The sequence below is a fragment of the Balaenoptera musculus genome, chromosome 11 (assembly GCF_009873245.2).
Source record: "Balaenoptera musculus isolate JJ_BM4_2016_0621 chromosome 11, mBalMus1.pri.v3, whole genome shotgun sequence".
NCBI lineage: Eukaryota > Metazoa > Chordata > Mammalia > Artiodactyla > Balaenopteridae > Balaenoptera > Balaenoptera musculus.
In genome coordinates this window covers 21,106,373-21,167,320 of record NC_045795.1, presented here as the reverse complement: position 1 = coordinate 21,167,320, position 60,948 = coordinate 21,106,373, and the positions used below count along the sequence as shown (strand labels likewise).

Sequence of the window (60,948 nt, the reverse complement as noted above, 5' to 3'; positions counted from 1 at the left end):
CCAGTTATTTCCCTGATTATCCCATTTTCTCTCTCAAGTGTCCTTTAGTCTTGTACGAGAATACAGTACTCTTGCTTATTCTGTATTAGAAGTTAGAACTAAGGACACAAGCCATAACTTTTGAGGCACACATGTATCAAAGAAAACAAAGGCCTTGCTGGGTGGAGGGGGTTGGGAGATGACATATTTTTTAAAAACAGGGCCAGCAGGATAGGATCTCACATTTTTGTTGGGATGTATAGTTCACATACTTATGATGTCACTAAATGTTTCTGCCAATGAGGAGACAGGAAGGCACCACAAGGTTCTACTCTTGAAGAGAAGGCTAGGATAGGCCTCTGTGTTAAAAAGTGCTGTAGAAAACAAAGTATAATCAAAAGATGAAAGCTGACACAGAAATATTAAAAGAAGAAATAAGAGAAAAGGTAAGCTGGGATCATTAACAGTGAGAGAAGAGGGGAAGGGGGCTGTGATTTGAGGGGAGTGATGATGGAGGGGAACGTTGAGGCTGCAGAGCATCAGAAAATTGTTACTTCTCTTGACATCACTAGGGAATGTATTTGGTATATGCTATGTTTTTTTTCCATTCTGTTAACAGATATTCACTGAGATCCTGTTACATGTAAAGCACTACGCTAAATGTGGTGGGAGATTAACAAGTTGGGCTGTTGTTTTCCAGGGACTTCTAGTGTAGGTGATGAGACAGGATACCCGGACACCCAGGAAAAGCATAGTAACAATACAAGGCTGTGGACGGTTGTGTACAAGTGGTTCAGAGAAGACGTATAGATCAAGGAGAAAGATCTCAGTTCTTGCTGGTGAGGGACACAGGGTCAGTCTGTGACCTGGAGAGGATTTGGTTAGGAGATGAGGAGGGAGAGCTCTGCAAGCTGAGTATGAGAAAAGACAAGGAGGTTGGACTTATATGGGTGTTTAAGAATGGACAGAAATCCCAAAGAAACTGAGGAAATCTAACTCTGTGCCTCCTCCCCCCCCCCCCCCCGCCTTTTTTTTTTTTCAGTCAGCACCCTTTTGTGTGAAATGTGGGATAGTTAAACCATATTGCATTCTTATCCTCATCTGTACTTTCACTGGTTCTGCCCTTCTGTGGTGGGCCTTCAGCCTTTCTCCCTGGGTGAGGATAGAAATCCCAAGCAATTCCCAAGTCCTGTTCAGCGCCCTCTTTGCAATATGCAGTGGTGAGATCAAATGTTGGATTCTACCATCAAAATCAAGTAAGTTCTGGCCTTGAAAGGGAGGGCTCTGCTCCAGCCCTGTCCCTTTCCAGAATTTTCAGCCTCCTTTCCTGCCCCAGTACACCTGAAGGAAGCAGTTATATTCCCATCAGTAACATTGGCTCATTTCAGAATGAGCCAGGGGATCAGGCCTCTCTAGGGATACCAGCCCAGCTAGAATCACTATTCTGGATCTTTTTGCACCTTACTTCTCCCTCCATCCCTAAGCTTCCCACCAGTTGTCATTGGTTCCTACCTTAAAGTCTCTGCACCGCTTCTTTAGTATTCTGGGGATTCAGACCCAGAAAAAGGGGGGCCCTAGAGGGAGCTCCTGGCCTTTCTCCCCTCTGCCTACCCAATTCAGACTGCTATATATTTGGTCGAATTTTCATGATCAGCGCCCTCCTTCTCTCCTTCTTCCTGAGCTTTATACTCCTGGCCTTCCCTCGTTCCCTTCCTGATACCCGGAAACAGTATTTTGTCTTCACAATCACCTTCTTCATTGTAGGTAAGGGATGAAAGAAAGAGGATTCCTTCAATCATTCTGGTTCTGGGCTGGGGTGGTTGTCCACTGGGCATAGCCTCTTAAAAACTGTTCAGGGACTGTAAAGGAAAAAGGTAATACAATGACAACAAAAGGAAAGAAATAGTGTGTGGGGAGTTAAAAAGGCAACTTAAGGTCTTGGGAATTAACCTGAAGGCCATAGACTAAGCTAACTAGATGGGTTGTTGCCCCACCCCCTTTTTTTCTGAGTAACAGGTCTCTGTGTGTTCCTTGCACTACTGCTGCACTCTCTGCATGTTTTGAAAGTAACTAACTTTTACAAGGACGCGAAAATCGCCTTTCTCTACCCCTCTTTCATCCTTTCATTCAGCACCACACTGTTTTTCTTATCTGGTGAGTGTTTTGGGGTCTCTGTGAGTTTGGGGGGTAGGTCCTGAATTCAGAACAATTATATTTGTGGGTTTCAAATATTTCCCTTGAGTACTGTTAATTTTTGGACATGGATTTGGTGCAATGATATCTCATTTGCTCATTGCAGCTGCTCCTACTCTACAATGTTAGAATTTTGACTTTATAGAAAACATAGAATCCATTGCCCCTGTACATACTGTAAGAACCATGTCTTGGAGATTGAGAGAGAAAGTGTAAGATAGATTGTAGAAAGGCACAGGGTGGGTGGAGTAAAGAATGGGATTGACAGAGTAATCTGCACTTTAGCTTCCTAGACCATACTCTCATTTGTTAAGCCCATTTAAGAACTGTAAATTTCATAATAAATATCAAGTGTTGTAGTCATTTTCATCTTCAACATCGTCATTCTTTCCTCAGGAATTCTCTACTTGTTCAGCTCCCATCTTTGTTGGCTTCAGTGTGTCTTAGTGCAACCAATCCAAGTGAAACCCTTGCAAATATCAGTGGCCAATGGGAACTCAATAACAGTCACAGAAAGGACACCGGGTAGAGATGGCTAGCCTAACCTCGGTGGTGGTGAGAAGGTTAATTTGAGAAGAAAAATCACGTCTAGCTTGTAATTCAAGACTTCGCAACTATACACACACTCTTGTTTAATTACTGTGTAAGACTGGAAAACGTTGGCCTGTTACTAATCATTGTTCAGATATGGATTAGGATTCCGGGAACTTAGATTTTCACAAGAGAGAAGACACATTTGGGGTGTGGGGAGGGTTGAGTGTGTTTGGCCTTGGAGACTTGGAATGGAAAAACTTCTCCTCACCTTGAAAATTCTCTAGGCACCTACCTCCCAACCCTTTCACCGGTATTGGGGGTCTCCTGGCAGTAGTTTTTTTTAACAGTAGCAAAACTCTTTCTTCACCTATGAAGCCTGAGTTTTGATAAAAATTTTCTGTTCCCTGGGAATTTTATGAGTGGAATCTATTCACTACTGTATTGTTCAGGACTCTTTTTGTTGCAGGTAACAAAACCTTATCCAAAGTACCTCATACAACAATGACAAAAAGTGAATTTATTGGAAAGATGAAGGGGGTGGCTCATAGACTCAAAGAAAGTTCTGGTAGAATCGGGGCTACATGAGAGACTTTGGGGACTAGAATTGGAGCTCATTTCCTTCAGGAAACTATGTTTTTTACTATTCATTAAAGGTTAAAGGAATTTCCTGATCCATAAATGCAAGCACTCGCCTAATAACCCCTTGCTCATCACTTTCAATGAATCATCAAAGCCTGTCTTTTCCACTTCAACCAAACCTTTGTTCCCCTCTCTGAGCCCTCCTCACACCTAGTCATCTGGACCAGGCCTTTGTTATCCCTGCCCAGACTGCGGTCTACCTCTACAAATGCTGCTCAATTCTATCTTCCTGAAACACAGAGCTGAGAAGTTTCTCCTTAAAAACCTATTTTGCCTTCTTCTTGCCTTCAGGATAAATTCCTTATCTTGATAAATAAAGTTATTTATAAATTGGCACCAACCTATCTTTTGAGATGTTTTAACTTTTTTATTGTGCTGCATCTCATGCATGTCATACATGCAAAAAGTATTAAAATGTATATGCACAGTTGGAAGGATAAGAAATGAACCACCATATCTAGAAAAAAATAATATTGCCAGTATATTAGAACCCCCTAGTGTGCCCCATCAAGCTGGCTTTCCAGCCACTTTTCCTATTCCTCCTCTCCATGCCAATTAAAACTGTAGTTCTACCACATGACACTGCTTTCCTCAAATATACCAGGCAACTTTTGTAACTTTTAGTCATACAGGTACTGAACCCTCTGGCCCTTTATTTCTTCCTTCTTCACAAAGTCAAATTTGTTTCTCCTTCAAGATTAAGTTGAAATGCAATGTCATGAAGAGCTTCCCCTGACTTCCCCTCCAGAGCTAACTGCTGTACTTCCATGCTGCTGGCACATTTTCTTCTTTATTTCTGGAGTAGCATTTCTCCTGTTGTATTGTAATTATGAATTTAGATTTGTCTCTCTGACTTGATGTTAGTTTTTTGAGGAATTTGGATTAAACTTTACCTATGAATCCTTAGGTTTTCACATTTTGCTCGGTAAATGAATATTCAATATATGCTTTTTGAGTTATCAAGATTAAGCTTTAGAAGACTGGGAAGCAGTTGGACATTGCTATCAATGACGTCTACTTTTTATTGACAGCCTAAATAGTTGCCAGGACTTTACCTGCTTTGTGTAATTTAATCTCACCACAAACCTGCAAAGTAAGTATCATCCCATTTTGCATATAAGGTAGTGGGGTGACTAAAAAGTAAAGTGATTTGTCCAAATTCACATATTCCAGTAAAAGGCAGAGTCTCTCTCTAAGTCTGCTCTTTTTTTTCCATATCAAGTTTCTTCTACGTGAACAGTGATAAGAATAGAGAGTAAACATTAAGACAGAAAACGTTAAACTATGCTTATTCTGGAAATGAACAGATTGTGATGAAGAAACAAATTTAAACTGCCAACTGTTATTTAAAAAGCTGCAAAAATAAGCCTGGGACCAGTGAGTGTTATATACTTTACAGACAAGTTTAGGTAGCATAAACTACTGATCTCCAGAGTTAGGAATTTAAGATTCCTGCCCTGTTCTGGAACTATTTAAGGTTGAGCTTCAGACCTCTACACTATTATACATGTGTTAGCCTCTGACAGTTCAAATTCAGAAACTGTAGTGTCATTTTACTATGCAGTCATGAAGATCGGTGATGTATGGCATTATTAATAGCCAAACTTAACACAATTCTGATTTATAAGTCAATATGTCATCATGTACAATTAATGTACTTGTTCTGAATACAAATACTGAATATAAGCTGTGTATCAAATGCCTTTTATGATGGTTAGATCTGGAAATTTATCTATGTCTAATGTGAATTAATAATGTAAGGAATGGAGCTCTTAAAAATGCTTTTAAAAAGTATTTCATTTTATTCCAAATATGGGGATGGTGTAGGGTATAACAGCTAATACTGCTTGCCTATTCCACCACCAGTCACCAACACCAGTGCCCCCATTCCTCCTTTCCAACAGAAACATGATTTTATTCACATAACCTTCTCTATACTGCCTTGGTTTTCAGGAGGTGGGCCCAATTCTCAGCTCCTGAGGCAGAATTATGATTGATCTAATTAATCACAGTGGTCACATTCTTGGCAGTACTTGGATTAGGTGAGAATATATGATACAAATTTAGCCAATGTGGGGGAAATCCACTGGGAAGCATATCAGAGAAATTGTTCTCAACAAGAGATACAGTAAAGAAGTCTGGTTTCTTTTCTGGACTTTACCTTGATATTGTGAGAGTTTGAGGTACTGCAAGGAAACCAGCTGGAGTATGAGATCCATATATTGAGAACGACAGAACACAAAGATTCAAAAAATCTTGGTCCTGATAACATCATGGAGCCACCGAGTTAACGAGGCACGTAGCCTCTCTACCTTCCAGACTTGTTATGTGCGATAATAAATCCAGTTTGTTTAAGCCAATTGAATGCTGTTGTTTGAATTATTGTAGAGCTATTACCGAAAGTTTCCTTGACTGGGGAGGGATCTTTGGGCTAGATGTCTTATAGTTTTATAAGCATTGTGTTGTAAGTCTTCCTGATGACTGGCATCATGAAAAACTCGAAGCCAACCACTAAGTGGTATTAAATATATCAGTCTGGTGCGCACTTGGTTCACTAAGTTTTTTTCTTTTAGATCAGCAGACTAGACATTCTCTTCACTTAGAAAGCCTACTTCTCAGCCACTAGCTCCAGCCCAGCCCTACCGTCTGATTGTCGCTGGCTTTAGACTTACTGGACCCATGCCCAGCCTCAGCCCCTGAGCACATAAACAGCCACTGTGAGCCGCAAACCTATATTCGGGAAACTAGAATTCTGCTGCTGTATACGGCACTCCACTGCTCTTCCAATTAAACACCCGGGTTGAGATAGCATGGAATCACAGATTCGTGATGCCTACCTGTACCATAAATTATTTTCCTGTTGCTCACTGGCATTTTTCTCACTCAACCCTTCATTCACGCATGCAGACTTTTAATGTAAGATTAGTCCTTGTAGATACGGAGCGTGCTGCCCTTAAGGAATATAAAATTGAGTGGGGAGGACCGCTGAGGAAACAGCTGTTCACAACACTGTGATAACTGCCAAAATGAGGGGGGTGTTCTGCAGCCTAGGAGTGCAGGAAAGAACACCATTCAAACTGGGGAAGAATTAGTAACTCTATTAGGTTTGCGAGTATTTCCGCTATTCCGTTTGTTTACTCTGGTCCCTGTTTCCTGGTTTCCTTCCTTCATTAGCAAAGCCCTAAAAACTCCATCATTTGCTACTTCCAGGTCCCTCACCACGAGGTCAAGGACCTGAGGCTGGCAGGTTATTGCTATAATGAGGCTTCAAAGTAGACTGCGAATCTTTATATTCCATCATCTGGCAGAGAAGAGGGCAGACAAGTCAGAAGAGGGACAGTGCACATCAGCCACATCCAGAAATTCGATGGTATGAAAATGCGAAAACCTCTTAAAGGCTAATTAATAATAGTTTAAAGAAGACTCACAGCAGCAGGGCCAGTGGCGCAATGGATAACGCGTCTGACTACGGATCAGAAGACTCCAGGTTCGACTCCTGGCTGGCTCGGGGCTATCGTTCTATGTTTTCGGGGAAGCTACGTACTGTGTTATTTACAAACCACTTAAGGCTGTTTTATTATGAGGAGGTCCTTATAAAACCTGTGTTGTTATTCTTGTTCAATCACCACACAACCGAGAAGAATGGAGGGAAGATGGGGCGGGGCGGGGCGGGGCGGGGCGGGGCGGGGCGGGGCGGGGCGGGGCGGGGCGGGGCGGGGCGGGGCGGGACTAGAAAACATATACAAAAGAATAGGACAAGAATCTTGCGCAAATCGACTAATAATATCTTCTGTACCCGGCCGTGTTGCCTGAAAAACTCTCCCTTTTCAGGACACTTGCCTCATGAGAACCCAGTGCTCTCTTGAGAGTTAGTATCAATAGAATCCTCGACGAATCCTGCTAAATTTTCTCCAGTGTTCAGCTGTCCAAGTCCACACCGAAACAAACTACAGCGATGTCATAAACAACAAAGGAGAGAAACGTAACTAGGGAGGGAATCAGCAGTCGGGTGTTAAAGGAACCACGAGTGAGGAGAAGCAGCTCGTAAGCGATGAGACCTTCACACTGTAAACGAGAACGATGTGGATCTTGTGTCTATGAAGTGACTGAGATGGGTTTGGGATCTGCTGGGAAGAGCTAGCAGCAAGTTTACCTGCCCCGCAGGTATCTGCAGAACATCAATCCAACGCCGCGCATCGCGTGCATCAAGCGCAGCCCAAGCTTCACGGCTCAAAGGTGAGGAGTCCCTGCGGTCTCTGCCCTCGAGAAGAGCCTTCTCGTGAAGGTCAAGGATGCACAGCATCCGGGTCCGCTGACAGAAGAAGGGCACGAGTTTTTCCATCCTTGTCTACTGAGACCCTTGTCTACTGAGACCCACGCTGAAAGAGCGCGGGAGGCGGCTGATGGAATTCGGGCGACAAGCAAAGAAAAGAAAGAAGAGAAAAGAAGGAGAGCAGCTCCTTTCAATCCCTGCTGCGTTGTGGCCTTTTGGGATAATCCAGCTCAAACCTTTTCTTTAAAAGCTTGGAATAGGAGATACATTTCTGGAGTCAAAAGGCAGACGCCACCAATACCACTGCCCAGGTTGCTGAGCCAATGACAACCACTATTAATAGCAATTGTGTGTGTCGTGTAGGAGACAAGTCTTTACGAATTTACATTCTCATTCCCTTCCTACTTTCAAACTCATTGGTACTGACACCCCCCCCACACACACACACCTTGTAGTTATGCTTCACTCTGTTTCAGGGATTTCTAACAAGGTAATGGCTATTTAGGTTATCCAGATTACTGACAAGGTAATGGCTGTTAACCGCAGGCTGTAACCAACAGAACCATAAGAAAACGAACACCCTAATCAGATCTCTCAAGTGTTTCCCAGAAAAGTGAATAATAAACCACGTTCCAGTATTTTCCCCCCTTCAAATTCATTAGGAAGATTGGAAGACTTTATCATCTCCTTTTTATTATCAGCCTGAAACCTTGGTCACTATGAAACTTTACAGCTGGAAAGTTCAGATGTCATCTGCTCAGTGTGATGAGCAGGGGTTAGGGTAAAAGAGCCTAAATGGTGATAAGGTTTCCACATTCCACTTGAATTATAAAATATTTATTCTAAATACACTGTGAAAATTTAAGTGTTTATATGGAAATCCCTAGAGCAAGTATTTGGACACTTTCTGTAAGCAAAGTTTGCTGGTAAATGAATTTAGGCTGGACTGTAACTAAATTTGCATTTCAGTACCATTCCAACAGGGTACAGAATTGGAGGAGGAGGAAAATAGAAGAATGAAAAGAGAAGAAACAAACAGAAAACAAATTATAAAATGGTAGACCTCTATTCGAAAATAGCAATAATTACCTTAAAGGTAAATGGTCTAAATACATCAATTAAAAATCACAAATTGTCAGAATGGATTAAATATAAACAGTGACTATAAGAAACTCACTTCAAATGTAATGATAGAGGTAGGTTTAAAATGAGAGAATAGGAAAAGATACAACATGAAATCACTAATCAAAAGAAAGCTTAAGTGAATGTATTGGTATCAGCCAAAGTAGACTTCAAAGCAAAGAAATTTACCAGCAGAAATGAAGAATGTTACACAATTTCAAAGGGTCAATTGACCAAGAAGACACAACAATCCTAAAAGTGTAGTCCCTGGCCACAGAGCTTCAAAACCATTCTCTTTCAATAATTAATAGATCTAGTAGACAAAAAAAATCATCGAAGAGATTGAAGAACTGAACAATGCCATCAACCAATGGATCTAATTGATCAAGATCACAATGCAAGTAGAAACAAGGATCAGTGATCGAGAGAGAGACAAGATCATACTAGAATTAAGGAATCAAGAATGGTTAGAGAATAGAAGAATGGTATCATGAAACTCATATTTTAGAAAGAGTTTCTTAGCTGTAAATACCTGGAGATTCAATTGGAGAATCTGGAAGCTGAGCATCCCACATCCACATTTTTTTTTCTGCTATCTCTTGAGGCCAGGGTAGTATGATCCCTTTAGAACCCCAGAAGCTACTGCAGTGTCTGGCAAAGTGCAGCTCCCCAGTGAATTATGTACCAAATGAATGGAAAGGAAGTGCCAGATTCAAAAGAGCTGCACAAGAATAACGTTCAATATTTGGCAAGTCATTGGATATGGGGTTTGAAGGAGGAGAATGAGTCAAAGTTGACTTGGAAGTCTAAGCCCAAAAGGCCAGTACAGAGGAGGCTGGGAATTGGCTAGCTGGTGCGTGGATGAATGGACTACTGTGGAGAAGAACAGACAGTGAGATCATGAGCTGGAGTAGAGAAAGAGCTCATGTTTTGCAATCTAATAATCTTGTTCTCAATTCAGGCTTTGCCATTTAGCAGCTCTAGAACCTTAAGAACATAACTTCTCTGAGCTTCCATTATATCTGGAAAGTGCAAATTATTGAAACCAAGCAGGACCCTGCAGGGCCTACCCGGGGACAGATCTCCCCCCATCCCCCATATCCCCTGCCTGCCTCTTGTTTGTAGAAAATTTTAGCATCCTAGGCCTTCCCCCAGTTCAAAGAGCAAATTTAATCAGAGAAGTGAGAAAATGAAGACAAAAAGGAAAGCAGTCAAACAAGACAAATAATAATATTGATAGTTTAGCCATAAAACAAACTCAAGAGCATTTAGTTCCTCCTTAAGGGCTATGGATAATATTCTGAGCCATATCTTTCAGTTATTTTGAAGGTACTAAAATTCCCACCAGATGGAAAAAGTTGACTGCATGCTGACCAGTAGTGTGTAGATCCCAGACTTGTTGGAGCCAGAAAATTGATGATTGAGTTTCCCGAAATACCACCTTGTTACCTCACCATCAGTTAATCAGGGAATTTCGCATTGGCTGTATACACCCTGTGAATGTTTCCCTCACACCGTGTTTAAAAACCCTTCTCTGAAAGCTTTTGGGGGGTTTGGGTGTTTTGAGCCAGTTCTCCTTACTTGGCACCCTGCAATAAATGCTGTACTTTCCTTCACCACAACCTGATGTCAGCAGACTGGCTTTGCTGCACTGGGGCCATTGGCCCCAAGTTTGGTTTGGTAACATTATGATAAATAGTTTTGTTTCCAAAATTCAATTAGACTACATGAAATAATCTCCATAAATCTCTTAGTGTGATGAATGACACATACAGCTGAAAAAAAAAAAAAAGCAGGGAGACTTTTCATTAAGTTCAGTTTAAGTTTTTGTAGGGAAGAATGTCTCCAGTCATGTAGATGCAAGTGGAGATGTAGACTAAGACAGAGAAGTATGGACTGTAGACAAATTTGAGGGCTATTGATTCATTCAGTCAGTGAACTAATGTTAACTGGGCACCTCCTACTTTTCTTTCAACAAAGGAGATCATGAAAGGTGTAAGATCCACTGAGATCTCTGAGGGCAGGAAATACGACGTCATTCGAACACAAGACCAGCAAAAGACAGACACAATGAATTGTCCCTAGTGCCGAGGTCCAGATGGTCCTATCTTAGGGTGAATATCGGAAAGCCATGGACTCCACCTTTCATAGGTGTGGAATCTTACCCGGGTAACATTGGTTTAAATGGAGTGATTTTCAAGTAACATTGAGTACATACACTCTTTAAAAGCTGGAAACAGATGTTCTTAGAAAATACTATTTCGTATTTTACTTTCAAAGCGAAAGTCATAGAACATCTGCCCTCTTAGCGCAGTGGGCAGCGCGTCAGTCTCATAATCTGAAGGTCCTGAGTTCGAGCCTCAGAGAGGGCAAGCCGAATTCTTTTCACAATCAGCCTGGCGAAGCATGTGTCATCTGTGCTTAAAGAAATCAACAGAAAGGAAAATTAGCAAATGCTTCCAGATAAGAATTTGATAAGTGTTTCAATATTCTATATTTGCTCAAGAGGATGAAATCAGCTTTCTGGTTTGTTGCACCTCTCAGTGGTTTGAGTGAAATAGACAAGAAATTTAGATTACACCAGAAAACAAAATCTATGCCATATTTTTGGTCTTCCTCTCCACCCGTTGGAAGAAGCAGGGGAATTTTCTTTTCTAAATTCGTGCTCTAAATGTCGTCTAACCACAGTTAAGGGATGGGGAAGGGCAAAAGCATTTATTCTTTTAATTATGCAACAAATATTTCTTGTTAATGCACTGTTCTGGGTGCAGTTAGAAATTTGGAGCTCTTCCACACATCGTGTATTTCTCTATAAAAACAGCTGTGGTTGTTACGAGATTTTGGAAATATGGCACATAGGAGGAGGAAGTGGGGTAGCTTCTGTAGACCTCACATCTGCACCACATTCTAGAAATGGTACTAAAAGTTTATTAATTGTATGCAAGTCATTTGATTTAGCCTTGCAGCTAACCCAAATATCATTATTTCTTTTTGAAAGATGAAATTGAATTTCAGAGGAGTTAAATCATTTTTCTCAGGTCTAATAGCTCTAAGGAGCAAAACCAGACATGAAAAGTTGTTTTTTTTCTGTATGAAAAGATGTGAGCTTCTCTTTTAATTTAAGGTATAGTCTCATAAGCAGTTTTTCTCCATACCACTTCCTTTCTTCCTTCATACATTCATAGAACAAATATTTTTAAATAAGTGGATTCATTTTTCCATTCATCAGACATTAATTCAAAATCACTTCTGTGTCTGCCACCCAGGTTCAAGACTTCTAATTGTCCTTGACTCCTTCTTCTCCCTCAAATCTCTACATCCAGTGTCTTGAGACATCGTCAAATACTGTAGATCTTTCCTGCACAACCTCTCCAGAGTCTTTCTCTTTCTTCTCATTCATCTATGCCTTCATCCATTCTATAATGTTTATGGAGAATGTATTCTGTGCCAGACAGTGTACTGAGCTGGAGATGCAGAAAGACTCATGTTATTTCTAATCTTAGGAGCTAAAAGAATAAACCTCACTCAATCCCTTAATATCTTATAACTTCTTTTTCATTCTCTTCAATTCTGGTTTCCCTATTTCCTACCTATTTGGCATTCAAAATTAAAAACCTTTCATAAAATGTTACCTTGATCATGTAAACCATCTGCGTGGAATTTTTTCAAGGGTTCTTAAGCCTCCACAATGTTTTCTCCAATGTATCTTCATGTGTCCAGGTTTTTCAATCACTGTTTCCCTCCATGTCTATTTTACACACACGCACACGCACTTACACCCCCTCCAACTGAACCGGTATATTTCTGAACACAGGATCCCTACCTCCATGCCTGTTCCTTCCATCCTGTGTTCACTCTTCATCTGTACACTTCAATGTCCATATATTTTTCCTTCGCTCTGATACGTGTGGCCTCTAAATTCCTATGGCTCTTGTATGTAACAGTATGTATTTTTGTTCTTGCATACAGTGTAAATATGTAACGTCTCAAGACCCGACTCAGCAAGAATCCAAAAACTATCTCAGAAATAACATGAAGCGGAGGTTTCCGTGGTGTAGTGGTTATCACGCTCGCCTAACACGCGAGAGATCCTTGGTTCAAAACCAAGCGGAAACAAGTGCTACCTTTTGCTTTCCACCATCGGGGAAATTCAGCCCACCGCCTCCCCTAAAAGGAACCAGTGATCATCCCACTTATGTTCCTTTGCTGCTTTAGTTTCGTGCTTAAGAAACAGGTAATCAACCTGAGATAATCCTCCCGCATTAGCCTGGTGTTCTGCGTGAGTCCTCTCAACTGGGACGTGATCTCTTCCGTCCCGGAAAATCTGAAACCTGTACTTTTGCGGCCAGACTTTTCCCAAGGCGACTTTCTCCCTTCCTTACCAGAGGAATAGGTACCAACCGCCCGCTTGCCTCAGAGTATCTTTGAGAGGATGTGCCCTTACTCCAGCGTAATGGCCTTGACTTTTCCTGACCTTCTGGCCGGCCCCAGAAGAAGGAATGACGTGGATGGAGATGGTCCTCTGAAAAATGGGAGGAAAAGCAAGAAGCTGGAGGTGGGGAATTAGCTCAAGTGGTAGAGCGCTCGCTTAGCATGTGAGAGGTAGTGGGATCGATGCCCACATTCTCCAGCCTTTTACCGGTTCAACTGAGGAGCTCTTGTTGATAACCGCAAATCTTCCAAACTATAGAAAGAAATGAAAAAGCTATACACTTTGGACCCTTTTCTGGGCAAGGACAAAACGGGGCAACGCTGGCTCTACTGGCCTTTGGTATGTACGTGTCTCATTAATGATAAGTCTAATAGATTAAAAAAATCAACAAACACATTGAGAAAATAACACCATGCACCAATGGGTGGAATTGACCTTATAAAGCAAAATCACAATGAGGTTCTACCAAAGAGTTGAAAGAAAAGCAAGATCACATCAAAACTTAAGAAATCAAAAATGGTCAGAGTGAAGCAGAGGGACATTATGAAAACAAATATTTTAAAAAGCATTATTTAGTTGCAAATGCCAGGGAGACTGAAAGTAGTGAAACCGGAAGAGGATCATTCCTTGTCCATATTTATCCTTCTAGCTCCAGAGATCTGTGTGGTCAGATTCGTTCTGAATCACCTGAGCCTACTGCCCAGCACAGAGCAGCTCCCCAATGAATATGTACTGACCGAATGGAAAGGAAGGGATAGATTCAAGAGAGCGTCACAAAAATAATGTTCAGTATTTGGCAGGGCAGTGGATGTGGATTTTGAAGGAGGAGAATGAGCCAAAATTGACTTGGAAGTCTAAGCCCAAAAGGCCAGCACAGAGGAGGTTGGGAATTAGATAGAGTGTGGATGAATGAGCTATTGTGGAGAAGAGCAGACAGTGAGATCACGAGCTAGAGCAGGAAAAAAGATCACAATTTGGAATCTAAAAGTCTGTTTCTCAATTCATACTTTGCTGCTTAGCAGCTCTAGGGCCTTAGAAACATTACTTAACTTCTCTGAGACTCCAGTATATCTGAAAAATGCAAATCATGATACATACTTTTGTTGCCAAAATTCAATTTGAATATATGAAATCATCTCCATAAATTTCTTAGTATAATTATAAGGCTGAAACAAACGAGGAGTTTTTTTTATTAAGTTCAGTTTGTATTTTTTGTAAGGATAATGTCTCCAGTCATGTATATCCAAGTGGAGATTTAGAGTGAGACAGAGAAATATGGACTGTAGACAAATGTGAGGAGTATTCATTCACTAAGTCCGTCAGGGAACTAACATTAACTGGGCACTGTTCAAAAGTTTCTTTTGAACATAAGGTACCAAGGAAAGTATAAGAGTGACTGAGATCTCTAAAGGTGGGGAGAGGCAGATCACTGGAACACAAGAGGGAAAAAGAGCACCAAAAGACCTGTACAATTCTTGGGTACGGCAAGCCAGAGTGTCCAATTGCTGGGTGTATACTGGAAAGGTGTGGACTCCACAATTCCTGGATGTGGAACACTTCAGGTGCAGCATTGGTTTAAATGGAACGATTTACAAGTAGCATTGATTACATTCTTCAAAAGCTGGAAACTGATGGACATACCTGGAAAATAAAATTTCATATTTTATTTTCAAAGCCAAAAACAGTGAACATCTGCCCTCTTAGCGCAGTAGGCAGCGCGTCAGTCTCATAATCTGAAGGTCCTGAGTTCGAGCCTCAGAGAGGGCAGGCATCTCCATCTTTTACCAAGCAACAAATATCTCCTGTTAGTCCCTTCCTCGTGGAGCTATACCCCAGTCGGGAGGAGTGGGAGAAACTGAACAAGAAGCAAGTAAGAAAAAAATGCATCATAAGCACAGGAGGAAATGTGTGCTGGGGTGTAATCATTAGGCAGTACAGCGGCGCGGGAGTGTGGAAGTGGCACGTTCAGCTTTCAGCGGAAGAGTCAGGAAAGATATCGCGTTGAAGATGCCTTTTAGTCTCTCCTTTCACGCTTGCTGAAATCCTTGTGTCCGAAGTTTTTCTAATTCAGCTCAGTTTCAGTCTTCAAGGAATGAATGCTCCGTGTCATTGGTCTATAGACAAGGAAGGAAAACCTGAAAAAAGCTGTGAGGGAGTGAACATGGTCTGTACTGGACAGTGCTGGCCTTTCCATCTCAACGTTCATGGTTTTTGGCCGGCGGGAGGGTGGACCTCCCACATCTGTTGCCGAACAGAGAGATCCTGGTGAAAACAAGGCCTTTCCACTATTTTGTACTTGAATTTTATGGGGCAGTTGGCCTGAGGAAAGAAGGAAGGCTGTTGAGGGACACCTAGAGAGACAAGGCATACAGCAGAATTTGTCCTTCTGAGGTCTGAGTAGCCTGGGTCTGCGAGAGAATCAGAAAGACCCAGACGGTCAAACAACAAAAACAACAACAACAAGAAAAAAAAGAAAATTGTGAAACCAGGGGAATTCTTAGGAAAACTCATGAAAGAAGAATAGGAGTAGGATCTTTGGGTAGTTCTTCCTTAAGAAGGTTTCTTACCCATCTGTCCCAACCCAATCATCACAGTCCAAATCAACACCTTCAGAAATATCTCCAAAAAAATGAAACAATCAGGTGGTATTTAATTTCCACACAAACAACCCCAGATAGAACTTTTCCTCTTTGCACAGGCAGCTTAAATATGGTTTAAAATGGGGGTGGGGATGATCCCAGGAGGTAATGCAGGAAATACATTAATCAGCATTAGTGATCAGATCCTGATGAGGTCCAAAAACATTGAGAAAAGAGAGCATCATGATTCTGCCATGCTGAGCTGTGAACAGCCCTTGCACTTTGTTTTTCACTGAGAGACTTCCCTTTCCCTCAACTTGAACTTAAGCTTCTTCAGACACAAAGAATCCTTTGGGTGAAGTTCTTCGAGACTCTGAATAGGTGGGCCTTCAGCAAACCCAACATTTGCTTAAGTCAGTGGCACACAGTCTTGCAAAAAGATAGAAAATGTCTTACATTTTGACTCTGTTGTGGGTATTTGGTAACCGGGCTCTGTCTGGGCTAGTTTCCCAGTTGCCCACAGAGGGCCTTTCTTCACCTCTCAGCTCCTGACTAATACATCTTCTCATTTTGAATCAGACTTAGTAATAAGGTGCCTACTTCTAGGTACTCAGTCCCTGAATCACATGTCACTTTACTACTGACACCACCCCCCATAGCTAATGCCTCTTACTGTGATTTCAATCTATTACATCAACTTATGCCACCTTCCTCACAAAGTGTCTTATGAAGTGTTTTAGAAAGTGTCTTATGAAGTTTTAGAAAGCGTCTTATGAAGTTTTTCTTTTTAAATTTCTTGTCTCTCCTCTAGAATATAAGGATCTTTAGGCTCAAATCACTGTGTCCTCAGTGCCTAGAGTTAAGGCATAAATATTGCCTCTGTCTTGAAATGGAAGTAATAGGTAAATGGAGTTAATAGGCAGATCAAATACAAGTTAATAATTTAATAAATCATTGTATTAACTTCCAAAATGTTAATCTCTGCATCTTTCAATTCATTTCGTTCTTTCTTTATGACTTATTTGATGTTTTGACTTTTATTGATGAATGGCAGTTTATTTATAATGCATAATTTTAATTTTTCCCAGACAGAATTTTCTACCTTCTAATTAGTGAATAACAAATAAAGGTGTAAGGGACCACAGATGTTTAGGACTCCTGTTATAAAAGTCACAACTGATAACAGTTTGAAGTTGGGTGAAAACTAGAACCGAATTTAAAGCCTATTTCCTTTTGCATGTATTTCCTCCAAACATTTTCTTCTACACAGGTTCTTAATTTCCACTTTCTTTCTCTTTTCAACAGTGAAGCCCAAAAATGTTCCCTCGTCCCTTCTTCTAGGTTTCAGGATGAAGAGAGCTTGAGGATTTGGAGGCTTGTGAGAATTCTTATACAGGTAGACCAGAAATCTTTGACATTGCGCAGCTTAGAGGCTGCAGGGAAGAAGAGGAGACGGTAGTCATGTCCGGAATGATGACAATGTAGACAGTGTAGCAGCCTTTTCAGGATAATCAAGTATCTTGAAAACAGTTTATTCTTTGTGGGACCAATGACAAAATGGTGACATATATGATTATAGTTTGTAGGATCCTAACTATTTCTCCGTGATTTTCTTTTAGGGAGTGGGGACTTGGAATACAGGTGAAGAAAGATTAAAAAGGAATGAAATAAATCCTCTTTCAGAACCATGTGCTAGAAATTGTACTAAAATTTTATTAATTTATGCAACTTGTTTGATTTAGCATTGCAGCTAATCCATGCATCTATGCCTTTATCCATTCTATGTTTATGGAGGATGGATTCTGTGCCAGACAGTGTACTGAGCTGGAGATGCAGAAAGACTCATGCTACTGCTAACCCCAGGAGCTAAAAGAATAAACCTCAATCCCTTAATAATTTATAACTTCTTTTTCGTTCTCTTCAATTCTGGTTTCCCCCACCTTTCATAAAATGTTACCTTGATTATGTAAGCTTTGTGCCTGGATTTTTTTCAAAGGTTTTTAAGCCTCCACAGTTTTCTCCCTAGTGTATCTTCATGTGTACAGGCTTTTCAATCACTTTCCTTCCATGTCTATTTTACACACATACACACACACACACACACACTAGCACTCCAATTGAACAGGTATATTTCTGAACACAGGAATTCCTACCTCCATGCCTGTTCCTTCCACCGTGTGCACCCTGTTCCCTCCATTCTCACCCCTAAATGTCCGTATTTTTTCCTTCACTATGATATGCTCTCGCGTCTTATTTCCGATGGCTCTTGTCTGTAATATCTTGTATTTTTTATTGTTCTGTCCTACGGTGTAGATATGTAAATCCTCGTGACCTGCCTCAGTAACAACAGAAAAATATCTTAAAATGATATGACACGTGAGTTTCCGTAGTGTAGTGGTCATCACACTCGCCTAACACGCGAGAGGTCCCCGGTTCGAAACCGAGCGGAAACAACTGATGCTTTTTTGCCTTCCACCGTGCGGGGAAAATCAGCCCTCCGCCTCCCCTAAAAGGAACCAGTGGTCATCCCACTCCTGTTGGTTTGTCGTTTTCATTTCGTTTTTAAGAAACAGATAAACATCCTGAGATAGTCCTGTTGCGTTAGCCGGCTGTTCTGGGTGACTCCTCCCAACTGGGACGTTTTCCTTTCTATCTCGGAAAATCTGGAACGTGAACTTTTGGGACGCCAAGCTTTTCCCATGGCTACTCCCCGCCTCCTTTTCCTTAGAAGAAGAGTGGGTACCAACCGTGCTCTTGCCTCAGGGCATCTTTGAGAAGACTTGCCCTTAGTAGAGTCAGGGTTTCAAGTGAATGATGGAGATGGGACTCTGAAACTCGGGTAAAAAAGTAGATGAATGGTGGGGGATTAGCTCAAGTGGTAGAGCGCTCGCTTAGCATGTGAGAGGTAGTGGGATCGATGCCCACATTCTCCAGCTTTTGCTCTCAGTCAAGGAGCTCTGGCTGATAACTGCAAATCTTCCAACCTGTAGAAAAAAATGAGAAAATTCGACACTTTGCACCCAGCTCTGGGCAAGGCCATGACAGAGCAGCGCTGGCTCACTGGCCTTTGGTATGTACCTTTACTATCAGCCTATAATTTGTTCTCTGTTTTTTCAGAATAGCTGGTCATCTCAAGGGATATGCCCAATTCCTCTTTTTATTCCTGTTTCTTCCTGCTACTTAGCCGCAAGGTGGTACAGTCCTGAGAAGCACAGGGCAGAGCGGGGTCAATAAAGCCCCAGCTGTCTTGTCAGGGACTGAAACCGACTGCCCCAAGTAACCAGAAAATATCAGGAAAGACACTGTGGAAAGCAAACACGTGAAGTTACTAGTGAACTTCTGGATGCACCCGCGAGCTGTGAATAAGTGGCTCTGATCCTAAACGACCTACCATGGCCTTTGAGAACTGAAGTGATAGCGCACTGCCCAAGTCCACACTGGTCACTGGATTGCACACACTCCAGAGATCTCCAAATAGCATCAGAAAGGCTTTGGAAATGGATTGGACTATGAAACCACAACACACAGAAGGCTGTTCGGTACTTGGAATTTGAACACAAGGCAGTCAGGTGCCTGCGAAAGCAAGATTGGCAATATTCTCCATAAGCTTTGAACAAGACATAAAGCCTTATAATGTAATACAAAAATGGCCAGGTTATAATCTAAAATTATTCAGCATATGAAGAACCAAGAAAAATCTTAATTCACTTGAAAAGAGAATCAGCAGATTCCAATACTGAGATGACACAGATGTTGGAATCCTCTGACAAATATTTTCAATGCTCTGAGAATTAGGGGTGAGAACTCTTTGAAATGAATGTAATGTTAGGAAGTCTTAGCAAAAAATGGGAAGCTATACATCCAAATTGCAACTTCAGAACTGAAAAATATATTAACCAAAATTATAAAGAACATCTCACTGGATTGTCTCAATAGGAGAAGAAGATGACTGGAAAAAGTCAGTGAATGTGTAGATAGAACAATAGTAACTACTCAATCAAAATGACATAGGGAAAAGTGTATTTTAAAAGATGGACGGAGCCTTAGGGACAAATAGGAAAATAGCAAAGTTCTTATAGTCACATCATTGGAAACCCAACAGAGGAAGAGAAAGAGGTCCTTGAAAAGGGGGGGGGGGGAACACTGGAAATATTAATGGTTGAAAACTCCCCAAATTTGGCAAAAGATATAAACCAGAATAAAAACATTCAGCAACCCTAAAGCAGCATAAAACCAAATAAATCCACACCCAGACATATGACAATTAAACTGCTGGAAACAAAAGAGGAAAAAAATGCTTGAAAGCACCAGAAGAAAATGAAAGGGAAACTGCAATCTGAATGATTGTGGATTTCTCATCAGAAATCATAAGAACTGTAAAGAAATGACATGACTTTTATTAAATGCTGAAAGAAAAGACCTGTCACTCCAATAGCTACATATAACAAAAATACCCTTCAGACCTAAAGGTGAAAGAAACACATTCTCATTTGAGGTAAACTGAGAGAACTCATTGCTAACAGAAGTGCTAGAAAAGAGTAATGTCGTGAGACAAGAAAAAATGATACCAGAAGGAAACAGAATAGCATAAATGAAGGAACAGTTAACCAAAATTTCAGAAACAGAAACCTGTTTGAAATAAAATGATGTTTATTGGGACTGCAGCCCGGGAGACACAGATTTAAGAAGCACATGAGTCGTGTTCCACTGGACTACAAAATGAAGGAAGCTTATTAAAGGGAAAAACTGCAAGGCCACACAGTTAGTTACATAAGTTGTTTGTCCGTAATTATAATTGGAACTGGCAAGAAGCAAGACTGCTTGTTAAGCAAGAATTGGTTAGGGTCTGCAATGGTTACATAGTTACAAGGGGGAACCTTGAGACTATAAGTTTGCAGCTTGTGGAAGTTGCTCCAAATATGGCTGGTGGTGTCCTTGGGTTTGGTACAGTTCAAAGTTCAAATTCTCAGTGATGTAGGTACTGGTCTAAGACCAGATCCTTGGTGGATGTCCACCCTATTTTTATATGCTTGAACTATGATTACTCCATTATGATTTCAGTTTGTCATCAGAACCATAACAAATAAGGAAATAACTGTGTAAATATAATAGACTCTTATGTTACTCTTCAGTTCTTTAAAGTATATTTGATGCTTGAAAGTGAAAATTATTACATTATCTGGTGGAGTTTTCATTGTATCTATATGTATTATATACATAACATAAAGGGGTTACGGTAAAGGGACTGAATGGTGGTGAGGTTTCTATACTCAACTTGAATGGTAATTTATTGATTCTAAGTATACTGTGAAATATTAAGGATGTGTATGGTATCACTAGACCAGCTACTATGTTTAAATAAGTCAAGTGAAGGTAGGAAGGAAGAGGAACAAAGAAATATGAAAAATAAAGGGAACTAACCATTAATAAATTATTAAATAGTAAATGCAAACTTATTAGTAATAATATGATGTGAGTTTCTTATAGTCAGCATATTTATTTTTAATATATTCTGACAATCCAGATATATCAATTAAAAATCAGAGTTTGTCAGTGTATTAAAAATAAATATGCTGATTATAAGAAACCCATTTCAAATATAGTTAAATGTGAGATTAAAAGCTATATTCAAGAATAAAGGAGATATAGGAGATTAAAAGAAAAGAATTGGAAAAGAGACCCCACACGAGCATTAATCAAAAAAAAGATAAAGTGGATATATTAATATAAGACGAAGTGGATTTGAAAGCAAAGAAAATTGCCAGGTATTAATTGGGAAGGTATACAATTATAAGATGTCAGCTCACTAACAAAATAACTATCCTAAATGTGTATGCCTCTGACCACAGAGCTTCAAAACCCATAAACAATAGCTAATGAAACTGAAAAGAAAAATAGAAAAATCCACAATTATCGTTGCAGATGTCAACAATCCTATCTCTTTCACTGATAGACCTAGTAGATAACAAATCAGGGAATAAATACATCAAGGAACTAAACACTATCCACCACTGGATCTAAATCACCTTATTAAGTAAAATTGCAATGTAGGTAGAAGAGGTTGAGAGAAAAGCAAAATCATATCAAAATTAGGAAATCAAAAATGGTCAGTGTGAAGCAGAAAACTGGTATTTTAGAAAGAGTTACTTAGCAACCAATGCCAGGGAGACTGAAAGTGGTGAAACCGGAAGTGGATCATTCTGTGTCCATATTTATCCTCCCTGCTCCTGAGGTATGGGTGGTCAGATTCCTTCTCAGTGGCCTGAGCCTACTGCAGTGCCTGGCACAGAACAGCTTCCCAACGAATATGCACTGAATGAATGGAAAGAAGGTGATGGATTCAAAAAAGCTGCACAAGAATAATGTTCAGTATTTGGCAAGTCATTTGATGTAGGTTTTGAAGGAGGAGAATGAGCCAAAGTTGACTTGGAAGTATAAGCCCAAAAGTCCAGCACAGAGGTTGGGAATTAGACAGTTGATGTGTGGATGAATGGGCTACTTACTGTGGAGATGAACAGACAGAGAGATCATGAGCTGGAGCTGAGAAAGAGCTCACAGTTTGGAATCTAATAATTTTTCTCGATTCATACTTTGCTGTTTAGCAGCTCTGGGACCTTAGAAAAACTACCTAACTTCTCTGAGCCTCCATTTTATCTGGAAAGTGCAAAATATGATACATAGTTTTGTTGCCAAAATTCAACTGGACTACATGAAATAATCTCCATAAATCTCTTGGTATGATTTAGCCCGTAAGGTTGAAAAAACAAGGTGGCTTTTTGTTAAGTTCAGTTTGTGGTTTTTGTAGGGAGAATGTCTCCAGTCATATAGCTACAAATGGAGATGTAGAGTAAGACAGAGAAGTACAGACTGTAGACAAATTTGAGGACTATTGATTCACTCAGTGAAATAATATTAACTGGGCAGCTCCTGTGTTTCTTTCAACAAAGGAGATCATGAAGGGTGTAAGATTGACTGAGATCTCTGAGCGCATCACTGGAACACAAGACTAACAAAAGACAGTACATTATCTCCAGTCAAGCAACCCAGATGATCTTATCTGTAGGTGAATACTGGAAGGGCATAGACTGCATCATTCCTGATCTGGAGCATTGGCTTACTGGAATGATTTTCAAGTACCATTGATTGTATTTATTAAAAGCTAGAAACTGATAAAATAGTGGTGGTTGGAAAGTACTGTCTCCTATTTTATTCTCAAGGAGTACAGCTCAAACTATCTGTCCTCTTAGCGCAGCAGGCAGCGCGTCAGTCTCATAATCTGAAGGTCCTGAGTTCGAGCCTCAGAGAGGACAGGCAGGTCGTTATCTTTCCACAGTCCTTTGAAAAATGAGCCTGCGTTTGCTTAAAAAGGTGAAATTAGATTTCAAGTTTGTTGCACTTCCCAGTAACTTCAGTAAAATCGTTGGTGAAAACACTTAGATTACACCAGAAAACACAAGTTATATCACACTTTTGATCTTCCTTGCCATCTGATGGAAGAAGCAGGGGAGAGTTCTCGTCCAAATATGGGCCCGGAAGGTCAGCCATTGCCAGTTAAGGAATGGGGAGGTGTAAAATCATTTATTCTCTTAATCATGCAACAAATATTATTAGTGGACCCCTCTAGGTGCAGTGATTCAAGAGTGAATAAAACCTCAAACTTTCCTCCCTTATAGAGCTACATCCCAGTTAAGAGGCGTGGGAGACACAGACAAGACGCAAATAAGAAAACTGCATAATAAGCTAGGTGAGGAGATGTCTGCCGTGGGGTAATCATTAGGCCGTAGTGGGGCTGGGAGAGTGGAGGTTCAGCTTTCAGGGAAGAGTCAGGAAAGTTGTCACCTTGAGATACGTTTTAGTCTCTTCTTCCTTCTTGCTTGCTGAAATCCTTGCGCCCCAATTTTTCTAACACTGTCAGTAGAGTCAGTTTTACCTGTCCAGGCAAGCAGGGGTTACAAGAGCTTTTTGCACATAAGGCAGGTGGGCTTCGCTGGATAAATAGTGGTACCCGATACATCCATCACATGTTTCTTCACATGGAAAATGAGACCTCCAGAATTCTCTAGGTGGTTCACAGCAACTGGTGCAGGGTCAGAACAATAGGAAATGATTAGCAAGCATTAGCTACTGCTTTTGCCTGTGGAGTGCTGCCCTTACTCACTGAGTTTGTACTATGGACGCCCATTAGAGGCTTGAAGAATGGATTTACAGATTGAGATTAGAACCCACTAGGGTTCTGTTCTTGGAAAGAACAGGCTAAGGTTTCCCTTAGTCCCTGGGTAAGGAAAGAGCCCTAAATGAGTTTGAAAAAATGAATGTTCCCTGGGAAAAGCAGGAAGCTTTTCAGTCTGATCACATACTGGGTCTCAGTATACTGGTGACTGCTCAGGATGTCAGGATGCTTAAGCAGCCAATCTGAGCAGAATGTCCAAGGTGGAGAGAATCAATCTTGGTTTCATATCCACAACTTGAAAGGCAAATGCAACAGAGTTGTTGTCTACTGACCTTAGGAATGAAACAAATAAAAGAAACTTTGTTTCTTTCATGATGAAAAAAAAACAAAATCAAAACCCAAAATCTTTACCATTATATCTGACTAAAATTGTGACTAGAAAACTCAAAATATCTGACAGATATTTAGGATGAGAAGGGATTCTGACCTGTGGAGCATCAGTGTTTTTGTTGAACTTTTCTTGTTTGATCAGTTTTTTCTTGATTTTGTGTTGATATTTCCTGACCATTCCTTCATTTCTTTAAAATTAAAGACTGAGTAAAAACCCTGATTTCCAGTTTCCAATGTTCTCTTGAAAATTCTTCCTCTTCCCTCTGCTACCTCATCCTTGTCCAGGATCCCAGTGTCTTACTATGCCAATCCTATCTTTCTCTGGAAGACAGGAGGAGGGATGAAGCCCTACCCCGCAACCTGGGCCACGTTGGGAGGGCTTAACTGTGCAGGTGAGAGGGCTGCAGAAGCCGCCCCTCCTCCTCCTCCCCCTCCCCCTCCTCCTCCTCCTCCCCCTCCTCCTCCTCCTCCTCCTCCGCCATATTTCCAAAATCTCTAACAATCACAACTCTGTTTTATAGAGAAATACATGACATATGAGACAGCCCCCCGCAATTCCACCTGGGCACCCCACCCAGCTGGGACCTTTACTCGCTTTCTGGCAATTCAAAAGAGTGAAATGGTTTCAGAGCTAGATCATTCCCATGATGAAATACTATAGATCTCACTTCCCCCCGACTCCTTAATAGAAACAGTAGTTTTTCATTGTGCTTTTGCTGAAGTCATATTTCTGATGTTCTGCTCTCTCAGGTCCTCTTTGGTGGCAATGAAATAACCTTGTGGCACCGGGTTAGACCCATACAACTGATTAGGGCACATGTCTAGAATGACCCCAGGTCAAAAAGAGGGTTAGAGCATGGGAATTAGGTTGAATGTTACAAAGCCTTCTTGGCACTGGGAGCTAGTGAGAAAGATATCTATTTTCCCCAGTTTTGCTCCTTCATTCCTTCTCCACAGGCACCTGAGTCCTCAGAGCTTCTCTCCTGAACCCAACTCCAGGAAATATTGGATTGCCTTTAAAAATGACAATTTATACATTTATATTTCACACAGAAGACAGCACAGACTCAGTCTTTAGCCAATACTCTTTGTCATTGTACTACAACAAGGAAGGAAAACCTGCTGTGGAGGGAGTGAACATGATCTGTACTGGACTGTGCTGGCCTTTCCATCTCAACATTCATGGTTTTGGGCTAGTGGGAGGGTGGACCTCTCACCCCTGTTTTCCAAACAGAGAGATCCTGGTGAAAAGAAGGCCTTTCCACTATTTGTAATTGACCTTTATGGGGTCTATTGACCTGGGGGAAGAGGGAATGCTGTTGAGGGACACCTAGAGAGACAAGATGTACAACAGAATTTGTGGGTGTGAGGTCTGAGCTTCCTGGGTCTGGGAGGGGACGAAAAAGACCCAGATTGTCAAAAACAAAAAACAAAACAAAAAAGAAAATATGAAATTAGGGGAATTCTTAGAGAAAACTCATAAAGAAGAATAGGAGTAGGATCTTTGGGTAGTTCTTCCTTAAGGAGGTTCCTTACCCACCTGTCTCAACCCAAACATCGTAGTACCTGCAATGACAGTTCAAATCAACATCTTCAGAAATATCTCTCAAATTATGAAACAATCAGGTGGTATTTACTTTCCACACATAGAATCCAAAATAGATTTTTCCTCTTTGCACAGGCAGCTGAAATATGATTTAAAATGGGGGTGGGGGGATCCCAGCAGGTAATGCAGGAAATATATTTATCAACATTAGTGATCAGAACCAGATGAGGTCCAAAGACAGGAAGGAAAGATAAAGAGGGTCATGATTCTGCCATGCTGAGCTGTGAACAGCCCTTGCACTTTGCTTTTCATTGAAAGACTTCCCTCACCTTCAACTTGATCTTAAACATCTTCAGGCACAAAGAATCCTATGGATGATGCTCTTGGAGACTCCGTGAATGGGTGCTCCTTCAGCACACCCAATATTTGCTTAGGCCAGAGTCACACAGTCTTCAAATGAGATGGAAAATTTCTCACATTTTGGCTCTGCTGTGGGTATTTGGTAACCGGGCTCTGTCTGGGCTAGTTTCCCAGTTGTCCACAGAGGGCCTTTCTTCACCTCTCAGCTCCTGACTAATACGTCTTCTCATTTTGAATCAGACCTGGTAAGGTGCCTACTTCTTGGCATTCAGCCCCTAAATCAAATGTTACTTTGCTACTGAGACCACCCCCCCAATAGCTAATGCCTCTTATCGTGATTTCAGTCTATCACATCAATTTATGTCACCTTCCTCACAAACACTCTCTGTTTCAGAAAGTGTCTTATGAAGTTTTTCTTTTTAAATTTCCTGTCTCTCCTCTAGAATATAAGGATCTTTAGGCTCAAATCACTGTTTTGCCCTCACCGTGTCTGAAGTTAAGGCATAAATACGGCTTCTGTCTTGAAATGAAAGTATTAGGTAAGGCTAAGGAATAGGCAGATCAAATATTGAACAGTTAATAATTTAATAAATGATTTCATTAACTTCCAAAATGTTAATCTCTGCATCTGTCGATTTATTTTACTCTTTCTTTATGCCTTATTCGATGTTTTGAATTTTATTGATGAATGACAACTTATTTATAGTGTATAATTTAAAATTTTCCCAGACAGAATCTTCTACTTTCTAATTAGTGAATAACAAATAAAGATGTAAGGGAACACAAATGTTTAGGACTCCCGTTATAAAACAGTCACAACTGATAACAGTTTAAAGTTGGGTGAAAACTAGAACAGAGTTAAAACCCTATTTCCTTTTGCATGTATTTTCTTCTAACCATTTTCTTCTACACAGGTTCTTAATTTCCAGTTTCTCTTCAACAGTGAAGTCCAAAAGTGTTCCCTCTGTCTCTTCTTCTTTTTCCCACAGCCACTCTCTCCTCTCTTCCTTAGCAGAGGAATAGGAACCAATCATGCTCTTGCCTCAGGGCATCTTTAAGTAGATGTGCCCTGAGTCCAGTCCTGGTTTCACAATAAGGACCTTGAAATCTGAAGTTTGGGGCACCCGGAAGAGTGAATAATGAAGTGGAGACATTACTCTAAAACACTTGAGGAAAGGATCTAGAGGTGTAAGTGGGGGATTAGCTCAAGCGGTAGAGCGCTCGCTTAGCATGTGAGAGGTAGTGGGATCGGTGCCCACATTCTCCAACTTTTACTCTTTCAACCACGGAGCTCCAGCTGACAACTGCAAATCTTCCAACCTGTAGAAAGAAATGAGAAAATTAGACACTTTGGATCCTTCTCTGGGCAAGGACAAGACAGGATAGGGTTGGCTCTACTGGCCTTTTTTATGTACCTCTACTATCAACCTATAATTTATTTTCTGATTCTTCAGAATAGCTGGTCATCTCAAGGGATATGCCCAATTCCTCTTTTTATTCCTGTTTCTTCCTGCTACTTGGCAGCAAGGCGGCAGAGTCCTGAGAAGCGCAGGGCAGAGCGGGGTCAATAAAGCCCCAGCTTTCCTGTCACTGATTGAAACCAGGAACCTCAAGTAACCAGAAAATATCAGGAAAGACACTGTGGAAAGCAAACACATGAAGTTATTAGTGAACTTCTGGATGCACCTGTGAGTTGTGAATAAATGGCTCTGATCCTAAACAACATACCATAGACTTTGAGAACTAGCTAAGCAAGGTTTGGTTGGGGTCTGCAATGGTTACACAGTTACAAGGGGGAACCTTGAGACCATAAAGTTGCATAAAGTTGGTTATGTTGTTCTCAACAGGGCAAATGGCATCCTTGGGTTTGGCAAAGTTCAAAGAAAATTCAAGTTCTCACTGATGTAAGGAGGTGTCTGAGACCAGATTCTCAATGGCAGACGTCTCCATTTTTATATGCCTGAACTATGATGACTCCATTCTCATCAGAACAATAGCAGAGAAGGAAATATCTGGGTGAATAGGATAGACTATTATGTTTCTCTTGAGTTCTTTGAAGTATGTTTAATGTTTGAAAGTGAAAAGTACAGCATTGTCTCATGGAGTTTTCATTGTACCTACATGTACTATATACATGACATAAAATGATTAAGGTAAAGGGACTAAATGGCAGTGAGTTTTCTAAATTCAACTTGAATAGTAATTTATTGATTCTAAATATACTGTGAAGTATTAAGGAGGTATAGAGTAATCACTAGAGCACCTACGGACAATGTTTAAATAAGCTGAAAGAAGGTAGGAAAAGAAACAAAGAATAAAAAATAAGGGAACAAACCATTAATAAACTATTAAATAGTAAATCTATATGCAAATGTATCAATAATAACATTAAATATACATTATCTAGACACATCCATAAAAATCAGAGATTGTCAGAATATACTAAAAATAAATATGCTGACCTTAAGAAACTCTTTTCAAAGGTGTTAATATGCGAGATTAAATGTCATAAACAAGATTAAAGTTACACAGGAGATTGATAGTAAAGAATGGGAAAAGAGACACCAAGCAAGCATTAATCAAAAAGAGCCAAAGTGGATATATTAATATCAGACAAAGTGGATTTCAAATTTCCAGTTATTAAGTGAGAAGTTACATAATGATAAGGTGTCAGATCACCAACGAAATAAACTATCCTAAGTGTATATGCCCCTGACCACCAAGCTTCAAAATTCATAAACCGAAGCTGATAAACTTGAAAAGAAAAATAGAGAAATCCACAGTTATCATTGTAGATGTCAATACTTCTCTCTCATTAATGTCAGATCTAGTAGTTAACTAAACAATACCATCCACCAATGGATCTAACTGACCTTATAGAGCAAAATCGCAATGTAGGTAGAAAGAAGGGCCAAAGAGTTGAGAGAAAAGCAAGATCATTTCAAAACTAAGAAATCAAGAATAGTCAGAGTGAAGCCGAGGGACGTTATGAACATAAATATTTTTAAAAGCGTTATCTAGCTGTAACTGCCAGGGAGACTGAAAGTGTGAAACCGGAAGTGGATTGTCCCTTGTCTCTATATATCCTTCTAGCTCCAGATGTCTGGGTGGTCAGATTCCTTCTGAATCACCTGAGCCTACTGCCCTGCACAGAGCAGCTCCCCAGTGAATATGTACTGACTGAATGGAAAGGAAGGGATAGATTCAACAGAGCTTCACGAAATAATGTTCAGATTTGTTAATAATGTTCAAGGGATGTGGGTTTTGAAGGAAGAGAATGGGCCAAAGTTGACTTGGAAGGCTAAGCCCAAAAGGCCAGCACAGTGGAGGCTGGGAATTAGATAGTTAGGGAATACATGAATGGGCTACTGTGGAGAAGAACAGGCAGAGAGATCATGAGATGGAGCAGAAAAAAAAGATCACAATTTGGAATCTAATAATCTGTTTCTCAATTCAGGCTTTACTGCTTAGAAGAAATATTACTTAACTTCTCTGAGCTGCCAACATATCTGGAAAATGCAAATTATGATACATAGTTGTTGTCAAAATTCAACTGTAATACACAAAATAATCTCCATAAATCTCTTAGTCTAATTAATGGCACAAAAGGCTGGGGAAAAAAAAAAAACAGGGAGGTTTTTTGTTAAGTTCAGTTTGTGATTTTTGTAAAGAGAATGTCTCCAGTTGTATCAATGCAAGCGGAGATGTAGAATGAGACAGAAGTATGAACTGTAGACAAATTTGAGGAGTATTCATTCACTCAGTCAGTGAACTAATATTAACTGGGTACCTCCTAAGTTTCTTTTTAACATAAGGTACCAAGGAAAGTGTTAAGAGGGGTTGGAATCTCTGAGTGAGGGAAGAGGCAGATCTCTGGAACACAAGAGGGGAAAAGAGCAGCAAAAGACAGGTATGATTGTTTCTGGTCTTGCTGTCCAGAGTGTCCAAGACCTCTGGGTCTATGCTGGAAAGGTGTGGACTCCTCCGTTTCAGAAAGTAGAATCCATCAGGTGCTTAGGTGCTTATAAGGAATGATTTTCAAAGAACATTGATTACATTCTTTAAAAGCTGGAAACTGATAGACATGCCTGGAAAATGTTATTTCATATTTTAAGTAGAATGTGGGAATTTAAGCTTGTGTTCCTTCTTCGCACAGTTGGCAGTGCGTCAGTCTTATAACATGAAGGTCCGGAGTTCGAGCCTCCGAGAGGGCAAAGCAGTTTACCTGTCTTATGTTGCTAAAAAGAAAAGGTATGTAGACTGTACTAAAACAAACAAACAAAAAAACAAAGTAAAATGATCAAATGCTGCCAGCTAAGCTTTGATAAATTATCCAATTTTGGCTCAGGAGGGTGAAACCAGATTTCAGGTTTGTTGCACTTCCCTGTAACTTCTGTAAAATCATTGGTGAAGTAATTTAGATCACACCAGAAAATACAAGCTATATCATATTTTTGTGTTTTCTTCTCCCTCTGATGGAAGAAGCCAGGGAAATTTCTCTTCCAAATTGGTGCTGTGAAGGTCGCCTAACAGCAGTTAAGCAGTGAGGATGTGTAAAATTATTTATTCTTTTAATCATGCAACAAATAATTCTTGTTAGTGGACTCTTCTGGGTGCAGTGATTCAAGAGTGAATAAAACCCCCTAATTCCCTTCCTCATGGAGCTATACCCCTCCATCTTCTGCTTCTTCTAGAGTGGCAGGATCCAAGGAGCTTGAGGATTTGATTAATGAGGTTTGTGAGGGTTCTTACACTAGGTAAACTATAACTCTTTGACATTCTGTGAGCTTGGAAGCTGGAGGGAGAAAGCGGAGACAGTGGTCACATCTGGAATGCTGACAGTGTAGACAGTGTAGTAGCCTTTTCAGGATAATAAAATATCTTGAAACCACTTTATTCTTTGCGGAACCAGTGACAGTATGGTGACATATATGATTATGGGTTGTAGGATTCCAACTTTGCCCAGTTGATTTTCTTTTAAAATGTGAAAGAGAAGTGATGTTCTGTTTTACTTCTTATACACATGTTACCAAAATGATACCCAGAGATGGATTTCTGAAGGTTAGCTTGTCTAGAGCTTGCTTCCTAAAGATCAGACCGTGCTGTTTCTTCCCCTTAAGGGCTCCAGGAAGGGAGGCATCTTCAGGCTGGAGAAAGCACCGCAGTGGTTACGAGGGGATTACCTCTTTCCATCTGCTGCCTCTCTGAGCCTTTGAGAGAAGGATGACCACCACTGGGGACTTGGAATACAGGCTACGAAAGAATGAAAAAAAAATCCTTTTTCAGCACCATATGCTAAAAATTGTACTAAATGTTTATTAATTTTATGGAAGTTGTTTGATTTAGGCTTTGCAGTTCATCCAAATATCATTATTCCCATTTTACAGATAAAATTGAAGCTCAGAGTACTTGAACCATTTTTTTCTCAGTTCGAATGGCTGTATGGAGCAAAACCAGAAGTGGAAAACTGATTTTTTTTTTTCCTATATTAAAATGTAGGCTTTTCCTTTAGCCCTGTGCATAGTCTTATCACTTTTTCTCCAGACCAATTCATTCATTAATTCATTATTAAAACAAATACTTATAAATGAGTGGATTTAATCTTCCACGCATCAGATATTAATTCAAAATCACTTGTGTCTACCACCCAGGTTCAAGTATTCTATACATGGCTTTGACACTTTCTTCTCCCTCAAAATCTCTACATCCAGTGTCTTGACACATACTCAAATACTGTAGATCCTTCCTGGACAACCTCTCCAGAATCTTTCTTTTTCCTCTCACGCATCTATGCCTTTATCCATTCTATGTTTATGGAGAACGTATTCTGTACCAGACAGTGTACTGGGCTGGAGATGCAGAAAGACTCATGCTACTGCTAATCTCAGGAGCTAAAAGAATAAACCTCGATTCTTTAATATCTTATAACTTCTTTTTCTCTCTCTCTAATTCTAGTTTCTCCGTTTCCTGCCTATTTGGCATTCAAAATAAAAGCGTTTCATAAAATGTTTTGATTTTAAAGCCATGTGCCTGGATTTTTTTTCAAAGGTTCTTAAGCCTCCACAATTTTCTCCCTAGTGTATCTTCATGTGTCCAGGCTTTTCAATCACTGTTTCCCTCCATGTCTATTTTACACACACACACGCACACACACACTCCACTCCACTCCAACTAAACAGGTAATTGCTGAACACAGGAATTCCTACCTCCATGCCTGTTCCTTCCACCCTGTTCACTCTTCATCTTCACCCCTCAATGTCCCTATTTTATATCTTCTCTCTGATATGATCTCGCTTCCTATTTCCGATGGGTCTTGCTTGTAATAGTTTGTAGTTTGGGGTTATTCTCTCACACGGTGTAGATGTGAAACCTTTCATGACCCACCTCAGCAAGAATTGAATAAATATGCCAGGAAGGAAGTACAGCATGAGTTTCCGTAGTGTAGTGGTTATCACGCTCGCCTAACACGCGAGAGGTCCTCAGTTCGAAACCGAGCGGAAACAACTGGTGTTTCTTTTGCCTTCCACCATCTGGGAAAAAATCAGTGTACCACCTGCCCTAAAAGGGACAAGTGATCATCCAACTTCTTTTGGTTTGTTGTTTCGGTCTCCTTTTCAAGACACAGATAATCATCCTGAGATAGTCTTGTCGCATTAGCCAACTGTTCTGGGTGACTCCTCCCAAGTGAGACGTGTTCTCTTCTGTCCCAGAAAATCTGAAACGTGAACTTCTGGGGTATCAAACTTTTCCCATGGCTACTTTCTTTTCTTAGCGGAGGAATAGGTACCAACCGCGCTCTTGCTTTGGGGCATCTTTGAGAAGATGTGCCTTTAGTCTAAATTCTGGTTTCGCATTAATGGCCTTGACATTTCCTGAAGTTTGGGCCTACCAAAAGAGCGAATAATGAAGTACTCTGAAAAACTGAAGGAGAAAGGGGACTGGGGGAGGGGGGGAAAAAAAAAAAGAGTGAACTTGCTGTAGGGGAATTAGCTCAAGTGGTAGAGCGCTCGCTTAGCATGCGAGAGGTAGTGGGATCGATGCCCACATTCTCCAAATTTTACTCTTTCTACCGAGGAGTGCCAATCTTCCAGCCTGTAGTAAGAAATGAGAAAATTAGACACTTTGGACCCTTCCTTGGGCAAGTTCAAGGCAGGGCAGCGCTGGCTCTACTGGCCTTCGGTATGTACAGATACTTTCAGCCTATAATTTGTTTTGTTTCTTCAGAATAGCTGGTCATCTAAAGGGATATGCCCAATTCGTCCTTTTATTCCTGTTTCTTCCTGCAACTTGGCCACAAGGAGGCACAGTCCTGAGAAGCTCAGGACAGAGCGGGGTTCAATAAAGCCGCAGCTTTCTTATCAGGGACTGAAACCGAGTGCCCCAAGTAACCAGAAGATATCGAGAAAGACACTGTGGAAAGCAAACACGTGAAGTTATTAGTGAATTTCTGGATGAACCCATGATCTATGTATAAGTGACTCAGGTCCTAAACAACATAAACTTTGAGAACTGAAGTGATAGCGCACTGCCCAAGTCCACACTGGTCACTGGATTGCACACACTCCAGAGATCTCCAAATAGCATCAGAAAGGCTTTGGAAATGGATTGGACTATGAAACCACAACACACAGAAGGCTGGTTGGTACTTGGAACTTGAACACAAGGCAGTCAATTGACTGCAAAAACAAAAGTAGCAATATTCTCCGTAAAATTTGAACAAGACACAAAGTCTGATGCAAAAATGGCCAGGTTATAATCCAACATTATTCAGCAAATGAAGAACCAAGAAAATTGGTTAACTGACTTGGAAAAGAGAATCAACAGATATCAATACTGAGATGACACAGATGTTGAAATCTTCTAATAAATACTTTGAAGTAGTGATTATTCAGTGCTCTGAGAATTAGGGGTGAGAACTGTTTGAAATGAATTGAATGTTAGAAAGTCTTAGCAAAAAAATGGGACATATAAGTCCAAATTGAAACTTCAGAACTGAAAATGTATTAACCAAAATTATAAACAACAATGCCTCAATGGATTGTCCTAATAGCAGACAATGACTGAGAAAAAGTCAGTGAATGTGAAGATAGACAATAGTAACTATCCAGTCTAAATGACAGAGTGAAAAGTATATTTTAAAGGATGGCTGGTGCTTCAGGGACAAATTGGAAAATAACAAAGATCTTATATTCACATCATTGGAGACACAAAACAAGAGGAGAGAGAGGACCTTGAAAAAAGGGGAAATTTTTTTTGAATTTCCAAATTTGAAAACTTTCCAAATTTGGCAAAAGACCTAAACCAGATTCAAAACGTTCAGTAAACTTGAAGCAGGATATACTCCTATAAATCCACACCCAGACATGTTACTATTAAACTGCTGAAAACCAAAGGAAAAAAATAAAAACTTCTTGAAAGCAACCCGAGGAAAACTAAAGGCAAACTGCGATCTGAATGGTTTTGGAGTTCTCATCAGAAACCACAGAGGCCATAAAGAAATGACATGACTTTCTTAAATGTTGAAAGAATAGACCAGAATGCTGATATAGCAAAAATATCATTCAGACAAAGAGCTGAAAAATACATTTTGATTTGAAGGTAAACTGAGATAATCCATTGCCAGCAGAAGTGCTAGAAAAAAGTAAAGTGTGAGACAAGAAAAATGATACCAGAAGGACACTTGGAACAGCATGATTGAACAATAGCAGAGCTAGGAAAGATCTGGGTAAAAATGACAGACTGTTATTCTCTTGAGTTCTTTAAAGTATGTTTGATGATTGAAAGTGAAAATTACAACACTGTCTCATAGAGTTTCATTATATCTACATGTACTTTATACATAACATAAAGGGCTTATGGCAAAGATACATAATTGTGGTATAGGTTTCTATACTCAACTTGAAAGGTAATTTATTGATTCTAAGTATGCTGTGAGATGTTAAGGATGTATAGGGTAATCACTAGACCACCTACTAACAATGCTTAAATAAGTCAAATGAAGGTAGGAAGGAAGAGGAACAAAGAAATATGAAAAACAAAGGGAACAAACCCTTAATAAATTATTAAATAGTAAATCTGTATTCAAACTTATTAGTAACTATATTACATGAGTTTCTTAGAGTCAGTATATTTATTTTTTACTAGTTATCCATTTTATACATATTAGTGTATATATGTCAGTCCCAATCTCCCAATTCATCCCACCACCCCCCCCAGTATGTTTATTTTTTAATAATTCTGACAATCTAGACATGTCAGACTGTACTAAAAATAAATATGCTGACGGAATTGCTTCTCAGCATTTTCTGCTGTGAAGTTTTTGCATATCTGTGTCTATCTCCAGGAACCTCTAAAACAAAAGAGGAAAAACTATCCAAGTTTTGTGTGTAGCACATGAGAATGGCCTCTTTGTTTCCTTTTATGATTTTGAAGGGTTTCTAAAGTTATTGCTCAGGACCGGCATTACAGTTGAAATACAGAGGCAGGGACGGTAATCATGGGGTCCTAGGCAGATGGGTAAGCATCTCGTTAAGGACAGACTTCCCAACACTCTCTTTCTTCCCCCTCTTCCTGCGTGAATTCATTTTCTATAAATTCCACTGGGCGTCAGAACCTTCCTTTGCCCGACTCTCTGGCTCTTTGTCATCCCCTCCCCGACCGGCATCTACTAGGAGACCTTAGACCCGCAAGTCCCCTCGTAATCTAGCTTCTCTAGGTCCCCGTCATTGGCCATTTAATTAACTTTTCACCATTAAAATGAACTTATCTCGGCTTCTATAACAAGGGGTTGAGGACCCACCCGACATACAGCACCGCGCATTGCTGTGATGGAAAATGACCAGCCCAGCCTCGCACAGACCTTCTTCCTCTTTGAGCATCTATCTCTGCCTGCTCCGAGATCCCCCATCTCTCTTCCACTGTTTTCCTCCACCGGCTACAAAGTTGGAGTGTCAGTTAAGACATCGCCAGCCCTGTCATGTGTGGAACCATACGAGGAAAAAAATCAGAAAGATTCGATTTACTACACTTCCAATATTTCAATGTCCAATATTTCCCTGTCTTCGACGGGCTCATTAAAAAAATTTTTAAGACACCCGCCCCCCCCTCCAAAAAAAGTCAATGTTTTCTATATCTGTATTGAGCTGTAGTCAACTGGGAAGTTGCTGTTACCGACCAAGAGGGCAAGGAGATGCACAGCCGAAGACCGCGGGCGTAGACCCTGCAGGCACCAGCCAGAGAAGTTAGTGAAGTACAACTTCTGCCCTATTGGCTATTTTGAGCACGTGGTTATATCGGCACTAGAAGTTTTATGCCCCGCGTGGTTTTTCAGGACTAGTCTGGAGTCCCAAGCGTCACCGCCCTCAAGGCAGAGCTTCTCCAGAACCCCTCGGGAAACAGCCGTTGTGCGGAGCGGCGAGCGCGTGTCTACTGGGGACCCTAACGGTTATTGTAGGAAAACTCTGGCTCTGATACCATCTCACTTCTTGATACTTCAGAGCAGAAGAAACTACGTCCCACAGGTAAATAAGTGCAAAAACAAAGAAAACGAACACGCCGAAGAAGAGAAAGCATGCCTTCTCTGAGGCTCGGACTCAGGACCTTCAGATTATGAGACTGACGCGCTACCCACTGCGCTAAGAAGGCGCTCGCGCATCGTATTTTGCGAGACTGTAAAGGAATTATCTAATTTCTTTCCCTCGAAACGGACTACTTTCTGGATTTTCAGTTTTCTTGGTCCAGAGTTACTGGCTATCCAAGATATATCCAAATATCTAGATTCCTTTCTAGCCCCGCGCTCAAAAGAGCTTCATACCTGGAAACTAGTGTATCCACTGAACAATTGTGCCTGACCTCTGGTTGGTGCTGTCCTTATTTTCTAATCATCTGGATTGTCGTTCCCTCAGTTATCATTCGATTTTTTACCATCCATAGTCTCCTCTGTTGGAATAGTAGACTCTCACCAAATAGTAGTTGGATGAATGCATAACTCCCAAACATATCTAAAGTCTACACTTATGTGTCTTCATTTAAATCTACATTTCCACCTATGTTGCCTGAGATATTCCACTCAGTATATCACAAACTGATTTTGTAAGTCTGCATGTTTTCTTCACTTCTATGTACCAAAAATCCTATTAAAGATTCTATTCACTCAATTTCATTTAGTCCAATTTAATTTTTTGCCATAAATCTATATATCATTATCCACATTTTACTGATGAAACTGAGGCTCAGTAGAATCAGATTCACAGCTGCTAAATGGCAAAGCCAGATGCTGAAAGCAGATTTTGCTGATTACAAAAAGTGTGCTTTCTTCACTCTAGACTATGTTCTTTCCACCATTCTTCCCCACATCACCACATTCACTCGTTACACAAATATGTATAGAATTATGAGTTCTTCAGTCCATTCAACAGACATTAATTCACAACCTGCCATGTGCCTGGCACCTGAGTTCAAAACTTCCAAGACAGCCTTGACCTTTTGTCCCTCAAATCCTGACAAATACCTTAGACTATCAGTGCTCAAAGTGTGGTGTCCAGACCCATGGGGGTTCTGAGACACTTTCAGGGTATCTGTGAGGCCAACAATTTTTTCATAATTATCAAGGCTTTATTTGCTATGAAAAAAAAATCCGATGGTGCAAAAACGGCAGCGCATAAAGCTTCTGGTGCCTGCTATGGATCAAGGCAGTGACATCAAGCTGTGCTAGCCGCCACTGTGTCTATCTGCCACACACTCAGAAAAAAAAAAACGTATTTTACTTAAGAATATTCTTGATGGAGCAGTAAAAAATATTGACTAACTCTCACCCTTAAGTACATGTCTTTTTAATAATTTGTGTGAATAAATGAGAAGTGCAGAAAAAGTCCTTCAGCTGTGCACCACAGTAGAATGATTATCTCTAAGAAAAGCACTTGGGTGACTTTTGCGTTGTGAACTGTTCTAGTTATAGGTTTTGTTTTGTTTTTTTTTCATGAACACCACTTTTATTTGAAAGAAGTAACAGACAAAACTATGACATATTCAGGCATTTTCTCAAGAATAAAAAAATTCAGCCTGTCACTTCAAAGAAAATACCTGACAGAATTTGTTTGCAATGATAAAATATCAGCCTTCAAGTGAAAATTAGCATTTAGGAAACTTCATGAATTTACAGCTTCCCAATATTTAGAGATGTTTCTGATGAGATTGGTGATGGTATCAATGAATGTTCTTTTCTGTTTGTTTGATATTGTATACTGAAACGTTTCAACATTTGGAAGAACTATATATCTCAGTGGACCAATATAACCAAGTTGTTACCAAATCACACATGGGTAAAAGATCCATTCAAAGTTAGCAATAAGGCATCAGATTCTACTTTACAACCAACCATAAAGAAGGTACTGCCTGTCAAGTATTGGTGTAAAATCAAAGAAGGATGTCCACAATTACCTGAAAAGGCTATTAAAATACCCTTTCCTTTTCTAACAGCATATCTGTATGAAGCCAAACTTTCTTCATATGCTTGAAACAAAACATTATATATCAAGATTTTTTTGAATGTGGAAGCAGATATAAAAATCTGTCTTCTATTAAACCAGTCATTAAAGAGAGTTTAAAATTATATAGTTATTTTCCATAAAATTATATTACTTATGATAACATCTAGTAGGTTGATCATGTTATTTTAAAAATCAAATAAACATTTTAAATCTTAACATAATAAGTATTGACAGATAAAATTCACAAAGATCTTTGGGTTTCATTATAAAGTTTTTAAGAGTGTGATGAGTCCTGACACCAGAAAGCTTGAGAAGTACTACACTAGATTATTTTTTACAGAACCTCTCTTGAATCTCCCTCTTCCTTTTCATTCCATCATTCATTCTACTCATAATTATTGAGGACGTGTTCTGTGCCAGGCATGGGGAGTCAGAGGCAACTGGGCAACCCTGACCTCAGGAGCTGACAGGATAAACAAAGGCCCCGTTCCCATACTCTCAAACTTCCTCATTCTCTCAGCTAAAAACAGCCTCTTAAATATATCATTTTGATAATGTAACCCTTCTGCTCTGTATTAATTTGCTAGAGATGCCATAACAAAATACCACAGACTGGGTGGCTTAAACAACAGAAATTTTTCTCACAGTTCGGGAGGCTACAAGTTCAAAATCAAGGTGTCAGCAGGTCTGGTTTCTTCTCAGGCCCCTTGACTTGCAGATGGCCACCTTCTTGCTGTGTCCTCACATGGTCTTTCCTCTGGGCACATGTCCGGTATCTCTCTCTTTGTGTCCTAATTGTCCCTTCTTTTAAGGACACCAGTCAGTTTGGATTAGGGCCCACTCTAATGACCTCATTGTAACCTAACCACCTCCTTAAAGGCCCTGTCTCCAAATACAGTCATGTTCTGAGATACCACGTGCTAGGCTTTCAACATATGAATTTGGAGGGACAAAATTCAGCCCATAACATGCTCAGATTTTTTATATTTTCAACTCCAAATTTTCACCCTTTGCTGTCACTACTTCCCTTCATGAGTATCTTAAAGCCCCCTCAATTAGAAAGGCCATACACTTTTTCTCATAGAGGAGTTCCCACTTCCATGCCTGGTTCACACATCCATGATTTCTCCTCATCTTCATTCTCTAAGGCCCATTCTTGACACTTCCATTCTTATATGATCTTGACTTTTTTTCTGGAATCCATGACTCCTTTTCAGTAACCATCTTATGGTTTTTGCTGTTACAGTATTCAGTATGGATGTGCCCCATCTTTCATTAATATCTTCCATCTAGCAGTCACTGTATCCATAAGGAAGTGCCGCCAGTGGAGCTACACTCCAAAACCTTACATATACATAGACTAATTATTGAGTTGGCCAAAAATTTCCTTCGGTCTTTAAGTAAAAATAAAAGACACATTTTTCATTTTCACCAAGAACTTTATTGAACAACGTATTCACCGTTTTGTTCCACTACCTTCTGCCATTTTCCAGGCAACTTCATAATTCCATCTTCCCAAAATGTTTTATCTTTTTGAGCGAAGAACTGTTCCAGGTGCCTTTTACAGTTGTCCAGGGAATTGAAATTTTTTCCCTTAAGAAAATTTTGTAAAGGAATAAATGGAAATCCAAAGGTGTAATGTCTGGTGAATATGAGGATGAATCAGAACTTCCCAGCCAAGCTGTAACAGTTTTTGCCTGGTCATCAAAGAAACATGCAGTCTTGTGTTATCCTGATGGAAGATTACGCATTTTCTGTTGACTAATACTGGATGCTTTTCATCGAATGCCTCTTTCAGTTGGTCTAACTGGGAGCAGTACTTGTTGGAATTAATCGTTTGGTTTTCCAGAAGGAGCTCATAATAGAGGACTCCCTTCCAATCCCACCATATACACAGCATTACCTTCTTTGGATGAAGACTGGCCTTCGGTGTGGTTGGTGGTGGTTCATTTCGCTTGCCCCACGATCTCTTCTGTTCCACATTATTGTACAGTATCCACTTTTCATCACCCGTGACAATTTGTTTTAAAAATGGAACGTTTTTGTTATGTTTAAGTAGAGACTTGCATGCGGAAATATGGTCAAGAAGGTTTTTTTTGCTTAACTTCTGTGGAACCCAAACATCAAAGCGATGGACATAACCAAGCTGGTGCAAATGATTTTCAGCGCTTGATTTGGATATTTTGAGTATGTCAGCTATCTCCTGCGTGGTATAACATTGATTGTTCTCAATTAATGTCTCAATTTGACTGCTATCAACTTCAACTGGTCTACCCGACTGTGGAGCAACATCCAGTGAGAAATCTCCAGCACGAAACTTCGCAAACCACTTTTGACATGCTCAATCAGTCACAGCACCTTCTCCATAAACTGCACAAATCTTTTTTTTGTGTTTCAGTTGCGTTTTTACCTTTCTTGAAATAATAAAGCATAATATGTCAAAAATGTTCCTTTTTTCTTCCATCTTCAATATTAAAATGGCTACACAAAAATTCACCAGTTTTGATAAGTTTTTCTTTAAATGCACGCTGATAAGACAGCTGTCACAATACAATCTAACAAAATTGCTTCGGATGAAGTTAAAGGCAACTAAGCGCTACTAGAGACATCTTACGGAAAACCAAATGAACTTTTTGGCCAACCCAATATTTATATTGCCTAAAGAAATTCCTGACTCTGAGTCCTGATTCTGAAGGTAGCCATTTGTTATCTTCTTATTCACTCAGGTTCTTGCCAAGCTTACAGGATCCAATGCAGGTCCCAGGAAAAGAGGGAGGAAGGTAATGCAACCCTGCTTCTGTTTCTACCTACCTGGTTCCTTTAGCTGGAAGCTCTGTAGCATCCATGTCATGGGATGATTTATGCCATAGTCTCAGGAGTTTTTCTAATGTTAAGAGTATCTTTTCTAATGAACTCTTTCGTTGGTGAACTCTTGTCATTTGTCTTGGTCAATGCCAGTAACAGGTCTGCATGTCAAAATGTTTGTAGGTACTTGGGATGTTCTTCTCTTCCTCCATATTTGGGTGAATCATTTTCTCTTAATTAGGGAAGTTCTTTCACTCTTGTTTCAAAGTCTAGTCCAATATGCTTCTTTTACAAAACCTCTTCCTCCATGCTACATTTCTCTTCAGATTCTTTTCAGACCCTCTTAGATCTTTGGGGTGATGGTTGTGGGGATCCTGGCTATAACTACTTTCTACATTGCTACACATCTCTATTTAAATTTGAATAGGGACATAAAATGAGAAAAAAATACACATTCGTATCTCAAAATATATAGCACAAATGCAAATAGGGAACAGCTGACAATAGACCAGGAATTATCTACTTTCTGCTCTGGTTTTAAACAGTTTTTATGTTGTGGCATGTTAAAGACAAATAAATGGGAGTTATTGGCTAGAACAAGATATTATTCCAAAAGTGCAAGTAACTGGGACACATGAAATTCATGGCTTTTTATTTTATTTGCCATCTCTAAACAGAAATTATATTTACACCAATACTCAGAAATTGAAAATGTCAAGTAGATTTACATTATAAACATTGTTGTATCTGCCATGTGTTTGAAATAACCCAAATGGAGCACTGCCTCTTAGATATCTGAGATGTCAGTTTTTGGTATGATAGTAATAATAACAATACTGATTAACAGATAGCCATATAACTTTATCAATTGGACCTCTCCAAATTCTGTGACATGAAAATGACCAATCTCTGGGATAGAATAATACAGAAGATATATTTAGGTCTTCCATTATCATTTTATTTTTATTCACTGGATGCATTCTTTTCCTACCTCCATATGAAGTTTTATGACTTATCCTGACTCATACCATCTCAGTCTCAAAAATTAAAGTGCTAAGCTCCATGTAACACTCTAAAATGCAAACTTGACCTAAAGATAAAACTTCTCCCTTCACCCACTGGGGATTTTGAGTCATGGCTACTTGGATAACTGCTAGGGAAAATATTTCATCTCTCTTTGCTTCCCTGAACTCCTACCCTTCCCCTGCCATCTTGTTAACTAAGGCTTTGACCCTTCCAAGTTTGAGTGTAGTGGAGGGATGAGTTAAGGCAGAGCGAGGTGAGATTAAGGGGACGGGGGTACAGTAAAATTCTTACTTAAATGGTGATGTCATTAGTGTGACCCTCTCTGGTTGTTCAGATTTTAAATATGAATAATTCTTCTTTGAACAACACACAGGATTGTGGGTTCTCTTTTGCATTTCCCCTGATGATGACGTATTCTCCTCCACTTCCTTCCCTGTGACTTCCTTTTCAGCAGCTGTGAAACTCAAAGTTTCCTCCTGCTTCTTTTTTCCTAAGCGGCTTTCTTTTCTCCACTCAGCCCACTTGAACTGGCTTTAAGTCGATCCCCTGCCATTGCTCCCTCTCTCCTGCTTCCCACACATGTTTTGTGGGAAATGCCCGTGCCTGGTTGTCCCTGATAAGCTCTGGAACTACAGGCCAATCCCAAGAAAAGAGCAACTTCAGGCAGTCAAGCTGCCCATCTCTTGCCTTTATATTACCCATGCCCCTCTCCACCGCGTCTCCCATATTTTGATGCCATTGACTGGCCTTGCTGACACCTCTCTTGTGCAGATTTAGTAAAAGGGCAGAGACACCGCAATCTGCACCTTCATGTGTAGGGAATGTGCAGAAATAATAGCATACCAACAGCTCACTACAAAATCCTTTTCATAAATTCTATTTCCATTGCCATCGTTTTGTACTATACGGATGCTCTCCTCACCCTGCTCAGGATCTGATGCCACTGGCTGGGCTCCTGCTTCCCACAGACACATCCCTCCTGCTGATTAGGCTTCAACACCTCATGCTGAGCTACCCTCTTCATCTCACTGGGGCTCCGACACTGTGCTTGGAGCCCCCTTCTTAATTAAGTGGATGTCTTCTGCACTACGCTTGGGTTGAACAACCAGCAATAGGCAGTTCTCCTTGATACTTGTCTATGCATTTTCTCACCATGATTTGCATTGCAAGTCTGATAGAATGTAAATTCTTTGTCATTTTTGTTTACTGATTGGTCCAAAAAGTCTAGAACAGTGTCTCTGAAAATATTTGCTGAAGAATATATCTGTAAAAATTTCCTTCTTTCTATAGTATATTCTTGAGATTTCCTTTGTTGAGGATCACTTGTGGGATAAACTCTCAAATTTTCTTTTGTCTTCTGGTATCTTTATGTCACTAATGTTCTTCAAAAATAGATTCACTAAATAAAATTTTAGTTGAAGAGTAATTTTATTTCTTCAATTTGAAAATTCTAATAAGCTATTTTCTAGCTAACAGTGTCACCTTTACGGGCAATCTCTTTTCTATTTTTTGAGGATTGTCATTAGTCTCTAGTGCCATTTTGATCCTTTTTTTTCCCTCCTCCCCCTCCCCCCCTCCTCCTCCTCTTTCTCTTTGCTCTCCTCTTTATCTTTTACAGTTTCACTATGATGTGACTGGCTATGGATTTCTTTTTATATTTCCAGCTTTTGATGAATTGGACTTCTTGAATCTTTTCTTTCCTATAAATCTTGAAGTAATAGGTAAAAAATTCTCATGTATTATGTGTTCAGTTTTTCGTTGTGGATCTCACACCCAACCTCCTCTCCTGTAGATAGAAGTTATCACAATTGTCACTGAACATGCCAGTGTTCAGTCAGATGACCATCCCTGATAATCAGCAGAAAGGAACTGATGGAGGCATAGCCAAGAGTTAGAAATGTTTGAATACTAAAGAGCATTAACTTATTGCTTAAAATGAAATCCATATAGAAGAAAGTAACAAAACCTCCCCAGATTATATTACCATGAGAAGCAGCCTCCTCAAATGAATAGCAAATATAAATTCTAGAGCTTTAAATTATAATGCTGGCAAGGAGTGACATCAGCAAGATGGCAAAATAGAAAGCCTTGTTCCCTGACAGAGACACCAACTTAACATCAATATATGGTCCAAAAAGCTTTTATGAGAGCTCCAGAAACCAGTTGAGAAGTTGCAGCACCCCAAGTACTGCAAAGCCAAGAATGGCTACATTGAAATGAATAAATAAAACCATTGCATTCTACCCACTGTAGACTTTCGTCCAAGCTGACAGAGCCCAGCAAGATCAGGAGAAAATGCCCAACTTATTGTTTCCCTCTTGGGAAGGAAAGGAAAGAATGGAACATATGTCCAACATTTTGGTTTTCGGGGGGGTGCAGGGGAGGCTGCCCAAGGGACTAGTTTCTGTCTCACGTGATTACGAGCACTGACACGGAACCATCATACTTCGGAGGCCTGGAGCCACAGAGAACACCAGAGAGTTTGGCAGCTTGTGGCAGCTCCACAGAACCTGCAGCACCACAGATAAACACCAGAGGGAGCAAGAGACTATGAGCTCCAGAAAAAGAATCTGCTGTGGAATGCCTCTAGTGTATTTTTCGGTTCAGTTATTGTATTCTTCAGCTCTATGACTTCTGTTTGGTACTTTCTTATATTTTCTATGTCTTTGTTGAGGTTTTCATTGCGTTCATCCATTCTTCTCCCAAGCTTGCTGATCATCTTTATGACTATTACTTTAAACTCTTTATCAGGTAGATTACTTATTCCTTTTTACTGGGTCTGCCCCCCGCCCCCAGAGGTTTTATCTTGTTTCCTCCTTTAGAACATATTCCTCTGTTTTCTCATTTTGCTACTCGGTGTTTTTTCTATATATTACATAAAACAGCCCTTTCCTAGTCTTGAAGGAGTGGCCTCACGTAGATGAACCTTATCTTCAACCTTGCCCTAGCTCTTTTTTTCACACATAAAGACATTTATTTCTTGGAATTATTCTTGTGGTTGCGTGGACCGGCAGGTTCGAATTCTGTAGGGTTTACTTTTGCTTTTTTTTTTTTTTTGCTCGTGTTTTAGGTGTCATACCTAGACTCATTCTTTGACCTCTTCAGCTGGCTCAGCCCTGGCATTTGGGGTTCCTAGCTGAGGACCAGGCTCCAGAGAGGACTGGTCATACTCCTAGGTGTAGTTCTCTTAGTGAACCTGGTAATGTGCTCTCTCAAAAGGACAGAAAGTCTCTGCCAGTGAGCTGCATCTGCACAGGTTGTTCAGGGAACCCACTGGACCCAGTTATGCTTCCAAATATGAGGTAGACTAGGGTCCTACCAGATTTGACATGCTTTATCTATTGTTTCAGTAGATTTGGGGTGGATTCTTGAGAAAGGCAGTCTCGTGTGCACAGTCTTTCAGCCCCTGCTTGGTCAGATAAGAATGGGCCTTGTGCCTGGAACACATCCTTACCAAGAGATAAAGAGCCCACACAGTCTGTGCCAGGCTTATTGCCTTATGTGGGAATCTATTTCCCTGTTTCATAATGTGTATTCCTTTGTTCTGCTTAAGCACATGCATCAGTGACCCTCAGGCATGCTCCCAGCTTCCAGTATTTCAGACCCCACGGGAAAGGGGTTGTTGTCCTCCTACTGTGGCATGAGAGGGGTGTGCATAGCTGCTGTGGGGACCTGCTAGACATGGGGGACGGACACACATATTAAAGCTGACCTTGCTCTGTCTCTTCGCTGTGTAAGTAAAGTGTTGTTCCATCCTGTGCTTGACTGTGTTGTGTTTTCCCTGGTGACTCTGATAGCAAGATGCAGTGAGCAGACTTGTTTGGACTTCTATTTCTGGTGGTTGGCAATAATGATGAACTTTGTTACGCTCCAAGTCGTTAGAGTCCTCTCCTGACATGAGCAATCAGTACAGGAGGAACATGTGAATATATTACCATGATGGCAAAAAGGACTTTGCGGATGTGATCAAGTTTACAACCTTGAGATGGGGAGATCATCCGGGTGAGCCCAATCTAATCATATGAGTCCTTAAGAGTGGAGAAAGTTTCCTGGCTGTAGTCAGAGAGTTTTGCAATGACAGAAGGCTTGGAGAGATGTGACATAAGAAGAAATTGGTCTTTCATTGCAGGCTTTGGAGATGGAAGAAGAAGGCTATGAGCCAAAAGCTGCAGGAAACCTAGAAGCTGGAAAGAGCGAGGAAGCAGATTCTCCAGAAAGGAACGCAGCACTGCAAACACCTTGATTTTAACCCAGTGTGCCCTCAATTAGACTTCTGAACTACAGAACTGTAAGATAAGAAATTTGTATTGTTTAATCCACTAAGTACATGGTAATTTGTTACAGGAGCCATAAAGAACTGACTCACAGCCCTTTCAGGGAATACAAAGGATTCTACAATCATGTCTCTCTTGAGAACTGCCACTTCTTTCATTCAGAGCAATTTTGGGGCATGATGTCCATCACATGCATAGCCCCTCGGTTAGTGTCTGATACATATTAGCTGAATGAGTAAATTAAAACTGTTTGCACCAATTGTGTTCAGGCTGTGTACCTAGATCATTGGCTAGGCTGATGTTGAGTTAATACATAATTGTTCTCTAAAAAGAAGAGCCTATGTATTAGCTTACAAAACAATCTGTTGAGCCCTAACTTATTCCTCTACTATGTTTTACCTGATTTTTCTTTTTCTTTTTTCTTCCTTATCCCCCAAATTCCAAAGGTTCTTCTTTATTTGTTTTGAAGGTTTCTGTTGTCTTAAACACATCAGCAAACATCAATATCAACAACACATCAACAAAAGCACAAAAGTTTTTATTAACCTAAGAATATTGTTCCTCAGCCTGCAGAAGGGGAAGGATTCTTCAGTTATGTTCACATGTTTTGTGAATTAATATTGCAGAATTTCTTTGGAAGAGTTTGAGATGCTCTATAAAAACATTTGGGGCAAGGAAGCAGAGCAGGCAGCTCTAAGTTCCTGTCCCTTGACAAAAACATTTAAAAACAAGCAGAAAATGTGAAAGCTAATTTCATGAGAATTCTGGAAGGTAGTCCAAACTTTACAGCAACCAATGAAAGCTGAATCAAGAAAAAGTCAACTAAAATATGGTAGGAATCTTTGTGGCATGTTTACTTGCTCTTGCCCCACTCCCCCTCTGGCTCAGCAGCAGACTTAAAGACAGAAGTGTGTGTTCCCAGTGTGGGAGCCTGCTGCCTGATTCCAAAGAAAGCAGAACAGTCCTTGTTCTCAAATTATCATATAGGTCTGTTCTAACCTGTCTGGGGGCTACCTGGAGGACTGATGCAACGTGCTCACCTCGGTTTGGTTTGGTTTGGTTTGGTTTAACTCAAAACTCATGCCAAAAAAAAAAGTGGCAACCATTTGTTGAAAAAATTTTAAGTTAGGAAAACAACCTGAAGACACTTGAGGCAGAAGATTATACTTGAGATTTATGATAGACCTCCTCAAGTATAGGAGGAGAACTTTCTTTGAAAATTAGGGCAATCAAAGCATCTGTGTATATAGGCTTGAGTCAGTAATACCCACCTAATAAAGACCTAGCCTGCAACAAAGTAACCACTCTCTCTATAGCCGTCCCGGTTGCAAAGGGTAAGTGATCTTGCTTACCCTTTGCACCAGGGGAAAGCCAAAGATGATGTTCAAAACAGATGTCCCAGACACTGCTAAATGTCAGTGTCTAAGAACAAGATTTGTACTCAGTAAGGGGAGATAGAAGTCTATTTCAGCAAGAGGGGAGCCACGAGGTTGAGGGCCAAGACAGAAACTCAACTTAGTTCCTTGAGTTCTCCTTGGGAGAGAAACAAGTTCTGGTAAGGAAGGAATGGAGCCACTAACAGGATAAAACAAGACACACTCAGAAATTTCCCTCTGCTGTTTCTCCCCTCCAGACTTGAGCTAGCTCCCTCCACTTGAGCTCTTTTAAAAGGAGACTTCAGATATGGCCAAATCCCTGGTGGCTTTTCATCAGATTTCCCAAAGGAAGTTCTGCCCTCTTCACATAATTCACTCCCTCTTTATCTACTGGACCCTGCATACTACCAACTTCATTTTTTGCTTCTTCAAGCTGATTCTCTCCAGATTTCCTTACCTTTGTTACCCTTCTTATTTAGTGACTATCATTGTCTCATTTATGCTCTGTAACTGCAAGGGAGTTAATTTTTATTCTGCTGTCCATATGCTTTCCAAAAATATTGGGTTCTATTCCTATGGAAGAAGATGAACATGCATATTATGGGGGGGGTTATAGCTACAAGAGTCATGCAGAAAATGAAAAATAGACCACTTGATTTAATCCAGTATTTAACAAAGCAACTTCCCTTCTTCCTTCCCCCCATCCCAGATTCCCATGTAATATCCATATTCACCTTCATCCATAGGATTAGTACTTGCTACTCCATGTGACAGTGTGACTGAGGTCTGGCCAATGAGATGCAGGTGGAATGATTGTGTGGCAGCTTCTTGGAAACTTCCTTTACTAAAAGCTGGCACATGCCCTTTGCCTTTTCTTCTTTGTCTCTTCCTCCATCTTTCTGTCTCAAATGTGAAAGTGATGGTTAGAATTCTACCTACCAGATAAAGGCAACATTCCAAGGACTAGGGGACAATGAACTGGAAGAAACCTGGCTCTCTGAAGAGTTGTGGAACAAAGCAATCATAACAGCCATAGACTGCTTATCTCTTTTTGTAAAGTCTCCTCTGATCCCTCCAGACAGAATAACCCACTTTCTTCAACATTCTTATGGTACTTTGTACAGATCTTTCCTCTAGTTCGTATGCTATTGAATTAAACTTCTCTCATGCACAGGGGTAGCAAAGCAAAATCCATCCTGATTGACTGACAGTGGATATTGTATTGAGAAGGTACCTGAGCTTAAGTTTTTGTAAAGTGGAAAAGAGAATTCACAACTGATTGGTGTTAGTGCCATGGATATGGGGGAGGAAACTAGTAATTTACCCCATAGATTTGCCACCTCTGAACTAGGCAAATATCTATTTCATTTTTCAACTATGATTTATTAATGATAGGAACGAATTTTTTTTAATTTTCTATTTCCAGTGCCAACTAGATCACAGGGTAGAATGCAAATTGCATGAGTTTTAAAGATAAAATGAGACACCCAAATTAACTTTCCAACTGTAAGAAGCCACTTTGAGGTACTTGTTCATTCTCCTCTTGCTTGGTTATCCTTCAGTGGCAAAATCTGAGATACCCTGGGAAATCAGGAGCTGAAGAACAGCAATGCTATCCTACTGGAATTGTTGAAACATGAACATGGTGATTTATTTTCTAAAAATATATCACTGATTTTTATCTTTGGATTCAATCAGACCGAAGATTATTTCTTATGAGAAAAATCCTCTGAATCAGGGTTCTGGCAAATGACTAATAGAATAGATGGGAGCCTGATGAATACAGTATCTATGGCTAGTTGGGGTTCCTCCCTCCAAATTCTAAAAGTAAGGGTTTCTGAACAAGACCAAAGCAACACAGATATATTTTCCTGCTCTGATCTCAGATTCTTTCTCCCATTCAAGGCTAGTTCTTCTTCGTACTGCAGACCTCAGCCTCTCCTGTCTCCTAAGTGGCCTCTCTACATCATATACCCCTTTCCTGAATCCTCATCCTTTCTATGAACTTGTTTCCTTTAGCAACATATTAAAATCTCCCCCACCCTGAAGCCCTAGGCCCTGCTCACTGTTTAAGTCCTGTGTTCCATGCTAGAGATGGTCTTTCTTTGTTCTTCTTCATAGCCAAGCTTCTGAAAGAAAAGATGATGCTACCTGCATTCTCTACTTCCCTTTCCACCACACTCCGCAGAAGCTGCCCTTACTAAAGAAAAAAACCTCTTTTTTTTCTGAACTCCGCAGAGCCTCTTTAGGGAGGCAGGATAGGGTAGTGGTAACAAGCATAGACTCAGAAGCCAGACTCCCAGTGTTTAAATCCCCATTCTGCCTCTTATCAGCTGCATGATTTTGCCCAGATTACTTATCCTCCTTGTACCTCATCTTCCTCATCTATAATATGGGATTATTGTGAGAATTAAAGCACACAGGGTTGTTGGATGATTAAGTGAGCTAATACTATAAAGTGCCTATAACAGCACTTAGAACATAGTAATTCTCATGTAAACTTTATCCAATGTTCTTTGGTGACATCTCATCTGATCTCTTTGACATTGCTCTCAATAACATTTTAATTGAACCTCTCCTCCCTTGGTTGCCATGACCCATTTTTTTCATTTTCCTTATTTTCAGGCTACTCTACCTTATTCTTTATCCTTGTCTCCAGGCTTCCTGTTTTGCTTCTCTCTATATGTAAAACTAAAATAAAATCATCCTTCTAAAGATTTTAAGATTGGGGATAATTGAGCTACTCCATGAATGGATTCCCATTTCTTACAAGATAAAGTCCATTAACTGAAATCACATTAAAACATCTCTGACCTATTTCCCATCTTCCATTCCAGTCCCATCTTCAACTCCTTGCTGCCATTTCTTCAAGCCTCACCTCATGCCCCACGTTCTACAGAGTCATTTCTGACCCTTTCTCAAACAAGTGCTCCTTCTCTCTGCTCCCACACTACCTTATGTAACTTCTACCTCTATCACACCACTTGCTCTCTCCATAGTAGGCTGTGAACCGTTAGAGGAATGGGACTGATTCTTTCCTGCCTTTAAATTCCTAATACTCAGCATCGTGTCAGGTGAATTGGAAGTGCTCAATAAACATGTGTTGAGTGAATGAAACAATGAATAAAATGAGCTCTTTGCTTGGGTCAATGTATCTTTAAAGAAAAAGCTGAAGAGTTCAATTCAACAATTATTGAGACCTTCCTATACACAGTGCAGGAATCAGAACTCAGTACTTTCCCACTATACAGTCACCACTATTGATACAGCCCTATAAGTACAATGATGGCAAGCACAGGCTCTGGTATGAATGTTCATATTTCAGCTTCACTAGTTACTAAATGTGTGATCTTGGGCAAGGTACTCAATCTCTTCCTGCACCAGTTTTCTCCTAAGATAAAAATAATAATAAACATCTCATAGAATTTTTTTTGAATTTTATTTTATTTATTTTTTTATATATCAGGTTCTTATTAGTTATCCATTTTATACATAGTGTATATATGTCCATCCCAGTCTCCCAATTCATCACTCATAGAATTTTTGTTACAAGTTAAAGGGATAATACGTGTAAAATGATGAGAACAATGTCTGGAACATATCACATACTCTAAAGTTATTAAAAATTATTTCAAATATTAAGAAGGCTCTGGATAGAATATTTGGGACTTACTTGGAAGTTTTGATTAAAAACAAACATGAAACTAAGCTGCAACTACTCTGGGGAAGAATTCCAGAATTAGGAACATGATTAGTTAATCTTGAATAAATGACTGTTATGACCCTGATGATACTCTCATCACTCCCTAAACTCAGTATTTTTCTCCCAATCCAAGTTCTTGGTCTCATTACCCAGTTTTTTGTCCTCTATATTCCTAGTACTAATCCTTCCCCTTTGATGTCTGAGGGATTTTAGGAAACTTTTTTTTCATTGAACAACTGAGCAAGGGGAAATGTAGATATAGGTATATTTACTTCTCTCTGAAGGAAATCTCATTTCTGCTCCAACCCAAACATAGGTGATTACTTAAGTTGATTCCAGCCCATAAACAATCAGGAAGGACTGGGAAACCTACAATCAGAGCAGTCCTATCCTCCTCTGCAGTTTTCTCTACCCACACAAAGCCAACACTATCTCCCCTTTAAAGCATTTCATTCATCTCTCTGGCCACATCTTGGGTGACGGAGCGCTTCCACTGTGTTTTGGGATCCTCCATTTCTTCCAGATCCTTCGGGGTGTTTTCCACTGGGTCGGTGGCATCCATGTCTTCTGAGGCTCCTCCTGCCTCGAGTCCTCTTTTAACAGCCTTCAGGAAAGAGAACATAAGTCGGAAACTGTAATATAAACAGGGTTGCTTCTTCTTAGATAAGGTGGCAGTGGGGTCCTCTCGTCACCCCCAGATGTCCGTAGCATCAGAAAGGATCCCTAAATAAAGTCCTCCACTGCTCCGCCCCGAAACACCAAGGGCCCCGGAGCGCAGGCGCCCCAGGGCCCCGCCCCCTGTCCAGAGGCTCGGCCCCTATTGGCCCAGAGGCCGGGGGTGGAGCGCCCTAGTGGCTGAACAGGGGGTGATCATGTGATTCGAGGGGGCGGGGCTGCGCCGGCCGCTTCCCAGCTAGGCTGAAAGGGCTCGGGTAGCCGGCCTTGTCGGCCCTTAAAGCGCCCCCTGGATGGCCTGGCCCCAACTGCCCTCGCCGAGCCACGCAAAGGGGGCTGCTTCTGGCTCTCGTCGGCCTCCCAGGTTGGCTTTCCTTCTTTTCCCGAAGGTGGGCCCTTAGGTTTACCGCCCGGAGCCTGCGGCCGCCGGGAAACCCAAACCCGAGTGTCCGGAGAGTAACCGGAAGTGCCGTCCCAGGCGGAGAGGCGGCGCCGGCTGCTGCCGTGGTAAGCGCGGCCCGCGGGGCCTGGGAGGGGCATGGCCTGCGGGGCCCAGGGATCGGGGGAGGGGTTCTGCGGGACCGGAGACCCCCTCGGCCTCCGCCTGGTAGGAGCAGCCTCTGGTCCTCGCAACAGAGCAGGGTCTGGGACCCCCCCCCTGACGGCGACTGAAAGGAGGTCAATGAAAAGTTGAAGGAAGAGAAGCTTAGTACTATCGTTCCTGGAGATAATAGTAAACACTGCCAGGCACTTTTCTAAGTGATCTAAGTGTATCTTTCACTTTGGGGGGAAAAAACAAAACAAGGACGTTGAATGTTCTCCACCCACCGCCCACCCCTATCTTTAAGGCAGAGATTGGTCATGTTGCATCGAATCTGTATGCACAAAAATCTGGTTTGTTTAATCATTCCATAACCATTTTTGGAAACAGGCATTATATATAGCTTTGTATCATATGCCCTTATCAACTGCATCTTGAGGTTTATAGTGGTAGAAGAATGGGTCATTGATCTCAGAAGTTGAGGTAAAAATTGAAACAAGTAGAACAGGACTCAGGGCTTTATTATGAAGTTAAGGTTAGTCATTACCCAGAGGGATTCTCGATGTTTTGTCTAGAGCTGTTGGGAAGGAACTGATGGCTACCAGTGGCAGGTGCTTCTCGCAGGAGAAAACAGAATGTAAGGAAAGGTGGGAAGAGGTAAGTTACGGTTGAAAGATACTGACCAGACTGGGGAGTAAATGGAACCAATTTTTTGATGTCCAAGCCTCAGAAAAGTTATAAATTTCACAAAAATTATAAATTTCTACATTATTGATTTTTTTTCCTTTAGGAGAGGGAAGAATTGAGTGTTGTGAATAGTTATGGACTAGAGACCTTTTGGAGCCAAAAGGAAGATAGTCTTGAGTCTTTGTTGTTATGGTAAGTAACATACCAGGCTGTATGTTTCTATATAAACGGTGGATTTTTGAGGGCGGAGGAGAGGGAAACTGGGGGAGATAAGGAGGAATGGGAGAAGATACATGGAAAGAAGATACATGACCCTTTCTTAGCTCCTGAGATAGCAGAGTGCTAAAACCGAGTCCTGTCCTACGAATTTAAGTGTATTTTCCACTCCTTTTCAACAGGTTTATTCACAATAGGCTTTTAGTAATTCCTTTGTGATTGATTTGCAGCCCCCAAAAGGCAGTATGCCCTATGCTTAAGCAGGCCCTGGAGTCAGAAGATGGAGATTTAGATACTGGCTCTGCTACTTACTAGCTGTGAGTTCTTACGTAGTTATTTAACTGCCCTGAGCATCAGGTTTTCTATCTGTAAGGCGAAAACATTGGTATTCATACCTATTTTACAATCTTGGGAAGATTAAATGAGATAATCCATGTAATCAATGAAAAATAAATGAGGTAATCCCTAGCCTGGGACCTGATACAGTAATCATTATCTAGTTTTTTAGATAACACTTTATCGACTTTATCTGCTTGTACATCCTTTAACTGTAAGGATAGCCTTGGGCTTTGAAGTTCTGTACTCAACCTGTCTGCCTATTCTGTGTACTCTGATCCTAGCCATGGAAGAGAGAACCAGTCTTTTCCTAGGAAGAGGTAAGAGAAACCTCTTAGCGAAGGGTACCCTGAAGCTAAGACTTGAAGTATATATTTGGGTTTGCCAGATGGACCAGCCAGGGCTACTAGCCTAGCCTGTTATATTGCTACTGAGGCTTAGAGGATGATGATGGCTCTTCTTTGGTTCTGATATTCATTCATATTTTTCATTCATTCTACAAATGTATTCTAGACGCTAGGACTATTGCAGTGAACAAAAGACTAAGTCCTAACCCTAATGGAAGTTATATTCTAGTAGGAGAGAGACAAGTTAACAAATATAAGATATATACCACAAAGTTGGATGATGATAGGTGCTATGAAGAGAAATATTGTAAAACAGGCTAAGGGGACGTAGCTATTTTAGATGAAGTAGTCAGGGTGTGCCTCTTTTTGAGGAAATAATTTTCAGTCAGAGACTTGATCAAATAAAGGAGCAAGCTACTTAGGGGGAGAGCATTCTAGGCAGAAGGAGCAAGTGTAAAGATTCTGATGTGTTGTGTGAGGCTGAAGGTAGGGAGAGGTACCACATTATGCAGCGCAGTGAAAACTTTAGGTTTTATTCTTAGAGTGGTAGGAAGCAGTTATAGTATTTTGAACTAGGGAAGTGTCATGGATTACTTTAAATTTTGACAGCCAGACTGTATTTTATTTTCTAGGTGCTGACCTCTAAAAGACTTCCTTATTTTTAATTTTTTCCTTATTTTTAATTTTTTTCCTTGGTGCCCTGCAATTGATTGGCTATTTAGGGCAAATATGATACCCTGGGCTGATAAAATTAGGGAATATTGTAATTCATTTACCAGGCTATGACCATGCTCAGAATCGTTTATTTCCACTCTACTCTCCTTTTGACCTTAACAGTAATACACCTTTTAAAAGACAAGACTCCCATACAGCCAGCATCTTAGAGTAGCTATTTGTCTGTATGGATGCATATCTTTACTTAGTTGTGATTCTAAAGTCTTCCTTTTCCTCCTAGCATTCTCCATAAATGTTTTTCTGGTTTTTGCTTAATCTTCATATTAATCATTAACTGATTATTATTTATTATTTAGTTAACTATTTTAAATGGATCTTGAACAAGGCTTTGCATAAGAGACAGGCACAGAGGATGAGCTCAAGAAATGTTAGTGTTTTTGTGACTGTGAAGATGGAATTAAGAAAATAATAGAACCTACCATTTATTGAGCATCTGTTGAGACCCAGGCATTGAGCCACGTCCTTTATTGACAGTGTCTCGGTTCCCATGGCAACTCCTTAAGATATGTAATGGTATCTTAGTTATTTTATCGAAATTGAAGTTTGAAGCTGAAGGAAGTAACTTACCCAAGTTCTCATAGCTACAAAAGAGCACAGTGGGAAGTTGAGCCAAAATCTGATTCCAGAGTTTGAACATTCAGCTTTAACTATCACAATATACTAACTCTCAGCGCCCATGTTCTTTTTTTTTTTTAATTTATATATATATATATATATTTTTAAATTTATTTATTTTTGGCTGCATTGGGTCTTCCTTGCACGCTGGCCCTCTCCAGCTGCAGCGAGTGGGGTCTACTCTTCATTGTGGTGCGCAGGCTTCTCATTGCGGTGGCTTCTCCTGTTGCGGAGCACAGGCTCTAGGCGTGCAGGCTTCAGTGGTTGTGGCAGTGGGCTCAGTAGTTGTGGCTTGGGGGCTGTAGAGCACAGGCTCAGTAGTTGTGGCGCACGGGCTTAGCTGCTCCACGGCATGTGGGATCCTCCCGGACCAGGGCTCGAACCCGTGTCCCATGCATTGGCAGGCGGACTCTTAACCACTGCGCCACCAGGGAAGCCCTCAGCTCCCATGTTCTTAAAAATTAAAATAAGATAACATTTAAATTTTGAAGTAATTTCAGATTTACAAAAAAGTTATAAAATAATATAAAGAATACCCATACACCCTTCACCCACAGTCCCTAAATGTTTACATTTTACTATGTTTGTTTTATGAGTCTGTCTATACTAATTTCTCTATACATACATGTACCTATATGTACATTTTTTCTGAACCTTTTGAGAGTAAGTTATAGACATAATACCTCATCTCAAACTATGAGAGAATTAGGCCCTAAAGTCCTAAGACATGCTAAGCCCTGAAGTAATAGGTATGCAATGAATTAACTTCTCTCCCATGTGTGTTCAGTGCTACTAGCTACATGCCATCCTTGGGAGAATTGAAAAAATAGTTACTCAAGTCATTTTCTGTAGGGCTTCGTTCTTTGCCAGAACTCTAGTTGAGAAAGCCTGTCCTAAATACTCAATTGTTTATTCCCTGAAGACAAGGCTATTCTCTTATATTATCATTACAGTTATCACAGTCAAAAAATTAACATTCATATAATACTATTATCTGATCGCCAGACATTATTGGAGTTTAGCCAATTGTTCCACTAACGTCCTTTGTAGGAAAAGAAAAATAAGTTTTTTTTGTTGTCCAGGATCCATTCCACCATCACCCATTTCATTTAATTTTCATGTCTTTATTGTGGAACATATCCTCAGACTTTGTCTTTAGACTTTTTTTCTTTTAAGTTTAGGCCATTTATTTGGCAGAATTTTCCTCAGTTTGGGTTTGTCTGATGTTTCCTCATGATTAGATTCAGGTTATACATTTTTGGCAAGATAGCACAGAAGTGATGTTCTGTTCTTCTCTTTGCATCATATTAGGAGGCAACTATATATCTTGTTACTGGTGATGTTAACTCTGATCATTTGGTTAAGGTGGTGTCTTCCAGGTTTCTATACTGTGAAGTTACTTTTTTTGTCTTTGTAATTATTAAATATCTAGTGGGGAGATATATTCAGATTGTGTAAATATCATGATTCTCATAAAACTTTCATCCACTATATTTTTGCCTGAAACAGTTGTTACTCTTCATTGGACATGTGATGTCTTTAATTCCATCATTTATTCTACATTTAATTGTTGGCTTTTTTAATATAAGAAAAAACTTTCCCTTCTCGCTCACTATTTATTCACTTTTTTTTGTGGGGGGGGATAAATAAAACCAAACGTTTATTTACACCAAAGAATTCCAACACTGGATCTTTCACATATGAAGGACAAAGTATTATGTATATACAGGCAGCAAGGGGTGGCAGGGCTGTAACAAGAGAGTATAGTTTTCCCACAATTACAGGTCTACCATTTCAGTTTTACTGGAAATAGTGGCTCTGCTCCTACCTCTCAGGTACATTTACAAGACTGATGGGCAGGTCTTCTCAATGGATGGCATGTGAGGGAAGGGAAAGGTAGGAGGAAAAGAAGGTAGAAAGCTTAAAATAAAATGCAGTGGCCACGTCTCTCATTAGCTCTTCAAGAGTTGCTAGCATGAAACCAACATAGACAGTGTTTTTTTCTTTTGTAAAAAGCAGTAATTATACACAGTAACTAACTGAATTCAAAAGGGCCAAGTCAAAGAAAACTGAAAAAGATTTTGCCTTCCCCCTCCTACCAGCTGTAGAGCTTGTTGGGAGATGAAAGGGGAGAGGACCAAGGTAAGGATCCTGGGAGGGACGGTATTAAAGTTTTAAACTGAACTGAAACTGAATTATAAGTGAGTTGCATTTAGGTTAGGTCAATAAGACATGATTCATACTGAACAGTCGTTTTCAGGACCTGTCTGCACTTTGGGTAGATTTTCAGCATCTCAGTGTAACTAAGACATACTTCCACTAGATTCACCAGTATAACCCCACTGAAGCACTTTCGGAGTAAAGTGATATAAGTGACTAGCAGTACACTGCTCTTGTAGGTTGGGTCCTTTCTTCCTCCTTCCTTCCCACCTCCCTTCAAGAAGCTACATTTTTGTAATCTCTGGAGGAGAGCATGAAATACAAACCCCTCAAGGTGTGGGATGGTAGGGGAGCAATGGTGGGCATGGGAAGAAATCTCCACCCAAACGCAACAGCCAGAATTGAGACTGGTTTATTTTTGTTCTTTAGGGATGAGGAACTGAATTTGGAAGGGGAGAAAAAAAATTTGTCCGTGAAATATTCCACCTGCAGATAATTTTTCAGGGACTCCCCTGAGTTATGAAAAGTTCGAGTTAAAAAAAAGAAAGAAAGAAAAAAGAAAAAAAAGAATATCAGCCTATTATAATTTTTTTTTTAATAACTGAACTACTATAAATCCACAAGCAACGGTTCAGACACGGTGCTTCTGAAGTGTTTCACTCCTCCCCGCCAGGCGCAAGCTGCATCAAGGGAGTGAGTGGACTCCCCAGCCTCTGCTCAGGCATCAGGAGACAGAAGGGGCCATTACTGCTGAGCGCCAGCGGCAGCTGGAACAGGCACCCCGAGGGGGTTGGCAGCAGCAATCACTGGTGTAGTCTGCCCGAGGTCCAAGGGGTGAAGGGGTTGGCACTGAAGAAATCCCTGACATCATATTGGCGCTGCTGACAGGCATACTGCCCCCTGGCATGCTAGATGAGCCCATTCAAGCCTGGTCCTTCACAACAGTGTAGAAATAGGGGTGCTCCATGGCCTCTCTTGCGGTGAGCCATGACTGGTGGTCGTACCGCAGCAGCTTGTCCAGGAAATCCAAGGCCTCAGGGCTGACCAGATGCTGGTTTTCACTGTGGACAAAGCGTTCCCATCGCTTACAGGAATGTCTGCCCAAGATATCGTTAAAACGTGGATCTAATTCAATGTTGTATTTGTCAATATAGTCATGTAAATCTTCTGTCCCCAGAACCTTGGCTGTCCTCACCAACTGATCATAATTGTCATGTCCATGGAAAAATGGCTCCTTTCGGAAGATCACACTTGCCAGCATACAACCCAAGCTCCACATACCCAAACCATAATCATAATCTGAAAGTCTGCAAGTAGCTCAGGACTTTTGAAATATCGGGAAGCAACTTGGACATTATGTTCTTGGCCAGGATGGTAAAACTCAGCCAAAGCCCGGTCTATTAGCCGTAGCTTTCTGTGCTCATGATCAATCATAACATTATAGGGCTTTACATCTCTGTGCATAATCCCCATCCTGTGACAATAATCCAGGGCCTTCAGAATCATACATGTAAAATCGAATATCATAGTCTGTTAACGTCTGGTACAATTGCTTGAAGTCTGTGTTGTTTACGTGTTCAAAAACCAAGGCGGGAGTTCGTGACACAGGGTCTTTTACAATGGCTGCCAGTGTGATGATGTTGGGACCGCCTCGCAAATTCTCCAAAATCTTTATTTCACGCTTGATTTTCTTCTTCTTTACTGGCTTGAGAATTTTAACACAACTTTTTCATTATTTGTGATGTTGATGGCTTCAAATACTTCACTGTATTTACCCGGGCCTAATTTTCTAACCAGCTGGTAGTCATCTTGATTTCCCCATTCCACCACATGTGACTTGTAATCCCAGTACTCTCGGGGTCTGTGCGTATTAACATCTGTGTAAACTCTGGCCCTGCTTGGCATGGGTCCCGACATGTCAGACAGGTTGGCGGACAAAGCTGGACTTGACGTTTGGAGAGATGGCAGTCACTGTGTTGAGAGGCAGCTGGGGGTAAGACCTTGTTTCAGAACTGTTTCCTTCAAACTGGTGGAAGCTGCAGTGGCGGCGGCCACTCTCCCCTTTCTTCACACAGACAATATGGCGGCGGCAGACTATTTATTCACTTTTTAAATGAGTATGGATTCATGGATTCTTATTGTGTTACTAATTTATCACTACCATTATTTATTTTGATGTTGTTTGTTCCAGATTTGTATAGTGGCAGCCCCTTCAGCCTAGCTCCTGGGTCCACTTGGCATATTGTCACCACTTTTTGAGCACTTCCTTATTTTCTGACACAACAAGATGTTCCAGGTTCATCTTGTACTTTCTAAACCCTGGAATTAGCCATTTCTCCAGTGAGCCTTGATTCCTTTCAATGGGAAATGGTGTTTAGAAACCACGCTCTAAGTGCTTGGTGTGCTCATTACTACTGGGATTTCATCGTTTCTGTGACCTCTCAGCTAGACATTAGTAGAAAAAAAGTACACACTTTCACACATACACACATTTCTGTTTTTTCTGTATATACTTAGAAACCTTGACCTCATACTGATACTTCTAATTCCAGTTAAACACTACAGATGCAGAGTTCATTCTAGCCTTTCCCTTTTCTGTGTTTGTAACCCCCTTCGCTGACAGTGAAGCATCTGGGTGCCGTTATATTTATTTATGTGTTCATTCCTAGGCTATACATTAAGTAGTGAACCTTTTCCACTCTGGGGGAAAACTCCTACTAATTAGAGTTCAGTAATTGTTTATAGTC

The 60,948-nt window shown here is 40.5% G+C and overlaps 1 protein-coding gene, 10 non-coding genes and 1 pseudogene across 13 annotated transcripts in view; 10 read left to right on the top strand and 2 right to left on the bottom strand.

Moving 5' to 3' along the window:
• Positions 1-6,780: 6,780 nt before the first annotated feature.
• TRNAR-ACG lies at positions 6,781-6,853 on the top strand. The gene has a single exon. It is a non-coding gene; the product is annotated as a tRNA-Arg (tRNA).
• Positions 6,854-11,039: 4,186 nt separating this feature from the next.
• Positions 11,040-11,112, top strand: TRNAM-CAU. Its single transcript has one exon. It is a non-coding gene; the product is annotated as a tRNA-Met (tRNA).
• A 1,671-nt stretch (positions 11,113-12,783) lies between these two features.
• Positions 12,784-12,856, top strand: TRNAV-AAC. The gene has a single exon. It is a non-coding gene; the product is annotated as a tRNA-Val (tRNA).
• Positions 12,857-13,297: 441 nt separating this feature from the next.
• TRNAA-AGC lies at positions 13,298-13,370 on the top strand. Its single transcript has one exon. It is a non-coding gene; the product is annotated as a tRNA-Ala (tRNA).
• A 1,496-nt stretch (positions 13,371-14,866) lies between these two features.
• Positions 14,867-14,939, top strand: TRNAM-CAU. Its single transcript has one exon. It is a non-coding gene; the product is annotated as a tRNA-Met (tRNA).
• Positions 14,940-18,131: 3,192 nt separating this feature from the next.
• On the top strand, positions 18,132-18,204 carry TRNAV-AAC. Its single transcript has one exon. It is a non-coding gene; the product is annotated as a tRNA-Val (tRNA).
• Positions 18,205-22,988: 4,784 nt separating this feature from the next.
• Positions 22,989-23,061, top strand: TRNAM-CAU. The gene has a single exon. It is a non-coding gene; the product is annotated as a tRNA-Met (tRNA).
• Positions 23,062-32,647: 9,586 nt separating this feature from the next.
• TRNAV-AAC lies at positions 32,648-32,720 on the top strand. Its single transcript has one exon. It is a non-coding gene; the product is annotated as a tRNA-Val (tRNA).
• A 477-nt stretch (positions 32,721-33,197) lies between these two features.
• On the top strand, positions 33,198-33,270 carry TRNAA-AGC. Its single transcript has one exon. It is a non-coding gene; the product is annotated as a tRNA-Ala (tRNA).
• A 3,518-nt stretch (positions 33,271-36,788) lies between these two features.
• On the bottom strand, positions 36,789-36,861 carry TRNAM-CAU. The gene has a single exon. It is a non-coding gene; the product is annotated as a tRNA-Met (tRNA).
• Positions 36,862-52,765: 15,904 nt separating this feature from the next.
• The window catches only part of ZNF322 (zinc finger protein 322), a 14,791-nt gene continuing 6,608 nt past the window's right edge, over positions 52,766-60,948 (top strand). Inside the window, exons 1-3 of one of the 3 annotated variants that reach the window (XM_036869562.1) lie at positions 52,766-53,071; positions 53,681-53,762; positions 53,896-53,984. The gene's annotated coding sequence lies outside the window, so the exon portion shown is untranslated. The remainder of the gene's footprint in view (positions 53,072-53,680; positions 53,763-53,895; positions 53,985-60,948) is intronic. The other 2 variants (XM_036869564.1, XM_036869565.1) reach the window with 2 other exon arrangements.
• Positions 58,568-60,294, bottom strand: LOC118903968 (annotated as a pseudogene).